We start from the raw sequence: 72,089 nt of genomic DNA on the forward strand, positions 1-72,089 counted from the left end.
CATCCACGACGTTGCATGTTTGTCTCCAGCACCGCCAGTGGAATTTGCCTCCAGGCATCTTTTTATTTAACTGGTATCTAAACCCCTCGTGGATCAGGACTTTTCCTCCATGGTTTCCTGGCTGTACGTAGGCCATCTCGGCGTGGTAAAATGGAGATGTCAAAGTGCACGGGACTTTATATATTGCCCATGCTGACCAATCGGAAACCATCAATTAAGATAAAAATAAATTATCTCATTCTGATTCTAGATTGTGATTTGTCAATGTTAAAAAGGCCATCCGTGACCGGGATGTTTCCATTTTCACTGATTGCTGATCTTTCTGCGTTCATCACTTTGAACTTTGGTGACCTCGCAAGGGATGTCACGATACCAGAAATTTAGTAGTCGATGCCAATACCATTGAAATTCCATGATTCTCGATACCATTTCGATACCACGGTAAAAATAAAAAATAAACAATAAATCCCATGTAGTTCAACATACACTCCTTTATTAGAAGTGAACAACAAACAACAATACTGTATGCTTAAACAGAAGTTGCATGTAGCTTTAAATGATTAAAATAAAATACTGTGCATGTAGCCTTAAACAATGTATCATTAATAAAATAAAAGTGTTGGCTGTGTGTGTTGCTGCTGCTGCTGCTGGCTTTGCTCTGGCCTGTCCTCCCTGTCAGAGTCCTCCTCTGGCTGATACTGTGAAAAGAACATTGAGATTTCAGTTAGTAGGTGTAGCTTAGACTACAGCAACACACACACACACACACACACACACACACACACACACACACACACACACACACACACACACACACACACGCAGTAATTTAATGACGTGGTGAAACCCTTTTTAGTGATATGTATTACAAATCATAGCCTATTACAACCGCGCGCGCACGCACACACACAGTCTATTACAAACGCACGCACGCACGCACGCACGCACGCACACACACACACACACACACACACACACACACACACACACACACACACACACACACACACACACACGTCACACACAATCCTAGCATAAAAAAAAGTAAACTCAGAAGAACATTGGCTAAACAGCAATGCCAGCCTTCTCAAACAAAGAATAATGGGGCTGGAATAATGTATGCATTATTCCAGGGTTGTTTAACGTTACGTTAGGCGGTTCAGTAAATGAGCTGCCTGGCAACTTTATATAACTTTATTATGCGGAGGGGGCTGCTCTCCATGACGAGGCTGGAGCTGGACATAACGTTACTTTGCCAGGCAGCTCATTTACTGTGTGGGCTCACCATAGTAACGTTATTAGATATGGGCAACAATGATAACACGTGAATTCGAATGCACTCACCTTGAATTCTTTGTACAAGTCTGGATGTCGGTCTTTTTAGATGTTTCGCTAGTTGGATGTGTTCCTCCCTTTAATCTGGAAACGGTTACGGCATACAGGTTTTTTGACGATCAACTATTAATCCCTGCTCATCCTCGAATGCAAAGTACTATACACGACTTTTGGTTCGTTTTTCTTCTCAACTAATAGAGGGGCAGCTGTCGCTGCTGGTAAAAGACGACGCAGCGCAGATGCGTGTGGCGCCGCCATGTTGCATGTTGTTGTTTTTCTCCTTAAAGCGTGGTAGTCCACGACTCCACGTCGTCACGAACACAGCATCAGACCCTGTGAGGGTTGCCAGATAACCATCATTTACAGCCAAAAAACAACTCAAAAGAAGAGGCCAGATCTGGCATCTCGGTACCAACGGTACTTCGGTACTTGTAGGAAAGTCAGTACCGTACCGTACCGTCACATCTTGGCATCGACTAGGTACCGAAGTATCGGTTCTGGTGACAAGCCTAGACCTCGCCACAATCAGCACCATGGAGAGCACAGTAGCTTTGACCCACAAGTTAAGTGTTAAATGATCTAGGCTAAATATTACAGGCCTACTTTCACTCCACTACAATTATTTGAAAACTTGGATATAAATTATACAAACATAGTTGCCTATAGCCCTATAGGCTATTTGAAAATAGACGATCGGATATACTCAAGACATGTGGCAAGCTGTGAGCTTGTAGATCTGCTATTTTATTTATTTATTTTACTTAAAGAGTTTAAGTAGGCTATTTTGATGTCAACACTTTTGTAGTTTTAGTCTAGTTTTAGTCAGTTTACCGCGTGGAGAAAATGGCCTACGTACAGCCGGGAAACCGTGGTGGAAAAGTATTGATCCACGAGGGTTTTAGATACCAGTTAACTAAAAAGATGCCTGGAGGCAAATTCCACTGGCGGTGCTGGAGACAAACATGCAACATTTTTCTATCCACTGCCGCCTTTAACGTGGATGAGCAAACGTGCGCATCCAAGTTCTGAACACCGCACCCCATAACCATCCCGCTGACACGTTAATTAGATCTGATATGTCGAAATTTTGGGTGAGTGGGCAAACACATGGAGTGGGAGACGATTTCTCTCCCACCAAAATAATGATTGGGGTGTTCTTGTTTATGACACTGACAGCAATTTTGCAAAGCTTGACTAAAACTGGCATAATGGCAATTGAACTCTGGAATGAACTCCAAAACTATTAAAACAGCGGCGTCGCTCGCAAAAAAGAAACCAGATATAGTCTTTATCTGCTTTTAGAGAGAGAGAGAGAGAGAGAGAGAGAGAGAGAGAGAGAGCCTATATAATTTGAAAAAATTGATTTTGACCCCTGTCGGAACACCGGCCCGTCGGCATATTGACGCGGACTCTAGCGACTCTCATTGGCCTGGGCTTGCCTCAGACCAGAGCAGGTAGAGGTTCATTGTTCAACACCAGACCAAGAGAAGCAGTCCACTCAGAGAGTGGGCTGGGCCTATTGGCTGGAGCCAGGCAATGGGTAGCCTACTTATATGTATATTAAACCAACACACAAGACAATAATACAATGCAAAAACTAATTTAGCTCTTACAGTAGATGAATAGGGAAGCTGTACTTTCTCCTCATTTTATACTCGCCAGTTTTAACCTGCCTCTCTTCTCTCCTCCTCTCTCCCCTCTATCCCTACTCTCTCTCTCTCTCTCTCTCTCTCTCTCTCAGGAGACACTGAAGAAAAACCTTTTCACTGTAAACATTGTGAAAAGAGTTTTAGGGACTCACCTGACCTGAATACACACCAGCGTGTCCACACAGGAGTAAAACCTTTTCACGGTAAACATTGTGACAAGAGTTTTAGAGACTCATCTGATCTGAATAAACACCAGCGTGTCCACACTGGAGAGAAACCTTTCCACTGTAAACAATGTGACAAGAGTTTCATTCTGTGTTCCAACCTGAAGAAACACCAGCGTGTCCACACAGGAGTAAAACCTTTTCACTGTAAACTATGTGACAAGAGTTTCATTCAGTCATCTAACTTGAAGAGCCACCAGTGTGTCCACACAGGAGAAAATCCTTTTCACTGTAAACATTGTGATAAAAGTTTTAGTCACTTGCTTAGCCTGAAGAGCCACCAGCATGTCCACAATGGAGAAAGACCTTTCCAATGTAAGCATTGTGACAAGAGTTTCATTGAGTGTTCCAACCTGAAGAAACACCAGCGTGTCCACACTGGAGAAAAACCTTTTCACTGTAAACTATGTGACAAGAGTTTTAGAGACTCATCAGATCTGAATAAACACCAGCGTGTCCACACTGGAGAAAAACCTTTTCACTGTAAACTATGTGACAAGAGTTTCAATCAGTCATCTAACCTGAAGAGCCACCAGCGTGTCCACAATGGAGAAAAACCTTTTCACTGTAAACATTGTGAGAAGAGTTTTAGAACCTCATCTAACCTGAATAGACACCAGATAAAACCTTTCCACCGTAAACACTGTGATAAAAGTTTTAGTCTTTCATGTGACCTGAATAGACATCAGCGTGTCCTCTCTCCTGGAAAAGGTTATATACTGTAAAATATATATTGATGATATTTTAATGGTATTTACTGGATAAGAAAATGAGTTGCTAGAATTCAGTGATTTCATAATAACAGGTTCAGACAGAGGGTTATACATGTAGCAGAAAATAAAACAAGAGATGTGCAAAGAGAGACCCTTTTGGAGCCTGCTAAAAAGAAGTGACCTTTGTTCCAAAATGTAATACCTCATCCCATGAAATTAAGAAAACCATCCAGAAACATTGGAATATACTAAAATCTGATCCCAATCTGAAACATCTACTTGCCCCCTAGGTTTTGTTTCAGAATAGGTAGAAACATTTGGGACTCTGTTGTTACATCCATGTATAAACAATCCAGCGGGTCCACTTGGTTAAGTCAAGTGAGGAGTCATGTGGAAACAACTCTTGTGGTAAGTATTTTATCATTCACAGACCGGACAGGTATATGAAATAAAGGGGTTTATTAACTGCAACACAACTTGTGTGGTTTATATGTTGTAAGTTTCCTTGTGGTATGGTCTATATTGGACAAACCAAACGCAATCTAAAAATATGAGTAGCTGAACACAAAGCGGTGATCGAATAATGAGAAGGTCAACCTGCCACTTAGAGGCGGTGACATGGTAAAACTACTATTGCAGAGAGGCATTTTGGATTTATACCTTAAATACCATGGAACTTAATGGTTAAAATGAGTTTCGACCCCAGTCCTTTTCTGTAATTTTAAAGGTTAAATTATTACCTGTTCTCACAGCCCTATCTATATATTTTCTATACAATGATATATCATTTATATTTTCTATGCAAACAAGCCTGCACTGCTCTATTTAACAGTCCCTTTTTTTTAACTGGTCTACCTGTTCCTCTCCATGCTTGTGCCCATTCCACTCCAATTGTGCCAATGCACCATGTCATTTGTTTTAAACTTTGTATTATGTAATTATATAGCGGTTTTCTGGTAACACTGTTGGTGGGTTGATGAGATCTTTATCTTTATTACCAAGAAATCTGAGGGTGCGTTCAGACAGTTATAATTTCAGAGGCTCTGATGTAGATTACAAGTGAGACCTTACTTGTAGTCTGCACTGCAGAGCCTCTGATCTGCAGTGACACCGCCCACTTCACACAAAGGATTGTAATGAAAAAAAAAAGTGCTGCTGGCCTGCTACTAGGCTGCAATGCTGCCCTGAAAACATCAGAATTCTGTTGTCTCATTCACTTGCTGGTGGCTGGACTTTGTTTCCAGAGCTACTATTTGTGTTGTTGTAAAACCTAACCTAACCTGCATGTGACTGCACGTTGTGGAGCGTAGAAGGCACCCACGACTAGGCCAAAATAACTGTTAAAAACATCCAAAAACACGTGCAACGCGGAGTGAGGGGGGTGTCACTGCTGGTTCGCCCAGGGTGCCATATAGCCTGGGACCGCCACTGCACGCACACACACACACACACACACACACACACACACACACAGGTCACCAGCGCTTTCGCCTATGATTTTTTCATGGATTTGGTCTTTTCGCGTGGCACTTTCGCCGTGGAGGAGTCTTTTCACATAACCTGTCTGGCCGTTTCGCCGCCGTTGAAGAGCCATTTCGCCTATGCTCAATTCTACTGTCAGACTGTCTATGTTTGCATATTATCCCTTTGTAGGGTTGCCACCTTTCAGAAATTGAAATAAGGAACACCTCTTCCCGGCACGCAGTGCGTGCGTTCCGTGCGCGTGGCACAGCCGCCGGCCGGCGAAAAAATGCAGTCCCAAACCCATGAAATGCATAGAATAGTTATAACTATAACACACAACATGGTATAACCTATATTGTTTTGCAGTTTGAAGTGGCCAATTGTTTCTAAAATATGAATACGTTAATTTTGTATGAAATAAAGCAATGTATGAATGATTTGAACCTGGCTCTTGTATTGGGTCACTTGGTGGTCAGTAATAGAGAAGGTAGTCAAGAAACCATTAAGTCATATAGACCTACTTAAAGTTTAAAGTGCTTTATTAGCAACGAAGATTAAACACTTTTTACTTTAGGCTGAATAGGCTTCACTAGCCTGAACCTGAGCATAGCCTAGTTTAAAGTGCTTTATTAGCAATGAACATTGAACATTTTTACTTTAGGCTGAATAGGCTTCACTAGCCTAAACCTGAGCATAGCCTATTTTATGAACATTGAACATTTTTACTTTAGGCTGAATAGGCTTCACTAGCCTAAACCTGAGCATAGCCTATTTTATAAAGTGTCTACTGTCTACAATCTACTGTCTTGACACTCGAACCAAAATTGTTCTATAGATCATAATCTACAAATTGGAAGTGAAAAATAAACTTTAACAAATTTAAAATGAAAACCAAAAATTACATGTAGGTCTACATGGAACCCCACTATAGGCAGAGCGTAGAGCGCACCACAGCCTCAGCGACTGCGAGCCGCGTCACATCTGCTCACAGGCGGTCCTTCGTGCCTCTCCCTCCTTTTGCTGTCTTTTCCTGTGTTTTATTTCATTCATTATTGTTAAATTCTGTGTTGAGGTTTGTGTGACAGACCTTTATGGGGCATTTGGTTAAATACGGAACAAACCGCGTTCCGTATTGGTTCAATACGGAACGCATCTTTTAATTGTCCAATACGGAACGATTCCGTATTATACGGAACGGGTGGCAACCCTATCCCTTTGTCATTTAAATATTATAGTGACTGTGACAGTGGTGTCAAACAGTAGGGTACATGTCTTAAATACACCCTTAAATTGCTTTGGTCCGACCACCAAAACCTAACCTTAACCCTAACCTCAGTAAAACTATGCTTAGCCTTAAACCTAACCCTAACCTAACCGTGATGCGGGTGATTATTTAACCCATTTAATTATTTGGACGCACCTGATTCCAATAGTTCTAATCTGTATTAATGTGATTTCTATGGGTGGTGCATAGGATAGCCATGTGTAATGGTCAGTTTGACAGGTGAGGTAACACCACTGTCATGCAAACATGGACAGTCTAGGGCAAGCGAAATGGCTCTTTCATCTGCGGTGAATGGGCCAGACAGGATAGGTGAAGAGTCTCTCCCCCTCGTTGAAAATGCCATGCGAAAGGACCAAATGAATGTAGGCGAAAAATTTGCCTGACACACACACACACACACACGCACGCACGCACGCGCACAGCGCACACACACACACACACACACACACACACACACACACACACACACACACACACACACACACACACACACACACACACACACACAGTGTACTGCATGCATTTTCCTAAATCACCACTGGAGGGTAGCATTAACCCATTGATACACTGATCTGGATCAGTCTGACATTAGGAACTTCTGTCAGCGGTCCTCTCCATACCTTTTTCACACTGGAGTGAAGCCTCACTGTCTGAAAACTAAATAAAAACTAAACTATGATGACTAAAACTCAGATTAAATATATTGATGATTTCTTAATCCAATAAAAACTAGACTACAATGTCAGGGAGGGACTAGTGGAGAGAGAAGAGATTCAGTAGAACTAAAAGACAAGTCACGTTTCTTTTTAATTTTAATTTTGTTGCATAGTTGTGTATTGTGTTGTCTGTCACGTGAACTGTGTACAAAAGGACCCCAGTGTAAAAAGGCCATTGTGGTTTCGTGGGTTTAAATCCTATAATAGTAGGCCTAGGCCTAGACACCTTGTATCTGAAATGCACTGTCATGTGACGTGCTTTTCCTATGCGAACTTCTAATAAAGTATTCAATCAATCAATCAAAACCAGCTTTTTTTTTATACTTCAGGCCCGGAACTTTGGAGTAGTGTACTGTGTTTCAACCCGGACAAGATAGAGGGAAGGGCGAGGACCCGTTCCGTCCCTCTCTCTCGTCCGGGTTGAAAAACAGCGTAAACAAAAGAGCATGAGAGAGAGAGAGAGAGAGATATCATGATACAGAGAAAGTCTGTGTTATAAATGATACAATAATATAGTTTTTCACTCACAACCTTTATTTCTACCAGGATACGTTCTTGGAGAAGAAGGTAGGCCTATGTTTGTTTTTATACTCCCCCGCCCCCCCTTTGTTGTTGTTCTTGTTTTTTATATATCTGACCTATATATAGGGTATAAGATGATAAGATCCAACCTTACCCTCCCCTGATCCTTCTAGTGCAGGGGTGCACACACTTTTTTGACTTGAGAGGGGGCCTGAGGGGACCTTTGGAATAGCGGCATAGGCGCCGAGTTTTGTCCCTGCCGCTGGGTGCCGAAGCATCGAGCGCTCCCCCCCCCCCCCCCCCCCCCCCCCGTCGCTAGCCCCCCCCCCGTCGCAAAAAAGGGCGTTTTTTTTCTCAAATGGATACTTTATTTACAGTTTGTCAATAGTACACTGGGTACATTTTTACAATGAAAGTTCAGCATGTTTCAACAGTTAAGCACCATAGTATCAAAGTATCAAACAAAAAACTAGCTAATGACATGCCATGGCATTGTATTGATTAGAGAAGACACTGTGCCGTCTCGCCCTTGAATTCGTGCATCGTGCAGTAGTCATAAAAAATAGTAAGTAGTAGTAATAAAAAATAAAATGCAAAGAAAGACAAAATAGTATTAAAACCATGGCCACGCTATTGCAACAGCCTATTAGGCCTATAAAGTGAACACCGCATACAAGTAGGCTACAAGCAGCAAAACAAAACCAAAACAATGTATTTACTTCTTGAGGAAGGTGCTACTCCTTACAGGTGCACGGGATATGAAGTCGTTGGCTATGACATCCATGTCAAGTTTCAGTGCCGCCTCCGTGTGACAGTTCAGCAGAGTAGCCTAAGGTGGTTTAGTCTTCCTTGTCCCATTGTGGATCGCAGATAGGTTTTCAGTCTCCGCAGACCTGAAAATGACCTCTCTGAGCTGCATGACGTTACAGGGATAGTAAGGACTTGTTTCAGCAGCCGTGTGAGCTCTCCCAAAATGTCTCGGTTTTTCTCTCCCTTTTCACCTTTCAGAAAGTCAACAACATCATGAAAAGTAGACAGAGGATGTCCAGCTCTCTTTGCCATGCCAATGCACATGTCACGGTTCAGTGTCAGTTTGGCCGCATCGAAATCGGTTCCATAGAACTGCATTATGCGTTCGCAGTCGCCCTTTCCGACCACAAATTCCTCGACATCTTGCATGTGGTTGAACACAGAAGCACCAAATCTGCTGTTCAGGGATGATGATGCTGTGTCCATGACCTCGAAGAATTGCTGTCTGTGCGCTTCTTCGGCTGTGAAGATGTGCTCGTGTTTGCTGCTTCTGCCGCTGGCGCTGGGGTCTTGCTCGGCCTGGGAGTGAAGAAATGTAGCTTCTTTTCCGGCAGCCTGCCGGGAGGTCTCGGTGGCGGCACCAGCGGGGTCTTGCTGCTATCCTTTGCAGCCTGAGCTGCGAGTCCTGGGGGCTGGCTGGCTGGCGTACCGAAGTTCAGGGTCTTCTGGGTCAGGAGGCGTCTCTTCTTGGCTGGTTGCATGACTGGCATCTTGCTGTACACTGCAATAAGTGAAGGCATAGCTACTGTATGCTGGCCTTTATTCTCTACCTGCCAGGTTAAAACAAAGGAACTATAGGCACTAATTCTCCGCCTCCCACACCAGCCCCCCCACTGGAATTTACCTGGCCGGTTTAAACAAAAGAATGATTAGGCAGACATGCAAATAGGCTGGGAGCGCTCCGCCTCCAGTTTCAACGTTGGTTTCTATTGCTCCCTCAGCCCCCCACCCATAGGAATGTGGGGGTGGGGGGCTGCCGGGCTGATGTTTTGTTTTCCCCACAAACAAAGCTGTGCGTGTTAATTTTTCGGGCTTGATCTTCCTGGGGGCTGCGGCCCCGCGGCCCACACAGAGGCGGCGTCATTGAATAGCGGCATTACACACATGTAATGGGAAATAGTAGGGGAAAAAAGTCTTCATTACATTCTGTGTAAAAGTTTTCGGTTACGAAAACAAAGCATTGCCCCCCAATTTGCCTACTTTAGAAGCCAAGAAGGGAAATGAGATATATTTTATTATAGGGGCATGTCTTGTGGGCTACCTGCACAGCCTTTGTGATATCACCATCCCTTTTGGGCAGCCCTGTTCTATTGTAAATACCATTTATTTAGCAATTGGAATTGTACAAATTGTAGACTGTTTTTTTTCCGCCCTTTTTTTTCTCCGATGATATCTTCTGCTATCTGCATGCTGCTTAGTACAGTGTTCTATCTGTTCAATGTTAGGCCTATACGATTTTTTAAAGGGATCTCAATGGAAATAAGCCACGGCTTTCCTGAGCTTATCCTTTTAGCTGACCTTGTACCAGTGAACTACTGTACTTTAATGAAATTGTACCTTTTTTTATGCACACTTCAAATACATTCTTCAATAAATCACTTAAGAATGTACCGTAATTTGGAGGAAGAAGGTAGCCCCAGCCAATTACGCAAATAAGTTAACTGCCTGGTCTGTCACTCTCGAGACAGAGTCATGATAGCTTAGGCTAGGGCTCCACCAAAATGACGGCGTCGTGCCGGGCGTCGGACGGCGTCAAAAAATGAACCGGGGCGAATTTGAGCGTCCGACGCGGACGTTGACGTCGGCAGTGGAGCACCCTTCATTGATTAAAACGGGAGCGTTCCCAGCGTTGACGTTGACGCGACGCTCGACGCGCCCGGTGGAGCCGGGGGGTTACAGACCGAGTGGGCGTCCCCCTTTCTTTGACGGTGGCTTGCCAGATTACTGGTCTGTTTGGTGCAGCCATTTCTTGTTAAAATAAGTTGGTCTATTTGTTTATAGTGCTGTCATGATTATGACATTTGATTTAATATGACGATTAATTGTCACAATAATTGCGAATAACAATTTAATTGTGTTTTTGTCGTTGACAATTTCATTTCTGTTTGGCTTAGGCTTTGAAGTTGCACATGACAGATATGACACATAACCTAAATATACAAGAAATGACTGACATATTTGACAACTTTATACTTTATAAAAAGAACATTAATCGTGGAACATTGAACATGTTGCGATGCAATGTGCTGTGTGAGCTTGTAGATCTGCTATTTCCACTATTTTTGATTTTTTTTTAAAATATATGGACATTTTTCAACATGGAAACGATTATGACGACTATGACAAAATAATTGCGATTAGACGATTATGTACTAATTGTGACATGTCTATTGGTACAGCCATTTCTAGCCCAGACTAAGGTGTGGATAAGGTGTGGATTAATACAGAGCAATAAAAGACACTCACACTGCCTGAAATGTTCTTAAAATATATTCCCTATATATGGCCAAAAATGCCCTATATATTCTAAGTGTGAAATGAATACAATACAACTAGCTGTGCTATAATTAACAGTTAAAGGTTAAACTTTAAATAGACCATTATTTTCATATTCTTGACACCACTAGGTCTGAGGTTATTTAAGTCCTTGTTGAATTGCTTCATTTCAGAGCAGTGTGTGGAGTCCAGACTGCAGGTGAAGATGAACTCTCCAGACTCAGCCAGGGCCATTTCTATTAAACAGGAGGAACCTGAAGATCACCCACACTTCAGTAAGTTTAACCACTTGAACCCTAGCATCACTATGCAGGTAGCCTCGGAAACCCAGGCTTCTTTTGGCGATCGGAGGAAAAAGAAGCCTGGGCGATCGCGTTATGGTCACTGTTGGAGGAAGTGTAGAATGTCCCTAACCAATCAGAGTGCAGAGAGCTTCGCACCGAATGTGTTGACATTAGGGCTGTCACGATTATGACATTTTACATGACGATTAATTGTCACTCAAATAATTGCGATTAACGATTTAATTGTGTTTCGGTCATTGACAATTACATTTCTGTTTGGCTCGTAGGCTTTGAAGTTGCACATGGTAGATACGGTATGACACATAACCTAAATATACAAAAAAATTACTGACATATTTGACAACTTTATACTTGAAAAAGAACCTTGATAGTGGAAATAGCTGATCTATTAAGCTCACAATGCATCGCATCGCGACGCGTTGTGAGCTTGTAGATAGACTATTTCCACTATGTTTGAAAATATGAAGATTTTTCAACATGTAAATGATTATGCCGATTATAACAAAATAATTGCGATTATTTCAAATAATGGCGATTAGACGATTATGTAATAATTGTGACAGCCCTAGTTGACGTCATGGCGCAGCAGCGTTCTCTGCGCCCTATTGCTATTTACAGTAACACTTCTGGCCCCCATAAGTCACATAGAACTGCCCGCCCATCTGCCTACACAAACTGGTCCGCGTTAGCGCAGAGTGCTATGCAGGGGGAACATTTGCATAAAGTAGTCGATCTACAAGACCACAACTTGTCAATTATAATGTTTTAATATTGTTACATCATTTCATGATTGAAATTAAATGGTTTAGCTGTAACAACATTCTATGTATTTAGTTAAAAAATCTTCCTAAAACGGGGTGTGACGTTGATTCAAGTGGTGCCAACTAAGCGTTATGTTGCTTTGGTACTATTCACTCGCATTAACTCATGCTGTGACAAAAATGTCTTTTCATGGCTTTCTTGGGTTGGCCAACAGCGCAAATCGCATGTTTTTTTTGTTTTTTGTTTTTTGCTGAGAGTATGTACAGGCCTTTAGTGAAGAGATCCATCTGGTGTAAAAAAAATGGAATCACAGTCTCACCGGAACACATGAAATGACGTCATCGAAAAGTGAGATCCAGATCCGTTCCCTTTTTTCACGGAAAAGCCCTCATCTCCACTCCAGTATTTGGGATGCATGTAATAACAACACACTCTGTTTCAGCTCGACATAACTAGAGAACCGCTGGTCGAAATGACTAGCTTTTTTTTTCTTTTTTTTTTTTTACGGAAGCACAGAAATATCCTTCGCCATTACTGTTGTTTGGGGTATTGATGGTATGGGAGATTAATGTAGTTGCAGTTGCTTGTAGTTACTTAATCTTTATTTGCTGCTAGATTAAAACTAGATTAGAATTGTACAGTGACGTCATTACGTGCGCGTCCCGCGTCTCTGACGCATTCACGTTGCCTAGAGACGCATTCACGTCATTGTCCTTGGGTCCCACGGACGCATCGCCTCCATTGGAGTCCACGTTAAAATAATTTACCACGTCGCGGGAAAAAAAAAATATTTTAAAAAGTCCACAGACGCCACCATTGTTCATGGGTGAAGGCATGCTACTGTACCCTACGTTAACACAAATGAAATCCGCGTAGAACGTCTTAAAACAGACGATAGAACTAACGACAGTGTGTGTTTGGAATCCACCGACGCTATTTTGTGCGCTGTGAATGGTCACAGAATTCAATGGGTGCCTTAGTTTTAGCGTAGCACCGGGCCGCTCTCTGACCATAGTGGCACAGCGTGTTAGGTGATACACCAAGAAGGGTTCCCCCACCGAACGTGGGTTTGGCTTGTCGAGCCTGTTATCGGGTAAGCGTCACGTCATGGGCTGCTATAGCGGCCGGGGGCCGGGAGGTACAATGCGTCATCGATAGTTCTGTGCTTTGGAAGTGCATGCGTGCCGCGGAACAACGGTGGAACGCGTGAAACACTAAAAAGTTTGGTTACCTTTTAGAAAAGACAAGGGGAGAGCTAAATACAATGGGCTATATGCAGCACGGTTGTTACATCATGCTCGGGAGGGAACACTTCGACAAAGCAGACGGAGCCAGGCTCTTGTCCAGTGCATCACATAAGACCCAAGTGCAATCAATAACTTTGCACGTCTGCGACTAGCTCTGGTCCATAGCGTTAATGGAGTTCTCCTCCACTAACGCTATGGACCAGAGCTAGTCTGAGACGAGTTGAAACAACTCCAACGCGGGCTGTTGAAGCAGCGCGACAACCGTTCTCTTCCACCCAAACTTAAGTATGTGGTGCTTGAAAATATGAATGATTCCATCGATAATAATCCGTTTGGGACACTCAAAATCACTGCCCTAGAGGTATAATGTATCGCTCAGTGCGAATGAATCCGTAGCGTTGCCAGCGCGACTTCTTCTCAGTCTATCGAAAATAGCAGATGTACAAGATCACAACGCGGTGCGAGCAGACACGGTTTGAGCTTGTTGATTGGGTATTTTTTTGTTGCGTGACACCGTCGTACTATGCATTATAAATTACACTGTTAAAGAGACGGTACACATTTAGTTTCTTCAAATATTTTCCAAAAATAAAAAGGTTACATTATCAATAAAAATTAACAAGCTCCATCCCTAGTGCTTCTTCATCTCAAGGTACTATTATAGTTTAATTGTTTCATTCGTTTTTGTATGTATTTTGTAAGATAAACAATGTAAATAACCATATAATAACCAATTCAAGTTAAATGCTGCACTTTGTCAAAAATGACATGACGCGTTGAATTTTTGTGGGACCCATAAAATATCCCTGGGACTCATCCGAAAGACCCTTCTTGGGTCCCGGGACTCATTACATTAAAAACCTATTAACATCACTGATTGTACTGTTTTCATACATAGTGTGTGTAGTGATTGACAGCTTAGTAAAACACACAGATGAACCCTTTGGTCACCATGGCAACACCCAGCGACCAGAATGGCACGGTTCAAGCGCTAGGTGGGATTAAGGTGGCGTTAGTGCTCTTTAAGCAGATGATACCTCATTTTGTACATGGAGGATGGGAATGTTTATTTACTCTTAAGGAATCCTGTGTTAGCTATCACATTGTTTTTTCTTCTCCTAGACATCCTGCACATGGCTGTGTGTAAAGAGGATGTTTCTCTTGAACGGGAGAGGAGCTCATATCTGCTCCAGGAGGAACCAGAGCCTCCACACATTAAAGAGGAACAGGAGGAGCCACTTCAAAGACCAGAGGAGCCTGATGGTTCAACGTCGCCATTACCAGCAGTGAAAAGTGAAGACGATGATGAAGAAATCTCTTTGCACCGTTCTGAAGTTGAAGTCAAGCTTGAATCTGACTCTGAAGTCACTGAAGACAGTGACGATTGGGAGGAGACCAGTGGAGGTCAGTCACAGGGACAGGACTAGGGTTACCAACCGTCCCGTAAAATATGGGATCGTCCCTTTTTTGGAAACTAAAAGACGTGTCCTGTATTGAACTGATACGGGACGCTCTTTGTCCCGTATTTGAAGGTTGGGGGATAAATATGAATGACGGGATGATTTAATTGAGAAATGACAGCGATTCTGCCTGTCAAGTGAGATTCCACTTCCACTCTGCTCTCCTCTGAGACGACAAGTGCTGCATCCCATTGCTGTGTGAGGCGCTGCGCTGTTTGTAGGCAGCTCATTGGCTTATTAACACAGTGTTGCTAAGACACAGTCTCCGCCCCCTACACCAATCCCTTCCCATGGGCTGTAGGTTCAGTCCACAAGTTGCCTGCGAGAGACGATACGAGTGCGTGCGAGCGAGCATACGATATTGCTCGGCTCAGAACATTGTTTAATGTCTTAAAAAAAACGCGTGACAGAAGATTGTGTACAAACAGATTAGACATGAATCCATGTTAGGTGATAGCTTAAACAACAAAGTGAAAAAGCAGGCAAGCAAGCAGAAAATAAGCCATGGGATGGTATTCCTGGGAACACTACATAGTCTTGTCTGCCAACTAAAGGGACTCCAAACCAACTCTATGACCCAGACAGGCTGGTATGTGAAATAACACATAGCATGCGTTGATTTTGTTTTTAAGCCCTAATGGTTATTACTGTATGCCAATATGATTAAACTAGTGTTGGGTAACCAGAGAGTGGGCACATAAGAACCAGGTAGACCTAGGCTATATGTTTTGGAAAATTGAGAGAAATACAATATAGGACTACACTACATGATTTTAAGGTAATAGGTTAGGTGGCCCAAAGACACCCGAATTAATATTGTGAAAGGAAAAATATGATTTAATATAGGAAAGTACCGGTTTTAGACAACTTTATAACCGAAAATACCCGATTTTCGTCCCGTATTTGATACTCTGGGAGTTGGCAACCCTAGACAGGACTTACATTATGTTGGGGGAAAAAAAAACTGGGAGTTGGAATAAAAGAGGTAGATGAAAAATACAATTAAATCAGAAATATGAATAGGGAAGCTGTAATTGCTCCTCATTTTATACTGAAGCAATAAGCCACAAGAGGCATGTGGTTACCTGATATTTTATAACGGCTGAAGGGCGTGAGACAGGAGGCGCAGCCGAGTGTCTCCAACCCTCTCATCTGTTTAACTCATTGACTGCCAAGGCCCGAGTTTCCCGAGTTATTACAGTAGTCCCAGGCTGCCACAGCCCGAGTTTCCCGAGTTGGAAGCCATTTTGAAAAAAAAGAAAAAACAAAAAAATTATTTATAAAGAAAATTCTAAAAATGCCTAAAATGTATTAGGCATGATCGTAATCGCGAAATTGCATGGTTAGCCCCATAACAAACACATCTTCCAAAATGGCAAAAATAGCTGTTTTGTCTGACTTTGAAGGCTTCTATCTCATGAATGCCTGAACGGATTTCCAAGCGGATTTTTTTGGTTGAAAGCTGTTAAAAAGTACTACACATATGGTGCATATATGGTGAATGGGCGTGCACGATCCGTGCACAAAGAATTGATCCGTGCACTAGAAATTTAGGAAGGTGGCAGTGTTTGTTTTGTCTGACTTTGAAGGCTTCTATCTCATGAATGCCTGAACGGATTTCCAAGCGGATTTTTTTGTTTGAAAGCTGTTAAAAAGTACTACACATATGATGCATATATGGTGCATGGGCGTGCACGATCCGTGCACTAAAATTGATCCGTGCACTAGAAATCTAGGAAAGTGGCATCCTGGTACTTGGCGGCCATCTTGAAAAGGGCATTCAATGAGTTAAGATACAGGTAACCACATGCCTTGTGTGGCTTATTGCTTTTCTAAAATGGTTATAATATGGAAACATGAAAAATCTACATTTACCAGAGATTGCGTTAGACCGGAAATTGCCGGATTTGACCGATTTATAATGACAAAGACCGGAAAATATAAACCTCATCGGACATAAGGACCGATTGAAAATGACACGGCAGTTCACCGCAAATCTCTCTCTCTCTCTCTCTCTCTTTCTCAATGTCTCTCTCTCTCTCTCTCTCTCTCTCTCCCTCATCACTCTCTCTTACATGCACGTCTGGTTGCACAAACACACACGGGTTAAGTTACACTTTTTCCTGTTAATAATAACCTGTGTGAAATAAGCTGCATTGGGAGGTAAACGGGAGACACTTTATTGTGAAGGTAAGACAGGAAATGATAGTTGTTGCTGGGTAGGCCTAGTTGTCGGTTTGTTATGTTGTCGCTATGCTCTCTATGAGCTGCCTTGGTTTTGGAATATGAGCGCGCAGTTTAAGTTGTAGTACATGAATGGACAGTCAAAAATAAGTTGTATTATCAGAACTGTTTAGCCTAAACATTAATTTGCGAACGGGGGCGCAGGGGGAGAGAGAAGACAGCAGTCCATTTCAGCGTCATTTTGCAATGCGCACTGTGAACCCATGGGAATTATTGAAGGCACGCAGGACAACCCATATAAAACAAACGTTATACACTCGATTGAAGTTCTTTATGAGGAGATGTTATGGAAACTGTACAAGATCACCACCAAAGCCTTTTCAACCTTCCCAAAGTTGCATAACAGAGATGCAGGATGATCGTGACCACTCGACCATACTAGTGAGTAGTCTATAATTGATTCCTTTCTGGCCAGATTAATCTATCAACCTATGAAACATTGCGCAGACCCCACTTTCAGACTATTTCTCATTATTCTGTACATTATTATGTGTTGGCCTGAAATATGATGCAGAACAGAAACAACTTGTTATGAAACCATGCAGTATGTGTGCAAACACACAGCCTGCGTGAGTAGTCCAATATAATTAATTTCCTTATGCAAGATGAAGCTGTATGTTTTTTGTACAGCCTACTACTCCTTTACATTCAATTAGTTCAGTCCCAACTATACAGCAGGACTTAAACTGTTGTTATTGGCTATGTTTTTGCACCTGCTTGTCATCCATGCATTAAAATTATTATGTCCGGTATTTTTATCAGATGTCCGATAAATTTTAATCATGCCGGTCACGGTGACCGGCTGTTAAAAATCCTAGCGCAACCTCTGACATTTACCAATTAAAACTGTTCTATTTCATTAATAATTCACTACAAGGTCTGCAAGAAAGTTCACAGCTACAAGAAAGTAGTTCACAGCTTTTTTGCCAACAACACTGTGGAAAGAAATAACGCACCTGAGTTTGATATAAGCCGATTGAAGGTGTGGGTTATGGTCTCGTATACCACAGCAATTAAGGGAAACCAGCCAATCAGAATCAAGGAATGGAACTAGACATTTTAGAATCACCAGTTTTAACCTGCCTCTCCCCTTCTCTCCTCCTCTCTCCCCTCTATCCCTACTCCCCCCCCCCCCCTCTCTCTCTCTCTCTCTCTCTCTCTCTCTCTCTCTCTCTCTCTCTCTCAGGAGACACTGAAGAAAAACCTTTTCACTGTGAACATTGTGACAAGAGTTTTAGGGACTCATCTGACCTGAATAGACACCAGCGTGTCCACACTGGAGAAAAACCTTACCACTGTAAACATTGTGATAAAAGTTTTAGTCACTCATCTAACCTGAAAAGCCACCAGCGTGTCCACACTGGAGAAAAACCTTTCCACTGTAAACATTGTGACAAGAGCTTCATTCAGTCATCTAACCTGAAGAGACACCAGCGTGTCCACACAGGAGAGAGACCTTTTCACTGTGAACATTGTGACAAGAGTTTCATTCAGGCATCTAACCTGAAGAGCCACCAGCGTGTCCACACAGGAGAAAAACCTTTTCACTGTAAACATTGTGACAAGAGTTTCAGAACGTCATCTGATCTGAATAGACACCAGCGTGTCCACACTGGAGAAAAAGCCTTTCTACTGTAAACATTGTCAAAAGAGATTTAGTCATTCATGTGACCTGAATAGACACCAGTGTGTCCACTAGTGATGCGCGGGCCAACCAGTTGACAGTGCGGGCGGGTGAGCGGTCAGGACTTCAGGCTCAATTGGCAGGTGGCGAGGCGGGCGGATTATCGCCACTCTCGTGTGCAAAAAATTAATAAGAATAATCACCTGCTCTCATTTTCCTTTTATTCTTAATAAGAGTAGGCCTATAAGAATAAGTAATACAACGGTTTGAATACACTTGAATTAAGCATGAGCGAGCGAGATATATCTGTATCCCCTCTGCTCCTTGGTGCGAGGACCGTTCCAATTCCGCTCCTGTTGGGGCTGCAAACCACATTTGCCAACATTTGCTGCATGCTATTGCTCACAGACCTTCGCTGACACAGTCAGACACACAGCGACAATGTGAGCATAGCAGAATGCACAAATATTTCAGTGAATGAATCTTGAAAGTCTTTGAATGAATCTTTTTGCTGTCAAATAATAGTAAAGAACCCCATTTTGAACAAGATGTTTGTTTATTTAGCCTATGCCAATATTGTGCTACTGTAGACCTTTCTGTAAAGTGACTTTGGATACTTGGGAAGAGCGTTATATAAAGATGAGCTTTTGTGGAGATGATATATCATATTTTTGAATGCGGGTTAAGGGGGGGCAGATTCGTTGATTTGTCTATTGTTCTGTGGGGTGAGCGGGCGGCTTAGGTTCTTTGCGGGCTGTGTGCGGTGCGGGCTATGAAAAAAACCTGACCCGCACATCACTAGTGTCCACACTGGAGAAAAACCTTTCCGCTGTAAACATTGTGATATAGTAGAGTAAGAGTAATAAGAGTATTAGTCTTTCATGTGACCTGAATAGACACCAGTGTGTCCACTCTCCTGGAAAAGGTTATATACTGTAAGAGATATATTGATGATATTTTAATGGTATTTACTGGTTAAGAAAATTAGTTGCTAGAATTCAGGGATTACATTAATGGTACACATCCCACGTTAACATTTACTATGGTACACAGTAGAGACCATATTGACTTTTAAGATTTATGCATTTCAGTAGACCTTGAGGGACATCTTAACACCACCATTTACCACAAACCCACAGATAGTGTGCTACACGCACAGAGCTATCATCCGAACGCTTAGTGGAAAATATTCCATATGGACAATGTTTGTGCCTCAAGCGCATTATTGTAGCGATCCTGTGGATTTTAAAGTAAAAGCAAACGAAATGCATAACAGGTTCAGAAAGAGTGGTTATAAGGTGGAGCCTGCTAAAAAGTTCCTGGCAAGAGTCACCTTTGTTACCGAATTTCGTCTCCATCTTTTAGATTTTAGATTTCTTTGGCATAAATCAGGGCTATTGAACACCCTTTACATGAGTGTTGGTTAAAATAATATTGAACCAATGGAAAGTAGTAAAAAGTGCTTGGGACAAAACCTCCCAACTCCACACATTCTGCCAAACCAGCTAATTCCACCCGATTAGCCCTCTCTTTTTTCATAAATATGTGCTATTGAAAACCCTTTAAGTCTGTGTGTTGATCAAAATAATATTGAACCAATGAATTGAAAAGTAGTAAAAAGCCCTTCGGTGGTCCAAACCTCCTAACTCCACTTGAGCTCATTTTCCTCCCAAAAATTCATTTTGGAGTCAGGAAGTTTTGGAGTTGGCAGAGATTTAATACCTCATCCCATGAAATTAAGAAAACCATCCAGAAACTTTGGAATGTTGTACTAAAATGTGATCCCAAACTACCACCTAGGTTTCGTTTCAAAAGAGGCAGAAACATTTAATAATAATAATAAAACTTTGATCGTATAGCACCTGTCATAACATGAAATGCAGCTCAAAGCGCTTTACAGAGCAGAAGATGAAGCACAAGTGCTTAACAGAGAAAAAATAAAATAAAAATAAGTAATTAATTTGGGACTCTGTTGTTACATCCATGTATAAATCACCCACAGGGTCCACTTGGTTAAAACACACACACACACACACACACACACACACACACACACACACACACACAGTTGCGAGCAAAAGTTTACATACACTTGTAAAGAACATGTATTTCGTGGCAGTTTTGACTTTCCAATCAATCCAAAAATATTTCTCTGAGAGGTGGATAAGAGCAAATACTTCTTTGTCAAACAAAGAAATCACCAAGTTTAATTCATTTTTATGAATTCATTATGGGTTTTCTGAAATTTTTACCAAATCTGCTGGGTCAAACAGCAATGCTAATATGGCATGTGACCAAATCAGCTGGGTAACTAACAAATATACACACAGAAATGCTAAAGTCCCTTGGCCATCTAGAAAGTTGTGTCAATCAAATAAGCGACTGTGCAGCAATTGTTTTTAAGTATAAACTGCATGTTACTGGGAAGAGACCCGGGGCAGACCACGGGCCAGATCTCCACACTGGGACCACCTCGCTGCCAAGATCAGGAAGAACGCCAAACTAATCACCCTAGCCCAGACCTGGGCAATGTGCGGCCCAGGGGCCGTATGCGGCCCTTTGGTTCACTCTGACTGGCCCTTGTAGGGTTAATGGCAAATTACAAAATAAACACATTGTCTAATTTTACCTCATGCATGGACTAAAGCTACATTGCTTTTATTTTGACGTTTTTTATTCACGTACATATGGACACAATGCATACATCAGCACGTGTGCGTGATCATTGGATCTTGTCTCAATAACAAGCAGGTGGTCAGACTGGTCACACGTCAAGACGACTTGCCTTACCTTACCAATCAAAAATGGCCAAAAAAAGAAAGAAAGTCGATGCTGAATGCCGGGTTTTCAACAAAAATTGGACTGCTAAGTATTTATTTACTGAATTCAGAGGTAAAGCTGTGTGTTTAGTTTGTGGGGGGCACATCTTGCGGGGAGCACTGCCTTTTGGCCCGGCCCTCCACAATATTTTCTGTTGTTCATGTGGCCCCATGGAGAAAATAATTGCCCACCCCTGCCCTAGCCCATGTGATGTAAAACACGTTTGACTGTGGACACTGTCCAGCAGCTTCTAATTCATTGTAGGCCTGCTTTTAGTGGTTCACACACACACACACACACACACACACACATACTTGTTTTTGCTACATCGTGGGACAATCAGACAACGGCGTCCCTCCTGGGGACCCCCCTTTCTAGACATGCTACAGCTCTGAAAAAAATCAGGCATGACCAGAAAAAAATCAGGAACAAGATTCTGACTTTAAATTATCAAAATTCAATACTTTTTCTCCCAGATCTGACTGGGTCGTCCCACGTGGGGATGTCAGATACAACCATCTTCGTGGGGACACCATAACACACTTTCAGATATGTCTTCCTGGGGACACCATAACACACTTTCAGATATGTCTTCCTGGGGACACCATAACACACTTTCAGATATGTCTTCCTGGGGACACCATAACACACTTTCAGATATGTCTTCCTGGGGACACCTTAACACACTTTCAGATATGTCTTCCTGGGGACACCATAACACACTTTCAGATTAATGTCTTCCTGAGGACACCAGGGAGGTCAGGGAGCTGCGTTTTAGAGTTTGGAGATCATATCACGAAGTTGGGCCACTGACAGAGAAAGCTGTCTTGCCCAGCTCTGTCTGAGTATGAGGAAGCTTGAGTCTAATAATTGATCATGGTCACTATTGGTTCAACCCCCATAAACAAGTACCAGAGTATCCAGATCAGTTATTCACCCTGACAGACTGCAGAGATAGACTGTGTTGGTCTTGGGACCGCCACAAAGCATGATGGAGGTCAGATCAAATCACTAACTTAGTCATGTGCCGCTGTATTAAAATGGCAACTTACTGACTCGTCGAGCAACACTGGACTGGACTGGACAAAAAGGTTTGTCCATTTCAGAATGAACTACCTGTAGAAAACTTGCTCAGTAAAGCACAGACCAGACAGAGAGTGAAGTTGTCAGTTTGCTTGTATCAAACAATCATTCATTCATGATTCATTATGGTACAGTACCCACAGACAAGTTAATGAGTTATACTTAGTAATGATTCAAGGTAGATATTTCTGCCATCAGGTTGAGGTTGAGACACTCAGCTACACTAGGAACATGCCTACAGGAAGAAATACAAAAAATGTGGGAAGACAGCACAAAAGACTTGTGTACTGTTGCGATAGAAGGCTAGAGAATGGATTACAACCACCCTATGGACTGCTAGCATTGTATATATAAACAGTTCTGCTACCTTTAAATGCATTTTACATCAAATACTTTAAAATCACTGCAGAAAAAAAGCAGCTTTTTGTCCTAAAGCAACTGCAAAAGATGTCTGCCATTTGTTATACCCTGAATGTATATATACGTATATATAATAACAAAATGTGACAGCTGTTTACACTGTGCTGTGCCCCTACAACTCTTTTATGTTCCCCTCTTTCAACTGTATTTATAGTTAGACACTTGCTTTGGCAATTCAAATGTACATTTTCTCCTGCCAATAAAACCCCTTTGATTTGAAAATGAATTCTTATAACTCTCCACATTTTTCTGGGTTCACCATAGCACAGATATACTACTTCACACACTCTTCAGGTATTACTTAAATTTATTTCCAGTCTGAACAGAAGGTACTGTCTAAGACAGTAGCCTAAATGTAACGGTGCATACAGTACTGCAAATACAGTTATGTAACAATTGAACTGTAACAATTGAATTGAAATCTCACATTTCAAACATTGCAATAAGGGCACTCCAAAACAAAAGTCCATCACAAAAGTGATTTATGCTGCACTCACTGTTAAGTTAAAGCATGCGTCCTGTGCTTCCCCTGCGTGGAGGAAAGCAGTGTCTATTGTCCCCTAATGAAGTCACGGTTTGAATGAAGCTTGCCTCGTGGCTTAAGGCCAGTGACTTGCATAGGGAATGAACAGACACTGGTCTCCCCTCTCCTCCCTACAGTGAAATACAGGATCATGTTTTAACAGGAACACTACAACAGAATAACACCCAGGTACTGTATTAATGAAATGTAGTGCTGCCTGGACAAATACTCGAGGTACTGCCTAAGGCAGTACATCTGGCAGTGCAAATACAGTAGTTCAAATTAGTCATTATGCATCAATAGAACTATAAAATCTGACAGCTCAGAGATTACAACAAAAGCAGTCAAAAACAAAAGACTGTTACGCCAGTAACTTAGAATAGAACTGCCATAGACTGCACTCACTGTTAAAGCATTTGTCCCGCTTGCCCTGCGTGGAGGAAAGCAGTGTCTATTGTCCCCTAATGAAGTCACGGTTTGAATGAAGCTTGCCTTGTGGCTTAAGGACAGTGACTTGCATAGGGAATGAACAGACACTGGTCTCCCCTCTCCTCCCTACAGTGAAATACAGGATCATGTTTTAACAGGAACAGTAAAACAGAATAACACCCAGGTACTGTATTAATGAAATGTAGTGCTGCCTGGACAAATACTCGAGGTACTGTCTAAGGCAGTACATCTGGCAGTGCAAATACAGTAGTTCAAATTAGTCATTATGCATCAATAGAACTATAAAATCTGACAGCTCAGAGATTACAACAAAAGCAGTCAAAAACAAAAGACTGTTACGCCAGTAACTTAGAATAGAACTGCCTTAGGCATAGAACTGCCATAGACTGCACTCACTGTTAAAGCATTTGTCCCGCTTGCCCTGCGTGGAGGAAAGCAGTGTCTATTGTCCCCTAATGAAGTCACGGTTTGAATGAAGCTTGCCTTGTGGCTTAAGGACAGTGACTTGCATAAGGAATGAACAGACACTGGTCTCCCCTCTCCTCCCTACAGTGAAATACAGGATCATGTTTTAACAGGAACAGTAAAACAGAATAACACCCAGGTACTGTATTAATGAAATGTAGTGCTGCCTGGACAAATACTCGAGGTACTGTCTAAGGCAGTACATCTGGCAGTGCAAATACAGTAGTTCAAATTAGTCATTATGCATCAATAGAACTATAAAATCTGACAGCTCAGAGATTACAACAAAAGCAGTCAAAAACAAAAGACTGTTACGCCAGTAACTTAGAATAGAACTGCCATAGACTGCACTCACTGTTAAAGCATTTGTCCCGCTTGCCCTGCGTGGAGGAAAGCAGTGGCTATTGTCCCCTAATGAAGTCACGGTTTGAATGAAGCTTGCCTCGTGGCTTAAGGACAGTGACTTGCATAAGGAATGAACAGACACTGGTCTCCCCTCTCCTCCCTACAGTGAAATACAGGATCATGTTTTAACAGGAACACTATAACAGAATAACACCCAGGTACTGTATTAATGAAATGTAGTGCTGCCTGGACAAATACTCGAGGTACTGTCTAAGGCAGTACATCTGGCAGTGCAAATACAGTAGTTCAAATTAGTCATTATGCATCAATAGAACTATAAAATCTGACAGCTCAGAGATTACAACAAAAGCAGTCAAAAACAAAAGACTGTTACGCCAGTAACTTAGAATAGAACTGCCTTAGGCATAGAACTGCCATAGACTGCACTCACTGTTAAAGCATTTGTCCCGCTTGCCCTGCGTGGAGGAAAGCAGTGTCTATTGTCCCCTAATGAAGTCACGGTTTGAATGAAGCTTGCCTTGTGGCTTAAGGACAGTGACTTGCATAGGGAATGAACAGACACTGGTCTCCCCTCTCCTCCCTACAGTGAAATACAGGATCATGTTTTAACAGGAACACAATAACATAATAACACTCAGGTACAGGATCATGTTTTAAGAGTGCAGAAGTAGTTTTCTACATCTTCTGCATCCTCCTCTTTAGGGTGGCAATTTTGTTATGGACATAATATTTTACAGATTTCCAATCTCTCTTTATAAGTGCAGGCTCTGCTTTCAGACACTTGTCACATGCACTTTTGTCTGGGACCTTACAAGTATTTATAGCTCTCTTAAAGTTCCTCTCCACGGCCTCTCTCTCTTCTGGTTCCCAATTCTTCCTCTTTTCTTGCCGAGCTAAAACGAAAAAGGAATAACCGATTTGTGTAGTATTATTTTTAACCTAAAAGCTACAATTATTTCTACCACTGGCTATTTCTACACAGATTCAGCATTTGATTGGCCAGTGTAGTTTCATTTTGTAGTGTGTTGTATGTTTTGCACATCACACTTTGTTACTCTGTTTAACAACTGATTTTGTATATAAAGGTAAACAAACAAAAACATGTTAGCCTTTATGCAGCAACAAAGTAACGCTGAACTTTGAAGTCAAGGGAAATCTCACTGTGCTTATACTGTAACACTCCAAATTATCATACCATACATACACATAATGTGTGTGTTAGTCTGCGCAAGACCAACACTAAAAACTACTACAACTAAAAACTAACCAAACGCTATTTCGTGCTCGGACAGAGACAGACGCAGCCAGGAACACACAGAGCTGTCAAAATATCCTTACCTCTTTTTGGCTCCGTCTGTCTGGCTCCTGTCGGTGCTGACCCACTCCGTTTAGCAACTGTTGGAACAACAAGATCATTGTTAATTGCCACGTAGGTCAAGTAAGGCGGAGATTCTCCTACTATGCTACACATTTCCAAACTTGGTCTGGATCAAACTTAAGTCTGGTGGGAAATTACCAGTGTTTGTCAGTAACAAATTACATATTACTGTAATATTATTAGCTTTTCCAGCAAAAGTAGTGTAACGATATTACTGCCAAAACACACCTCATTACTCATTACAAATGAGCTTGTTGTTGCATGATGTGAAAATAGAACATATTTACAAGCTATCAGCAGATAACAGCAGAGATGTGCAGTAGTTTGTAGATCCTAATTACAAATGAGCTTGTTGTTGCATGATGTGAAAATAGAACAGATTTACAAGCTATCAGCAGATAACAACAGAGATGTGCAGGAGTTTGTAGATCCTAATCCACCGCAGCATTCTGCACACGACATACACTACAAGTTGTCTCTAAACAGATTGTGTTGTACATCTCTATAATTTTGCGGGTGGCAGGGGGGAACTGGGGAAAGTAATAAAGTAATGTAACATATTACTCTTTGATTCAAGTAATAAGTAATGTATTAGTAATGTATTACTTTTTCTAAGGGGTCATAAGGAAATAGTACAGCAAGTGTCCAATATCCTTACCTGTTTTTGGCTCCGTCTGTCCGACTCCTGCTGACCCACTCTGTTTAGCAACTGTTGAATGACAAGAACAACATTATTCTGTTAGTGCCACAGATAGGCCAAGTAAAGCTACGGGCATTGATTGCTACACATCTCCAAACTTGGTGAGAATCGACACATGCAACAGACTGGCCGATCGCCCTGAATTGTTGCGCAGGTTCTCCAAGATAGCGCCGCCCATGGCTGCTGTGGTGACTACGTGTTGTGTTCTGTTAGTGTTTTTTGTGTTTGTCTGTTTTTTTGTTTTTGTATGTTATATGTGAAAAAATTGATTTGAATGCAAAAATGTAGTATGCCAAAGCAAATTCCTATGTGTATTACACAATGGTTAATAAAGAAATCTGAATCTGAATTTGACAAAGCCACTTAGACCACCCAGCTGACCTGGGTCAGATAAAAAGGAAAACCCTGTCCAATATCCTTACCTCCGGTTGGCACCGCCTCCCCATCTTGCAGCGATCCGCTCAGGCCATCAACAGTTGGCACCGCCTCCCCATCTTGCAGCGATCCGCTCAGGCCATCAACAGTTGGCACCGCCTCCCCATCTTGCAGCGATCCGCTCAGGCCATCAACTATATAATGACAAGTCAAATATTATTTAAGTAAATGTGCAGGAGATAATTGTGTCTGCCATCTCTCCCTGTAATGTCTTTGTGTCAATTACAAATGGCGAGAGCTGTAAAAGGGTGGCCGTCTCCAAGCTGATAACTGTGAGAAGCAAACAACTGGCAAGAACATTGGAACATCAACTGTTCCGTTTTGCATGTGACAGTGAAAAACAACATTATGCTAAAATGTGTTATGTATCTCAACAGTCGAGGGGTGCTATAAAGATGTAACAGAATATGTGCTGCTGTAATGATCAAAGTATATACCTTCCATGACCTCAGGCCCCTCACACATGTTGTTGTCATCACACGTGCCGTCCCCACACCCGTCCTCAAACGCGTCGTCCTCACACACTTCTAAGGATTAAAGGCACATTTTCAAGATTTTTCTAAAAAATGCATATATATATATATAAGCTTGTAGCATGGCACAATGGCACTCGGTGCTGCACTACGAGCTTGCGCATCTGTTAAATTTCAATAGCTAAAGTATAACAATGCATGAAACACCCACCATCTGGATCGATGTGAATTTCATCCAGGTTCTTGCCTTGGAATTCTCCCATTCGTCCCTTCTCCATGGCCAGGAGCACTTTGCTCACCCTGGCGAGCTGCAGGGTGCTCTCCGGAAGCCTATAAAACTTGTCGTGAACTCGGATGCTATGTCCCATAAAATCTGCTAGCTGCCCCCGCTCCGTATCTCTTAGATTCAGAACCGTTGAAAGGGTTGCTAGTTGTTTCCTCAGTTTGGTTCCTGTAATTGCTAGGGGATTCTTGAGGTCACACAGTTTGGTGTACTCTCTGAGAATATCACTGGTGCGAAAGAATGACATACTGGTGGGTATGGCGAATAGATAGGGGTTGTCCTCAAGGACACCACATTCATTTCTGTATTCACAGAGACAGACCACTGATTCCAGCATTAGCGGAGTTAATAGAACGGGTACCTTGTTTTCACACTTTCCCTCAATTTCGATTCTCGCAAAGTGTGTGCACAGCCTTTTCTCGAGGTCAGAGAGAGCATAGTTGATGTCTTCGTGGTTGGACGATTTGTCTCTCGACAAGAAGTCTTGTAGCTTAATCTGGTTCATCTCGCCTTGTCTGCGACGGTTGAAAAGCATAACCTGAACTTGAGTGACCCTGGACAGTTTCCTCCAGTTCTCCATAGACACTGTAGACTTGAGATCCTCAAGGTATTGCTGCTGCTCTTTCTGTAAGTACTTGTGCAATTTTGCGACGTCTTCAGTCAGAGGAAGAAGCAGTGGGGCATTCCACTTGGCTTGAGACAGGGTCTTCCGACATTCATTTGTTACATCCTCAGCCCATCTTGCGTCGTAGATCCTTTGGAAGTTAAGTGCTTCTTCAGCCAACTGTTTGTCTCCGCTGATGAGAGCACGACCCTCCAGAAGAATCGCAAGTTTCTTGAGGCTGTATCCAAGTTTCATTGGAAGACTGTCAGCTCTCTCTTTTCTTGTATGTGTTCGTCCGACATATTTCACTGCCTCCACTGTAAGCTCATAGTTCTTTGGCTGGATGTAATCTCTGATACTCTTCAGTGGCGTGATCTCACTTCCATAAAGGACAAGTCGCCCCAGCTCTCTTAACTTACTCCGGATGTAGTCATGTTTCGCAGCGTTGGATCCGTGCCTCTTGTAGAGGGACTTTGCTAACTCCATAATGCACCAGTCTTTTTCGACTGCATCTGCGATGCGATCCCTTTTCAATTTACTCAAGACATTCCAAACACCTTTGGACACTCCATGGGGGATGGGTTCGGCTAATGCACACAAGGCCTGGACTCTTGTTTTTCCAGGTTTTGGATTAACGACTTGTGGGTTGAATTTGCACTTCTTCATGTGTCTCCACAGTGACCATTTTGTGAAGCAACCTTGGCAGTGGACGCAATGCAGGACATCTTGCCCTGACATATCTTTTTTTGGCTGCTTGCTTGGTACCAGTGTCCCAGAGCCTGTTTCTAAAACTTCAACATTGTGGGCATAGTTGCCTCTGTTGCGGAGCTTATCTAAATGCATTCGCCTTTCTTTAGAATTCTTTGGGAAACTGAATGCTTTTGCAACCTCGATCTCCTTGGGATGAACGTTCTCCAAATGCCTTGCCATCTTTAAGAATGGCAACTCACAATACAAACAGAACTGTTGTTTACTGTATTTACGAGATCCGTCTGCTTTTCTTGTGACGGCAGGAATTATCACAGAGGTTCTCAAGACATTTTGGGTCTTAGTGTGTGTGGTCTTAGAGAGTGTGTGTGTGTCTGTCACATCCTGTTTGTCTCTCCTTAGTTGGACATCTATCTCTGCTGCCACATCATCACGAAGTTCCACCCGTCCCCCGCTAGTCTCCTCAAATTCACTCCCTGCTTTCACTTCCTCAGACGAATCACTGCAATATGCATTCTTATCGGCAGAGGGGGAGTATGTGATGTCTTCTGAGTCTTGTCTGTTTCTCCTTAGTTGGACATCTCTCTCTGCTGCCACATCATCACAAAGTTCCACTTGTCCCTCGCTGAAGTCCTCAAATTCACTCCCTGCTTTCACTTCCTCAGACGAATCACTGCAATATGCATTCTTATCGGCAGAGGGGGAGTATGTTTTGTCGTCTAAGTCTGAAAAGGAAGACCGATCGCTGTCGTCATCAGATAAATCTTGGGGCAGTGAGTTGAAGCCTGGACCTGTACAGGACAAACAAGACAATCTCGGTTATTTTAGTTGCCAAGTATATAAAACCTTGCAAACTAAAGAGGATTCACCAACTTACATAAGGCTACTACTAATAATAGAGGTGTAACAATACATTTTAACAGCGATATGATACGTACAACGATACATGGTTGACTCAACGATGCATGGATATATTGGTTCATTGTGGCAATACGATCTTTTACATAGTATTTCTCTTTAACCCATTTAGGCCTAGAATTATTGAATCAATAATTCTAGAATGCTTTAACCAGTGAAAAATAGCAGATATACAAGCTCACAGCAGCTGCGAGCTTGTAGATCTGCTATTTTTGAAAAAGTTGTGAAAATGTGTTCAAATCTTTGAATATATGTATTTTCAAAGCGAACGTTTGTAACTCAAATTTTGCTTCTGGGTGGTCCCTGGAACTAAATATTTTGAAATGGGGGTCCGTGGCCAAATACATATAATTTTGGGGGTCCTTCACATGAAAAGGTTTGAGAACCACTGACATAGTAGTCTCTCAAGAACAGACTAACTGAGCTCCATTCAAGTGAAAAGGACCTTTTCTTTGACGATGGCTGGTCAGATTGCTGACATAGAAACATAGGTTTTTTCAGAAAATCTTAGAAGGATTCAAAAGACACTTATAGAATCGGGTCAAAATTCAAATTTTCACGATTTTTCAAAAATAGCAGATCTACAAGCTCGCAGCGCGGCGAGCTTGTTTTCTCTTCTCCTAAACAGTTAGTTTTGCCCCAATGACTTGGGCTCAGTCACAATTACTACTGTTACATAAAGTACCTAAAACAGCAGATCAAACAGGTTTTGAGCTTGCAGATCTGCTTCAATTTTGAACAGTATCAACATTTGTCGCCACACACAATCCCTGTTACCTTCGTCGGGAGTACAGGAGTTGCCACAGTTGTAGAGGTCAGGAGGAGGTCTATTGCGCCGTGACAGGTTGTCACGGGAGAAGGGCACAGGCCTGGGGGCCGAAGAGGTGGAGGGCAGGGTGAAGAGACTATTGTAGGCGGGCAAGTGGAGGTGTCGGAGTCTGTCAGCAGCAGCATCCAGGACGTTGAGGGACGACTTGCTGTTCGAATGCTCTAGAGGGGAAACGAGGACGAGAGCAAAGATTAGTATGGGGCTGTTAAGTATGACATCATTTTGTAGGCAGAGGAGAATTTCTGCCCCCAGTTTCCGTGAATCTTTTTACTATTTTTACTATTTACACATTTTTCTTCTCTTTGTTGTTGAAAGGAAAGTGTTAGAATTATACTTTAGTCGTTATTCTTTAGTCGTTGTTTTTTGAAATAGCGAGGGACAGAAAATGCTCTGGGGGCAGATTCTCCTCTGCCTACAAAATTATGTCACGGCTTAAAAGCCCCATAGGGATATACACCATCCCAGTTGTAGACACTAGAGGCGGAATGGTAGATATCTAATGGTAAATCTCACAAATGCCCAATGTTACTGGTATTAGATAACATGAGTGTGGTGCAGAGACTGGTGGTAAAGGTAAAGAATAAATATTTTTGCCTGAAAAAGCCAGTACTCATGCTGACAGGAAACTCACCACCAGTAGCGAGAGACCAATATATCGGGAACCGATTATCGGCCGCCGATATGACCTTATTTGGGCATATCGGTATCGGTGAAATTTCCCGCCGATATAAAAATAAATTAATAAAACTGGCTGCAGTGCCTTAGAGCTGTGTGGAGTCTGTGGACTGCATTTGGAAGTGCAATGAAATACTTTGTCCAGCAGAGCGCGCCATGCACTGTTGCACACAGCTCACATTTCCTTCATAGGTCACTCACTGAGGCTAGACCTACTCTCAACACAACACAAACAGGACACACAGTACCTTTTTTGTGGAGGATGGAGATACATTTGTTCTTCAACATCTGCAGTGTGAAGGGCTGGAGTGTAAGGAGATCAACCTCATCCTCTTCGTGTGCGGAGCCACGGGATGGGTCAGACTGGATAAGTGCTACCACTTGAAAGAGTTGTTCTCCAGGGACCTGGCCAATGTCTTGTGCAAGCTGCCGCAACTCGTCCACAGGCATGGAATTCTCCTTGTTGCTGTAGGCAGGACACACAGGTGGCAGATAACTCATTACAAAAGAACACTTCTGTAGTGCTTGAGTGAGGTGTCCGGTTTATAATAATGACATGTATCAGATTAAGCTACTGTAAGTGTGAAAATCCTACTTGGTCTTTCTGCTTTTGGTGTTCCTAGATTTGGACTCTCCGAGCGACTGATCCGAGGCATTAGGCTGCAAAGAGACCCGGGGAATGTCTTTTGCAAGCTGCTGCAACTCCTTCACAGGCATGGATGTAACCCCATCTCTGTAGATAGAGGCAAGACACACAGGTGGCAGATAACTCATTACAAAAGAACACTTCTGTAGTGCTTGAGTGAGGTGTCCGGTTTATAATAATGACATGTATCAGATTAAGCTACTGTAAGTGTGAAAATCCTACTTGGTCTTTCTGCTTTTGGTGTTCCTAGATTTGGACTCTCCGAGCGACTGATCCGAGGCATTAGGCTGCAAAGAGACCCGGGGAATGTCTTTTGCAAGCTGCTGCAACTCCTTCACAGGCATGGATGTAACCCCATCTCTGTAGATAGAGGCAAGACACACAGGTGGCAGATAACTCATTACAAAAGAACACTTCTGTAGTGCTTGAGTGAGGTGTCCGGTTTATAATAATGACATGTATCAGATTAAGCTACTGTAAGTGTGAAAATCCTACTTGGTCTTTCTGCTTTTGGTGTTCCTAGATTTGGACTCTCCGAGCGACTGATCCGAGGCATTAGGCTGCAAAGAGACCCGGGGAATGTCTTTTGCAAGCTGCTGCAACTCCTTCACAGGCATGGATGTAACCCCATCTCTGTAGATAGAGGCAAGACACACAGGTGGCAGATAACTCATTACAAAAGAACACTTCTGTAGTGCTTGAGTGAGGTGTCCGGTTTATAATAATGACATGTATCAGATTAAGCTACTGTAAGTGTGAAAATCCTACTTGGTCTTTCTGCTTTTGGTGTTCCTAGATTTGGACTCTCCGAGCGACTGATCCGAGGCATTAGGCTGCAAAGAGACCCGGGGAATGTCTTTTGCAAGCTGCTGCAACTCCTTCACAGGCATGGATGTAACCCCATCTCTGTAGATAGAGGCAAGACACACAGGTGGCAGATAACTCATTACAAAAGAACACTTCTGTAGTGCTTGAGTGAGGTGTCCGGTTTATAATAATGACATGTATCAGATTAAGCTACTGTAAGTGTGAAAATCCTACTTGGTCTTTCTGCTTTTGGTGTTCCTAGATTTGGACTCTCCGAGCGACTGATCCGAGGCATTAGGCTGCAAAGAGACCTGGGGAATGTCTTTTGCAAGCTGCTGCAACTCCTTCACAGGCATGGATTTAACCCCGTCTCTGTAGATAGAGGCAAGACACACAGGTGGCAGAAAAGTCATTACAAAAGAACATAATAATGACATGTATCAGATTAAGCTACTGTAAGTGTGCAAATCCTACTTGGTCTTTCTGCTTTTGGCGGTTCTAGATTTGGTGTTTCCAAGCGACTCATCAGAGGCATCGGCAATGTATTCTGCAAGCTGCCGCAACTCCTCCTCAGATCTGAATTTCACCTTGTTGCTGTAGGGAGGCAGGACACAAAAAAACAGGTGGCAGAAATCTCAATACAAAAGAACACTTCTGGATTGTATGAGTGAAATGCAGACAAAATGAAGACACCAGCAATATGTGGATTCAGCAAGTAACCCTGCAGATGATCTCACACGCAGCAAGACTTTGGAGGAGCTGGTGAAGCCCAACAGATGTGTTTCAATGCGTCCAGTAGTCTGAAAGCACACCAGCATCTCCACACTGGAGAAAAACCTTTCAAGTGTATACTTTGTGACAAGAGTTTCACTACGTCATCTGATCTAAAGAGACACCAGCATGTCCACACTGGAGCAAAACCATTCCATTGTAAACACTGTGACAAGAGTCAGTCATTTAAGTAATCTGAACACACACCAGCTTACCCATACTGGAGATAAACCTTTCAACTGTACCCTAACACTGTGACAAGAGTTTCATTACATAGTCTCACCTAAAGAAACAACAGCAAAGCCTCTACAGCAGGGGTCTTCAAAGTTGTCAGGGCAAGGACCCCTTAGTTGAGAGAGATGAAGCCCACAACCTTATCATAGATTCCATATTGTTTGCCAGCACAATACATTAGGGTATTTTGGATTCATGTCAATTTGTGTTTTTTAACCACTTGAACTGTCAATACTTCTCCCCTCTACACCAAACCTCTTTGCCGAAAATAGCCGATCTACAAGCTCACAACGCCTCGCAGCGCGAGGCATTGTGAGCTTGTAGATCTGCTATTTTTGGCCAAAGTTCTCCAAATCTGGTTAAGAATCTGTCTATTCACGATATTCCTGGCCCCGCCCCCGGCTTCCTGTTCATATCCTGAAAGAAAATAAAAAACATCATTTGGTTTCCTGTGTCCTTGCATTAAAGTGTCAGTAGAGGCGCTCTGGGCTCTTGGCTCTGAATGAACCGGTGTTGCCATGTCTGCTTATAATAAGCAATTGGTGTCGTTGTTTATTGGGCTTACTTTCTAATATTTTTTAAACCAGTGGTTCCCAAATCTTTTCATATCAAGGACCCCAGATTAACAGATGTGTCCACAGTCGCAGACCCCCATCTGAAAATATGTGGTGCCAGGGACCGCCACACAGATTTGTGTTGTTAAAATGTTTCAAAAATATTCAAATTATTTTCGTTTTTTCTTTCCTCTATATTTTTTAAATAGCAAATATACAAGCTCACAATGTGTCACAATGTGACACATTGTGAGCTTGCTGATCTGCTATTTTCAAATGTAAATGTAAAGTAGTAAAACTGAACCTAGTTAATTCTATTGGGCTTATTATTCATAGACCTGGCCGCTTGTCTCTGGCAATATCTGGCAACAGACAATTCCCTGTCACTTCCTTGGGATCTCTTGTTCTTCGACTTGGGAGGAAGTGAAAAGATGTTTAAAAATGCTCCAGCGCCCTCTGTAAAAGGAAAATGGCAGCCTCCATAGAATGGCCAGGAATATCGTGAATAAAGGAGATTTTCTTATTCTTTTCTTTCTATCACACAAAGATTTGGAGGACCCCCTGTAGTAACTCTGAGGACCCCCTCGGGGTCCCGGACCCCCTGTTGAAGACCCTTGCTCTACAGGCTGAATTCACTAACTAATAATAATTTAGTCATGTATCAGATTAAGCTAAGTGTGTTAATCCTACCTTGTGTTTCTGGCTTCTCTGAGTGGCTGCAGCAGATCAATGCCGGAAGAGCCATTAGGCTGCAGAGGAAAGGAGTAAGACCAGAGTTAAGAGGCATAAAGAAGGGGGAAAAAAACAAACAAACAAAAAAACAGGTCCCTCTAAGTGTGAATGTATTTTATACATCTAGGCTGAATCTTCCTCTGCACATACTGTACACCTACTCCAACTCACATGTCAAGGACCAAAATGCTCCAGTGTTGTTTTCAAAGACAAGACGAAACATGTTCAGCGACTACCTTTTTACACTGACAAAAACTAAATTGAAATTGAATGAAAACAAGCTGATGAATACAAACTAGACTAAAATAATTGGAAGGGACTAGTGGGCCAGTATATCCACTATAAATAAGTCATTGTACACTTGGTTTCATGATGTAAATAGCCGATCTACAACCTCACAACATGTTGTGATGCGGTATAGATCTGCTATTTTCAGCAAGGGTGAAATCACTCATTAAGACGGCATCAAGGCCTGCCAAATTACATTTTATATATTATTGTTATCATCAACAACCAGGCCTGGAATTTCGTCATTTTAGGGGCAAGGCCACTTTGAGGGCACAAAGGCCAAATGCCAGGGCAGGAAGGCCATCGAATAAAACAAGATTTTAGAATAATTAATAAAACAATTCGTTTCATTTAAGGGTTAAGGATCTATCTGGTGTGAAATAAATAAATTGGTATTTACAATCTGATCCATGCACAAATCAAAGTTACTAGATTGGTTTAAAAACCCCGCCCCACGCTCAGAGACCAGAGACTCTTTCTCTGGTCTGGAGCTGAGTACAGGAATCACTTTTTATTTTCGGCTGCTCCAATGAGCGCGGGGGGTGGGGGTGGGTCTAACGAATATCCAATCCGCGCAGCAGTTGAAACGATTCAAACGAAGTTCACACACAGGCAGGCTGAGGAAGGCACACGCACACACACGCTGAGTTCACCAAGCTGTTTATGTTTATTACATGTTTATGGTTGCAGTTCTGTCACTGGCACAGTGAAAGATTTGCACACATTTTCAAGACTTTTTCAAAAATAGCAGATCTACAAGCTCGCAGCGCGGCACTCGGACGCGACGCACGGTGGACGCGACCGTGCGTCGCGTCCACCGTGCGTCTCGATCACCGTGCATCGCGATCACTCGCGCGCACGCTCGCAAAAAAGTCCCTCCCTGTAAATCGCTTAGAATAGAGCAGTTTCAGACTAAAGCGTGAGCTGAGTCTGAAATCAGGCTACCCTGGTCCTATGCTTATTTAGTTAAAAACATATCATTACACACCCAATGAAGCTCTGAATTCATGGAGATTTATTTTTCTTTTCTCACATTCCTATGCCAATAATTTGATGACTCCTCTAGGAAACACTTCTGGCTTAGGAATGCTATAAAAAATTAAATCTCCATGAATTTAAGGCTTCGCCGGATGTGCAATTGATAGAACATAAGTCATTTTTGGGGTGAACTACTCCTTTAAAGGTTAGACAACCACTGACATAGTAGTCTCTCAAGAACCGACTAACTGAGCTCCAGTTGAAGTGGACCTTTTCTTTGATGATGGCTGGCCAGATTGCTGACATAGATTTTTTTAAACTTAGAAGGATTCAAAAGACACTTATAGAATTAAAATTAAAAATGTCAAGATTTTTCAGCTGTGAGCTTGTAGACCTGCTATTTTTTTATATTTAAAGCATAAAATATTGAGTCATATTGATTGTGTTCAGGTCTAAATGGGTTAAATGTCAAGGACCCCCAAACTGATATTCATTTGGCCACGGACCCCCATCTCAAAATATGTAGTTCCAGGGACCACCCAGAAGCAAAATTTGAGTTACAAACGTTCGCTTTGAAAATACATATATTCAAAGATTTGCACATATTTTCACGACTTTGTCAAAAATAGCAGATCTACAAGCTTGGCTTGTAGATCTGCCATTTTTAAAAAATCGTGAAAATTTGATTTTTGACCCGATTCTATAAGTGTCTTTTGAATCCTTCTAAGGTTTTTTGAAAAACCTATGTTTCTATGTCAGCAAACTGGCCAGCCATCGTCAAAGAAAAGGTCCTTTTCACTTCAACTGGAGCTCAGTTAGTCGGTTCTTGAGAGACTACCATGTCAGTGGTTCTCTAACCTTTTCATGTCAAGGACCCCCAAACTGATATTTATTTGGCCACGGACCCCCATCTCAAAATATGTAGTTCCAGGGACCACCCAGAAGCAAATTTTCAGTTACAAACGTTTGCTTTGAAAACACATATATTCAAAGATTTGCACACATTTTCACGACTTTTCCAAAAATAGCAGATCTACAAGCTTGCAGCGCGGCACTCGGTGCCACGCTGTGAGCTAGTCTAGTCAACTCTACCTGCAGATGATAAGTGGAGGCAACAATGGAGTCAATCTCCTTAATTCCACTAGAATGTAATTTAATTGTTGTACTAATAAGTAGTATTGTCATACTACTTATTAACTGAGAACCAATAATATCAGCAATATGTCAATTGCATAGTAATCATGTATCAAAGCTATTCAAAATGGATAGAATCATGATTTATTTTTTAACATAAATGTAAAAAAAAAAAGAAAAACATTTTTTTTTTTTTTTTTTTAAGCAATAATTTCACGGACCCCCTGCAGTACCTCCGCGGACCCCCTAGGGGTCGCGGACCCCCTGTTGAAGACCCCTGGCCTAACTATCAAACATCAATCATCCTATCCTTGACTCCAGACTCCATTTATTCAACCCCAAATTCATGCTAATTACAAAGCATGCTGGACATGGCAAAACAAACGGCACCCCAGTTATAGTGCGAGTGATCTTCTCCACACAAGCCACCCAGCTGCTTACTGCCCATCCCCCACTACACTGTCTCGAGCTAATCAGCGTTATCAACTTCAGCTGTGCCAAAAGCCGCCCAACACCCCCCCCCCCCCCCCCCCCCCAGGCAGACAAGACTCTCAGGAATACAATCCATGGCTTATTTTCTGCTTGCTTGCCTGCTTTTTCACCTTGTTGTTTAGGCTATCACCTATCATGGATTCATGTCTAATCTGTTTGTACACAATCTTTTGTAACACGTTTTTTTAAGACATTAAACAATGTTCTGAGCCGAGCACTGTTGTATGCTCACGAAGTGCATGCAGCACTTCGTCTCGTCACTTCGTCTTGCGCAGGCACAAGACTGAACCTACAGCCCATGGGATTGGATTGGCGGAGACTGTGTCTTAGCAACACTGTAGCCAATGGGCTGCCGCTGCTTACAAACAGCGCAGCGCCCCTCCCAGCAATGGGATGCAGCAGCACTTTTCTCAGAGCAGAGTGGAATCGCTGTCAATTCTCAATTAAATCATCCCGTCATTCATATTTATACCCCAACCTTCAAATACGGGACAAAGACTTCCACAGTGAAATAACAGACTGCCAGTGGCATCAGTTCATTTATTTATTCAGTTTATTTTTTGACGGCTCATCATCCGTCCACCAGTGCGTCAGTTCAGCAAAAGCTAAGGTATGGCAACATGACTGTTGTCTGGTCTTGCACGTGATGGCACGCATGCAACACACCAGTCATGTTGCCAAACTATTAGCTACATGCACGATGAGTTTATTTTACATTTTATTATTTTCCCCTGTAATCATGGTATGGTACCATACCCATGTGTGCCTCTGCTCTCTGCCTCGCAATGCTCCCATCCATCAGCTATGCTCGCTGTGTTGCATGCCAGGAGGTTTGCGTTAATGCGTCCCGCCACGATATGCATCAGATTTACATCACTGTGTTACAAACAAATATACAAAATCGTTTGAAAGATTACCTCATGTGTAGACATTATTCTCCTGCCTTCCTCCAGCTCCATGTAGACTACTTCCTTGTATGTGGAAATGTACTGCTGACTGCTGCACGTAGATTGGCTCAAGTGGCACGTGATAGGCAGCACGCCATATGATTGGCTATAGGAGTGTGAAAGCGGCGCAAACACACTGTTCTGCAGTTGCATTGGTTTGGTCAATGGGGGGAGGTAGAGGAGATTCATTAAACACTCCTTAAACACTCTTTTCATGTTTTTCTATCTTTGTGGGGACTTTTCTAAAAAACCGTGTGGAGCTCAACAGGCATGTCAGCAATGCTTACTCTCGATTTAAACGATAAACGGTGTGGGGACGCGGTTTTTGGTCCCCACACCGTTTTGGGTCCTCTGTAGGTGAGTGTGTTGTCAGACGCTTGTCCCCACGAAGTAGCAAAAACAAACACACACACACACACACACACACACACACACACACACACACACACACAGTGTACTGCATGTACTTCCCTAAATCACCACTAGAGGGTAGCATTAACCCATTGATACACTGATCTTGATCAGTCTGACATTAGGAACGACCGTCAGTCTTTTTTCACTGACGGAAAACATATTTACGATTTCTTCAACCAATAAAAACTAGTAATAGAACTAATAGACAAGTCACGTTTCTTTTTTTGCATAGTTGTGTTGTCTGTCATGTGAATTGCGTACAAAAGGACCCCAATGTAAAAAGGCCATTGTGGTTTCTTGGGTTTAAATCCTATTACCAACTAATAGTAGGCCTAGACACCTTTAATGTAGCCTACTGTCATGTGATGTGCTTTTCCTATGCGAACTTCAAGTATTCAATCAATCAATCAATCAATCAATCAAAACCAGCATTTTTTCGTACTTCTGCAGGGCCAGAACTTTGGAGTAGTTTACTGCGTTTCAACCCGGACAAGATAGAGGGAAGGGCGAGACCGTTTCCGTCCCTCTCTCGTCCGGGTTGAAAAGCTGCGTAAACAAAAGAGCAGAGAGAGAGAGAGAGAGAGAGAGAGAGAGAGAGAGAGAAGGATATAGGTTTTCACTCACAACCTTTGTTTTAGAGCTGCGTAAATTGTATTTTCTACCAGGATACGTTCTTGGAGAAGAAGGTATGTTTGTTTTTCTAGTCCCCCGCCCCCCTTTGTTGTTGTTGTTGTTGTTTTTATATATCTGACCTATAGATCTAAGATTAGATGGTATAAGATCTAACCTTACCCTCCCCTGATCCTTCTATTGTAAATACCATTTATTTAGCAATTGGATTTGTACAAATTGTAGACTGTTGTTTTCCGCCCTTTTTTTCTCCGATGATATCTTCTGCTGTCTGCATAGTGTTCTATCTGTCTGTCATTCAATGTTAGGCCTATACGATTTTTTTAAGAGATCTCAATGGAAATAAGCCATGGCTTTCCTGAGCTTATCCTTTTAGTTGACCTTGTACCAGTGAAGTACTGTACTTTCATGAAACTGTACCTTTTTCTATGCACACTTCGAATACATTCTTCAAAAAATCACTTAAGAATGTACCGTAACTTGGAGGAAAAAAGTACCCCCAGCCAAGTGATTAATTATGCAAATAAGTTACTAGTCTGTCATTCTCTCGAGACAGAGTCATGATAGCTTACGCTTCAAAGGAAGAGGGACAGAACGAGTGGGCATCCCCCTTTCTTTGACAGAACGAGTGGGCATCCCCCTTTCTTTGACGGTGGCTTGCCAGATTGCTGGTCTGTTGGTGCAGCCATTTCTAGTTATAATAAGTTGGTCTATTCGTGCATAGTGCTGTCATGATTATGACATTTGATTTAATATGAGGATTAATTGTCACAATAATTGCGAATAACAATTTAATTGTGTTTTTGTCGTTGACAATTACATTTCTGTTTGGCTTTTGGCTTTGAAGTTGAACATGACAGATATGACACATTATGTGACATAAGCTAAATAATATACAAGAAATGACTGACATATTTGACAACTTTATACTTTATAAAAAGAACATTAATAGTGGAACATTGAACACGTTGCGATGCAATGTGCTGTGCAATCTTGTAGATCTGGTATTTCCACTATTTTTTGAAAATGTTTGAAAATATACGGACATTTTTCAACATGGAAACGATTATCTTACTAATATAAATGCGAGAAATCTCTGTGAGCGTGCGTGCGTGCGTGCGTAGATGTAATCCGCACCGTTTGTCCCACCGGCTTCAGATTCGGCACGCACGTTCCCCGCCGTGGCACAGAGTGCCGTGCCCGGCCTCGACCCGACGACGCGGTTTTCCCGAACCGGAGCGAAACGTTCGGAAGGAACAATATTTTCGAGTTTCTATATTTATTTATCTATCAAGTTCTCCTCAAAACTTCGGTTCCTTTCTACTCCTACATACAGAAAATGAAAATAAAACATCAATGTGTTCAGCTTACAGTGGCGAAGTGTGCTATTGTGCTATTATTTTTTACAGCAATCGGCCAAATGGTGGCTCTGTAGGAAGCCTTCGAAAGTGCGAACTTTGAACAGGTAGAGCACATGCTCTGTTTTAGGTGCAGCCATGAAACCTGTATACACGTATGTGTGTCCTCATGCCGAACAACTTTTACGCTCTGACTTTTGACCTCTGACCTTTAGATCTCCCACCATTTTGAATTATATGGAAAACAGTAAAAATCTATCTCCTCCTGGGATTTTTGCGTTACGCGTACAAAACCTTTTTCACATGAACTTTGGACCAATACGGTTAAACTGATCAACCAGATCTTTTTTAAAGTGAAACATTATTTTTTAATAATTCACTGAATATTGCAGTTTTATGCAAATTATTCTTTTGCCTCTAAATCATACATGGAAAGTTACACGTTCATGGCATTTGGCAAAGATGTAGAGGGTTAGTCAAAATATCACTGAAACCAATCTTATTCCAATTGGCCAAAGGGGGGCGCTATACAAAGCGTTTGAAAATTCAAACTTCAAACGGGCATAAGTCATGACTCGTTTCGTTTGAAGACATGCAACTTGCTTAATAATTCAATGAATATTGCAGTTTTATGCAAATTATTCTTCTGCCTCTAAATCATACATGCAAAGTAACATGTTCATGGCATTTGGCAAAGATGTAGAGTGTTAGTCCAAATATCACTAAAACCAATCTTACTCCATTTGGCCAAAAGGGGGCGCTATATCATTTTGAGCAGTTTGTGAAACACTTAAACCCGTTCGGATTTTTTTTAGCAATCTGCATGAAACATTCTACACACAATCTAAGGACCTTCATCTAATATGCCTATGAAGTGCACACACACACAAAAAAATAAATACATATATATAACAAAGAGGAGAGACTCCTGCACATCCAAACGAAAGGCCCATATGAGGTGCAAGTCGTAGTCAGCATGCATAAACTATAGAAAAAGTTGAAAACCTTCCATAAGAAGGAACTGCATCACTCCAGGGAACTGCAATGGACAACTGCTTAATTCATGATTTTTTATTAGCACGACGCGTTTCGCTCGTCAAGCTTCATCAGGTGCTATATACATACAGAGCTGTGAATGTGTCATACATTTATAGAGTCATTCATTGAATAGGTCCGCCCCTCCCAGGCGTGTCATAAATCATTCAATTAATTAGATATAGGGGAGGGTGGACTAATTGTAGTATACACATCACCTTAGAACAAACTAATGAAAAATAAAACACATTTGAAGTGAAACAATACATCTTTTTCCATAAATGGCAGATGTCTTAATAATAAAAAATATTTATAAATGTCTCAACAACCAACCAACAGTGGTACCAGAAAACCCTTATTTACAAATTACAATGTTTTAAAACAAATAACAAGGTGCAAGGGCACAGATGGAGTAGGTGTCTATAGGCTACATGTAAGCATAGAGGAACAGATAACACCAAGGTTAAATTAAGAAGCAGAGCACGTTTATATCAAATATGGAGAATATCTAAATGTATAAATTGGGCAGTGAGGTAACAACGTTGTAATAACCTTTAAAATTATAGAAATGGACTGAGGTCTAAACTCTCATTTAGACCATTAGGTTCCATAGTATTTAAGGTGTAAATCCAGAATGCTTCTCTCTGTAAGAGATGTTTTACTATGTCACCGCCTCTAGGTGGCAGGTTAACCTTCTCAATGCCCATGAACTTGAGGGTGGCTGCTGAGCCGTGCCCCCTTTCTTTATAGTGGCGTGCAATAGCGTAATCCATATTACCGTGTCTGATAGCCGCTTTGTGTTCAGCTATGCGTATTTTTAGATTGCGCTTAGTTTGACCGATATAGGCCTTACCACACGGGCACTTTAACATATAAATCACATGGGTGGTATTACAGTTAATAAACCCCTTTATCTTGTATTCCTGTCCCGTATGTGGGTGATAGAAGATCTTGGTGGTACTGGTGTTGGAGCAGTGCGTAAATCTACCACAAGGGTGGTTGCCGCATAGCTCCCCACTTAACCAGGTGGACACAGTGGGTGGCTTATACATTGATGTAACAACAGAGTCCCTGATGTTTCTACCTCTTTTGAAGCAAAACCTCGGTGATAATTTAGCCAAGTTACTTAAATTGGGATCGCATTTCAGTACATCCCAGTTCTTTTGGATAATTTTCTTTATTTCATTTGAAGAGGTATTAAATTCTGTCACAAATGTGACTCTGTTGTCAGACATCTCTTTTTTAGTTTGCTCCAAAAGGGTCTCTCTTTGTACATCTCTCGTTTTGGTTTCTGCTGCATGTATAATGGATGCCTTATAGCCCCTTTGTCTGAACCTGGTGTGCATTTCATTTGCTTTAACCTTAAAATCAGCCGGATCGCTACAGATGCGCTTAAGGCGCAGAAATTGTCCATAGGGAATGTTTTCCACTAATCGTTCAGGATGGTAACTTTGTGCGTGTAGCACACTATTCCGGTCTGTGGGTTTGCGGTAAATGGTGGTGTTGATATGTCCCTCGGGATCTACAGAAATGCGCAAGTCTAAAAAGTCAATGTGGTCTTTGCTATGTACCATAGTAAATTTTAATGTGGGATGTGTACAATTTATGTAATCCCTGAATTCTAGTAACTCATTCTCTTGGCCAGTGAATACACATAGAATGTCATCAATATATATTTTCCAATATATGACCCTTTTCAGAAGTGGAGAGGCATTTTCGTTTTGAATAAAACGTGATTCCCAATGGCCCATAAATACATTTGCGTAATTGGGCGCAAAAGTTGACCCCATAGCTGTGCCTTGGATTTGTATGAAAAACTTATTGTCAAACATGAAATAATTGGATTTCAGAATGAAATTTGTTAAACCAAGTAAGCACTCTGTGGGAATATCCTCTCTAGTACCCAAAAAGAAAGACATTGCCGCCAGGCCATCATCATGAGGTATATTGGTGTACAGACTTTCAACATCAAATGTCACTAAGTAGGCACCATGCGGGATATTTATGTTTAATGACTTAATTACATCCCTGGTGTCCGCTACATATGAAGGCAATGTTTTGACTGTATCTTTAATAAAGTAATCAACAAATTGGCTCAAAGGCTCTGATAATGAATTATTACCAGAGACAATAGGTCGTCCTGGTGGATTTGTTAGACCTTTATGGATTTTGGGTAACAAATAAAGCACTGGAGTAACTGGATGATTTACCTTAAGAAATTCATATTGTTTTTCAGTTACACTTTTGTCACGGAGAGCAGTATCCAGAATCTTGTCTCTGTCTTTCATCAGGTGTTCAATAGGATTTTGGGGAAGACGTTTATAAAAAGTGTTATTATCAAGTTGTCGCATAGCTTCAGCGATATAGTCTTCTGTATTCTGAACAACTATAGAACCGCCTTTGTCTGCAGACTTGATAATGATTTTGTCATTTTTACTAAGTTCCATCCTAAACGATTAGTGGAAAACATTCCCTATGGACAATTTCTGCGCCTTAAGCGCATCTGTAGCGATCCGGCTGATTTTAAGGTTAAAGCAAATGAAATGCACACCAGGTTCAGACAAAGGGGCTATAAGGCATACATTATACATGCAGCAGAAACCAAAACGAGAGATGTACAAAGAGAGACCCTTTTGGAGCAAACTAAAAAAGAGATGTCTGACAACAGAGTCACATTTGTGACAGAATTTAATACCTCTTCAAATGAAATAAAGAAAATTATCCAAAAGAACTGGGATGTACTGAAATGCGATCCCAATTTAAGTAACTTGGCTAAATTATCACCGAGGTTTTGCTTCAAAAGAGGTAGAAACATCAGGGACTCTGTTGTTACATCAATGTATAAGCCACCCACTGTGTCCACCTGGTTAAGTGGGGAGCTATGCGGCAACCACCCTTGTGGTAGATGTACGCACTGCTCCAACACCAGTACCACCAAGATCTTCTATCACCCACATACGGGACAGGAATACAAGATAAAGGGGTTTATTAACTGTAATACCACCCATGTGATTTATATGTTAAAGTGCCCGTGTGGTAAGGCCTATATCGGTCAAACTAAGCGCAATCTAAAAATACGCATAGCTGAACACAAAGCGGCTATCAGACACGGTAATATGGATTACGCTATTGCACACCACTATAAAGAAAGGGGGCACGGCTCAGCAGCCACCCTCAAGTTCATGGGCATTGAGAAGGTTAACCTGCCACCTAGAGGCGGTGACATAGTAAAACATCTCTTACAGAGAGAAGCATTCTGGATTTACACCTTAAATACTATGGAACCTAATGGTCTAAATGAGAGTTTAGACCTCAGTCCATTTCTATAATTTTAAAGGTTATTACAACGTTGTTACCTCACTGCCCAATTTATACATTTAGATATTCTCCATATTTGATATAAACGTGCTCTGCTTCTTAATTTAACCTTGGTGTTATCTGTTCCTCTATGCTTACATGTAGCCTATAGACACCTACTCCATCTGTGCCCTTGCACCTTGTTATTTGTTTTAAAACATTGTAATTTGTAAATAAGGGTTTTCTGGTACCACTGTTGGTTGGTTGTTGAGACATTTATAAATATTTTTTATTATTAAGACATCTGCCATTTATGGAAAAAGATGTATTGTTTCACTTCAAATGTGTTTTATTTTTCATTAGTTTGTTCTAAGGTGATGTGTATACTACAATTAGTCCACCCTCCCCTATATCTAATTAATTGAATGATTTATGACACGCCTGGGAGGGGCGGACCTATTCAATGAATGACTCTATAAATGTATGACACATTCACAGCTCTGTATGTATATAGCACCTGATGAAGCTTGACGAGCGAAACGCGTCGTGCTAATAAAAAATCATGAATTAAGCAGTTGTCCATTGCAGTTCCCTGGAGTGATGCAGTCCCTTCTTATGGAAGGTTTTCAACTTTTTCTATATATATATATATATATATATATTTAGCTGCAAGCAGCGATAAAGTGGCCAAAGCCAAAAACACCTCAAATCATGAACACAGCCTGCATGTGCGTGAAATCTTGCAAGCACATTCCCAATAGGTCAAGGAACAGATACCACCCTTCTCACATTGGCTTGTTATAGCGCCACCAGCGTGTCAACTTTTGTATAACACATTTTTGGAACAAAATGGACCAATCTTTGACGTCAGTAACGTCAAACAGAGCACTGCCTGCAATCTTTACATTTTTTACTTTTATAGCCATTGTTTTCTGGCTTGAAGCGAGCACAAAATTGTTTCGAAGGAACAATATTTTCTAGTTAACAGTTAAAGGTTAAACGTAAAATTATATTACCATTATTTTCATATTTGACACCACTAGGTCTGAGGTTATTAAAGTCCTTGTTGAATTGCTTCATTTCAGACCAGTGTGTGGAGTCCAGACTGCAGGTGAAGATGAACTCTCCAGACTCAGCCAGGGCCATTTCTATCAAACAGGAGGAACCTGAAGATCACACACACTTCAGTAAGTTTAACCACTTGAACCCTAGCATCGCTATGCAGGGGGAACATTTCTATAAAGTAGCTGATCTACAAGCTCACAACTTGTCAAGTATTATGTTTCAATATTGTTACATTTTTCTTTCTTTTTTTTTTTTGCGGAAGCACAGAAATATCCTTCATCGTTACTGTTGTTCGGGGTATCGATGGTACGGGAGATGAATGTAGTTGCTTGTAGTTTTCACACACAGTATGTGTAGTGATTGACAGCTTAGTAAAACATTGGTCACCATGGCAACATCCAACGACCAGAATGGCACGGTTCAAGCGCTAGGTGGGATTAAGGTGGCGTTACTGCACCTTAAGCAGATGATACCTCATGTTGTACATGGAGGATGGGAATGTTTATTTACACTTAAGGAATCCAGTGTTGGCTATCACATTGTTTTTCTTCCACTAGACTTCCTGCACATGGTCGGTTGTAAAGAGGAGGTTTCTCTTGAACGTGAGGGTAGCTCCTACCCACACATTAAGGTGGAACAGGAGGAGCAACTTCAACGACCAGAGGAGCTTGATGGGTCAACGTCGACATTACCAGCAGTGAAAAGTGAAGACGATGATGAAGACATCTCTTTGCACCGTTCTGAAGTTGAAGTCGAGCTTGAATCTGACTCTGAAGTCACTGAAGACAGTGATGATTGGGAGGAGACCAGTGGAGGTCAGTCACAGGGACAGGGACGCGACTTATGTTGGGAAAAGAAACTGGTAGTTGGAATAAAAGAGTTAAATGACAAATACAATTAAATAAGAAATATGAACAGGGAAGCTGTAATTGCTCCTCATTCCCATTATTTTTATTATACTCACCAGTTTTAACCTGCCTCTTCCCTTCTCTCCTCTCTCTCTCTCCACTCTGTCCCCCCCCCCCCCCCCCCCCCCCTCTCTCTCTCAGGAGACACTGGAGAAAAACCTTTTCACTGTGAACATTGTGACAAGAGTTTCAATCAGTCATCTAACCTGAAGAGACATCACCAGTTTGTCCACAAAGGAGATAAACCATTTCACTGTGAACATTGTGACAAGAGTTTCAGTCAGTCATCTGACCTGAAGAGCCACCAGCGTGTCCACACTGGAGAAAAACCTTTTAACTGTGAACATTGTGACAAGAGTTTCAATAAGTTATCAAACCTTAAGACACACCAGCATGTTCACACTGGAGAACAACCTTTCCACTGTAAACATTGTGACAAGAGTTTCAATCAATCATCAAACCTGAAGAGACACCAGCGTGTCCACACAGGAGAGAGACCTTTTCACTGTGAACATTGTGACAAGAGTTTCAGTCAGTCATATGACCTGAAGAACCACCAGCGGGTTCACACTGGAGAAAAACCTTTTCACTGTAAACATTGTGACAAGAGTTTCAGTCAGTCATGTGACCTGAAGAGACACCAGCGTTTCCACACTGGAGAAAAACATTGATGTCACCATTGTAACAAGTGTTTCAGTGTGTCAAGTAGTCTGAAGGCACACCAGCATATCCACAATCCACGCTGGAGGGGGAAAAAAACAGTGTACAAATTGTGACAAGAGTTCCAGTCGTAGTAATTTAAAAACACCAGTTTATTCACAGCAAGGGAAACACACAAAATCTCATGATAAGTTACTCTATTATGTGATTTACAAACAAATACTATTTATTCTAAGCGTAACAGGTGGCCAAAGCAGAGATCTTAAAGGACTGGTGTGCTTACTCCTGGTGGCAGCATTCTGTCATGTTTGTCATTTGCCATCTAAAAGAGCGTTACAATCTCAAAACCAAAAAGAAAATGACAAAAATCAAAACACAAATTGAGTGAAATTATTTGCCTGTAATCATACGAACAAGAAATAAATACAAGAAATAAATGTGAAAATATTGAACAGCTCGCACATGCTTATATAAGTTATAATACAAGTTGACTAACAAGAAATTAATACAAAAAATAAATGTGAAAATTCTGAAAAGCTCGTACAAGCATTCAACTTCGATCTGGACCTAAACTTTCTTTTCTTGGACCATTTTTCTTTTTCTGTCTACACCCAAGAGACAAACCCTGTTCAGCCTGCTGTCCATATTTTTGAGCGGTGGTCACACCGTCTCCTATATGTGGCCGTGTGTGTGGGTATCCGTCCGTCCGGCCGTCCGTGTCTGTATGTAGCCTCAAGCCTGCAGTACCTTTTCTGACCACACATGTTAAGGGAGGGGCGCTGTTGTTCAGCCTCAGGCCAGGCACACACACACTCACATTCACACACACACATACACACGCACGCACGCACACACACACACGCAGCCTCCACCGCTCAGTTCACACGAGTGTGATTTTATATTACAGTCTATGTCGCCAACAAATCTTTGTGAAAAATAGCTGATCTACAAGCTGAGATGTTTTCTCAGAACAGTGGTTTTCAACCTTTTCATATTGAGGACCATTATTTATTCAGCATTTGAGCCACGGAACCACCATTAGCCTCTCAGACCCAAGACTAGACTATTTTGATATTGTTGGATTGGATATGATTTTTTCCATAATTACATGCTGTGTTCATGTTTTGTACCATAGGAGAGATAACAATGTTGATCAAAATGACAATCCATCTACAATGTAGATGGATTGTCATTTTGATTATAGCTCCTTTAAATTATTGTTACACTTAGTGAATGTAGATTCTACATTCACTAAGTTTAACAATAATTTAAAGGAGCTATAGTCAACTTTTTCATTGTAGGGCCGACACTTTGTTTACATCCTAGTCTATAGACTAGAATGTAAATAAAGTGTCGGTCTGACAATGGCCAAAATGATTATTTTATCATTATTTTATGCTTTTTTTGGTCATTTTTGAATAGAAACACATATATGAAGCTTATTTTTTCATAACATATTTTTGAAACATTATTTTTATTTTAGCATCCGTTTTTCAAGAAAAAGTTGACTATAGCTCCTTTAAGTCTTGAGAGTTTAAAATGAAACCATTTGGTTTCATGTTACGCTATCAAGTGTTAAAGATCCTCAAGGATCCATTTGGTTTACAACTCTCCATCATTCAGCTGGGGACCACCTGGAACCCCCTGGTCCCCAGACAACTGAGAAGCACTGCCCCAGAGAATGGATGCTGGGGTTCAAGGGGTTGATAATACAAAAACTGTTCATAATATACAGTGAGATTCTTATCTTTTTCTGGGCATCCCTTGTTTTTCTTAGAAATAATTTATAAGGCCGGGTGTCAGGTAGTTGTCAACCCTACTCTGCAGTCAGAGCACAGCCTGAAGATACACACACGCACACACACACACACACGAACACAACGCGCGCGCGCACACACACACACACACACACACACACACACACACACACAGTGTACTGCTGGAAGCTATTTCCTAGAACTAGAGTGCAGCATACCCCATTGATACACTGAGCTTGAGCAGCCTGCCGTTAAAAATTAGGAACTGTCAGAGGTCTCCACTCTCCACCATACCTGTTTTTCACTGACGAGAACTAAATAAGAACTAAACTAAACCAATATTAAATATATTGGCGATTTCTCCAACAAGTACAAACTAGGCTACAATGTTAAAGGGCCACTTCACCTCTGGGACAACCCAATCTTATTTTATTGTTGTTTGGGACACGATCAACACAATCCTGAGTTATTTTTTGTGTTCAATCTGTTTTTTGAGATATTTTAGTATTTCAGCATGTACTAGTGATGCATTTTGCATCATATGATGCAAAACACATCACTGTGTGTGTGTGTGTGTGTGTGTGTGTGTGTGTGTGTGTGTGTGTGTGTGTGTGTGTGTGTGTGTGTGTGTGTGTGTGTGTGTGTGTGTGTGTGTGTGTGTGTGTGTGTGTGCGCGCGTGTGTGTGCGCGCGCGCGTTGTGTTCGTGTGTGTGTGCGTGTGTGTCCCTCTAAAAATAAGATAGGGTTGTCCCAGAGGTGAAGTGGGCCTTTAAGGAAGCTCTAGTGTATTCTTTTCATTTCGGATTTCAGACTGTTATATCTAATCTTGTATTATTATTATTTGAAAGTGAATTTTCCCAACACTGTATATCTATTATTATTATTATTATTATTTAATTTTGTTCATAGTTCTGTTGTCTGTCGTGTGAATTAATTGAGTACTTCAAAGAACCCAATGTAAACAAGCCATTGTGCTTTCTTGGGTTTAAATCCTATTAGTAGACCTTGCATCTGAACTGTACTGTGTCCTGTGATGTGCTTTTCTTATCTTATGTGAACGGCTAATAAAATATTCAATCAATCAAAAACATACGTTTTGGTATTTCTGCGGGCCCGGACCCGGAACTTGGAGTAGTGTATGCTTCCAAACGGACATGTTAGAGGGGAAGACGAGGGAGGGCGAGTGCCAAACAAAGGCTGCGTCTGAAATTCGCCCTATTCCCTAATGTAGTATACTAAAAGGGGGCTCCGCCATTTTTAACTAGTGTCCGAATGTATAGTGAGTATTTTTGTACCCTAATATAGTGTACTGAAGTATCCCACAATGCACCTGGATTTGTAGCGTGCATTCGATGGTCACTTGTTGAGCTCAGCTATCCCACAATGCACTGCGCGACGGCCGCTGTCTCGCGCTTTGAGCACACACATGCAGTGTGCACGCGCACACTGCAGGCACGTCTCTGGGCAGGAGGCAATGAACGGAATGCCGTAGTAGCCACCAGTTGCTGAGCATATCTGACGCGACGTGCCTGCCTCTTCTCTTGGTCAAATTTTGGATATCAAATGCCAATATCAAATGATTTCAATTATAATGGAGACATACGCACGCATGCAGGCATTATTCACGGCATGTGCTGCATTTTAAAATATTTCCACGATCAGCACAAGCAGTTGTCATAATTATAATATTATAAAACATACATTAACCATCTCTTTAAGCCCTATTTTATACTTATTAGGCTGTTTGAAAATAGCTGATCTGCAAGCATATACATGTGTGTGATTTTTGCTTGATAAATGTATTTATTGTAATTTATTTATTGAGTCTATACTAACGCATGGAGGAGATACACAGGACCCGATGTTAGTATACTGTAGCCTATGACTTTTTGAGCGGTGGTCACACCGTCTCCATAGCGTGGCCGTGTGTGTAGGTATGTATGTTTGTATGTATGTATGTGGGTGGGTGGGTCTGTATGTAGCCTCAAGCCTGTGGTGTAGTACCTTTTCTGACCACACATGTTAAGGGAGGGGCGCTGTTGTTCAGGCCAGGCCAGGCCAGGCCACACACACACACACACACACACACACACACACACACACACACACACACACACACACACACACACACATATGGATGGATGATGGATGGATGGATGGATGGATGGATGGTTGGTTGGATGATGGATGGATGGATGGATGGATGGATGGATGGATGATGGATGGATGGATGGATGGATGGTGGATGGATGGATGGATGGATGGTTGGATGATGGATGGATGGATGGATGGATGGATGGATGGATGGTGGATGGATGGATGATGGATGGATGATGGATGGATGGATGATGGATGATGGATGGATGATGGATGGATGGATGGAGGATGGATGGATGGATGGATGATGGATATAGATGGACGGATGGATGATGGATGGATGGATGGATGGATGGATGGTTGGATGATTGATGGATGGATGGATGGATGGATGGATGGATGGATGGATGGATGATGGACGGATGATGGATGGATGGTTGGATGATGGATGGATGATGGATGGATGATGGATGATGGATGGATGGATGATGGATGGATGGATGGATGGTTGGATGATGGATGGATGGATGGTTGGATGATGGATGGATGATGGATGGATGGATGTTTGGATGGATGGATGGATGATGGTTGGATGATGGATGGATGGATGGATGATGGATGGATGGATGGATGGATGATGGATGGATGGATGATGGATGGATGGTTGGATGAAGGATGGATGATGGATGGATGGATGGATGATGGATGGATGATGGATGGATGATGGATGGATGGATGTTTGGATGGATGGATGGATGATGGATGGATGGATGGTTGGATGATTGATGGATGGATGATGGATGGATGGATGGATGGATGATGATGGATGGATGGTTGGATGATGGATGGATGATGGATGGATGGTTGGATGATGGATGGATGATGGATGGATGGTTGGATGATGGATGGATGGATGATGGATGGATAGTTGGATGATGGATGGTTGGATGATGGATGGATGGATGTTTGGATGGATGGATGGATGGATGATGGATGGATGGATGATGGATGGATGGATGGATGGATGGTTGGATGATGGATGGATGATGGATGATGGATGGATGGATGGATGATGGATGGATGATGGATGGATGGTTGGATGATGGATGGATGGTTGGATGATGGATGGATGATGGATGAATGGATGGTTGGATGATGGATGATGGATGTTTGGATGGATGGATGGATGATGGATGGATGATGGTTGGATGATGGATGGATGATGGATGGATGATGGATGGATGGATGGATGGATGATGGTTGGATGATGGATGGATGGATGGATGGATGATGGATGGATGGATGGTTGGATGATGGATGGATGATGGATGGATGGATGATGGATGGATGATGGATGATGGATGGATGGATGATGGATGATGGATGGATGATGGATGGATGGATGATGGATGGATGGATGGATGATGGACCACCGCTCAGTTCACACAGGTGTGATTTTTATTGTGTGGGCAGCTGAGGCAACCAAAATGAACCATACCGATGTTGCTTAGTATAGCTTTTTAATTGCCTTGGCTTGATCTAAAACAATATTTGACGGACATGACTAGCCTATACATTTTACTGATGATTTGGAATGATAGGCTATATTATTGCAATCGATGATTGCAATGGAATGAGTTGAATGGAATGGAGGAATAGCGCACAATGGAAGCACGACCTAACGGTACTTGTTTATTGCTTCGATTCCTCTCCCCTCTCCTGCTCTAGAAATAGTTCGCAAATTTATATTAAATGAATGTTTAAATAGCAATTTTGCATGTTAAAGTGTGAAGATTGTGAAACTTCGACGATGCATAGCCTATAGATAGCTGCGCTGCAATGATTGCATGAGATCAGGGGGACGCGGCCACCCGCTTCGGTGACGCGCAGGGATTTATAGCGTTTTGCGTTTTCAATTTTTTTTGGGCCGTGTGGAGGCATAGAGGGCCAACCCGGGGAAGTGGAATTCGTATTGGTGTAGATAAGGCCTAAATTGTACAATGTGTGGCCCTTAACTCACTTTATCGAGGTCCGTATGGCCCTCTGGAAATGAATGCTGCCCACCCCTGTCTTAATGGGTTAACAAGGAGATACGACATGGAGGATGAGCCTGGCGCCAGGGTGAAAGTTCTTACCTGAGGCTCCGCCCCCGGTTGTTGCTCTCAATCGATGGATTGTGGGTAAGTAAGATGGCGGCGCCCTGTAGTCCACCGGCAAACTTGAAAAACCAAAACTAACTTTTTGAACCTACCAGCGTCGGTAAAAGTCTAAAACTGAAGAAAAAAGGATTGGATAAAACAAAGTCATGCCATAGGCTAAGACTACTCGCTCAAACATAATGTCAGTGGAGAACGAAATGGAAGAGTTCCGCAAGACGCTAGGCTCCCTGTCAATGGACATGGCTAAGGTCCTGAAACAGCTTGAGTCCTTACCAGAGCTTGTTGCTGAAGTGAAACAACTAAATTAAACTATCCAAGAGAAGGACAAAATCATTGAGCTGCTCGAAAGAAGGGTGCATGACTTAGAGCAGGGGTGGGCAACTTTGATGATGGAAAGGGCCACTATATTTTCACATTCACTCCAGAGGGCCACAATGCATTTGGGTGGGTGACGTGACGTAACGTTTTCGCTGTCCTCGGTGTCAAACATGTATAAATAAAAAATATATTTGTCAAAAACCTTCTGAATATTGTGCAGGACATTAAGCTTTATGTGAACTTACTCAAGATTAAAACATTTCATTCCTCATTTCTTCAGAATTTTCAACCAAACATGGCAAAACTCATATGGTGTGACTGTCCTGACCTTGTTTCTCAAAGTGGGAACTTGAATAAAACTAAGAAAAAGAATTGCTAAAAATCATTTGAAAATGAATTTAGGCTAAAAAAAATGTCTATTTGTGAGCCTATATATTTTCAAAGTCAAAGCATAATGTTTTCAGTCATTTCTGATCAAAAACATTTTGTCCCCCAAACCAAAATCATTTGGTGTGACACTAGTTTGGACAAATTAAACAGGCAATTATTTGGACACCTATTGGCTAGAGAGGTCCTTCTTCTGTAAGGCTATTCAGCACTCCCAGCACAACTGCAAGACAGGTGTCTGAGGTGAGTTATGATTTTAACATTTTCATGAAATGCCATCTTGTTGAAACTTTGACAAACTCACCACTTTGGATGTCTGTTGGTGTGACACCTTTTCATAAAAAAAAGCTTAAGTTATTTGAAGTTTTGGTCATATTTCCATGTAGATCTAGGTTGCTTTGTTATAGCTAGCATGCTGTTAGCATGCTAATGTGTACATAGTAGCCTCAAGGTAAACCTAAATGCAGAAAACGTAATATGGTGTGACACTTAATCATAATGGTGTGACATGTCTGCTTGTCACGCCATATGACTTGATTGTCACACCATATGATTTATACTGTATTTAACTACAGATATAACAATACATAACAAAGTTCCATGTTTCTTTTGTACATTTAAACATTTGTTTTAAACATTTTTACATAAAATGTAATTTAGCTTCATTCAGTGATACTTCAAATTCATCAGACAGAGCAGAAACCCCTTCACAGAAACCTTAACATATTGTTTCAATCTAAACAATATTTTCTCTTTGTCTTAAACTATACATTCCATTTTCTTTTGTCAGCTGGAAAATGACAAGTGCTGAGAGAACGGGAAAGTACAGGGAGAAACTAAACAATGACCCAGCAAGGAGAGAGGAGCCAAAGGGGCGAGACTGCATTTTCCACGAAGAGCAGGAGGTTGTCTGTGGCATAGCAGAATCGCAACAAGGCAGCCGGTTTGCTACCCTCACCAAATACGACTGGCTGATGTGCAATACAGTCTAAATGTATAATCTAATCTGATCTAATACTTTTGTACTTTCACTCACTGGACTGGACAGTGGACAGTGTTAAGGTAGGACCCGAGACAAAACTAGCGAAAATAGCTGATCTACAAGCTCTCAACACGTTGTGCTGCGAGAGCTTGTAGATCAGCTATTTTCGGAGTTGGGCAACCCAGCACTCTTTAGCTAGTGGAGATGTGGTGTAATGTCATGATTCCTAATTACATTTGTTCAACACAAAATGCTGTGTTCAAGTTCAGGAGACTTCGGAAAAAAGCAATTTACCTGAATGCTGAGTTCTGTTTCCACTAATTGGTGTTAATAAAAATGTTGCCTTGGCTCCAAGTGTGGCTATGCGCCTTATTGTCTCTTTAGGATCCTTCTGCCGTGGGCCGGCAGAAGACTTAGGTGTGCGTAGCATTCCTGTGCACATCCTCATCATCCATCTACTACTACAATTCTTTCTTATCTAAAGCCCTACAATAATATCCTGTTCAGAAATATTAAGGCCATGTTATCCTGGGTAATTGTTTAATCAATCAGTAAAGTTCAGTACTCACTAATAGGTAGGTTAAAACACAGTTTGCTTTGACACATGAAGATATGATCATACGGTGTGACACTAAATCATTTGGTGTGACATTCCAAATAGTGAAAAATCATACCTTTATTAATGATTAAACCAAAAAAAATGTTTATGGATTACATAGAGAATATTATCAGGAAGAGTCACAAATATTTGTGTAATTTTAGAGAAAGTTTTGACAGAATACATTTAAAATATGTTGTAAGATCATGAACATGGGCCTCACACAGAGTGTCGATTATGAAAAAAATATACAGATATAATTAATTTTCAAAAAACTATAGTGGATCACTGGTTAGATATGATAAAGGACTTTGATAAAGTGAGTAACTTAAGAAAGATGTACTCCATTTTCATTTTATGAACAATTATTTTCATGTCACACCATATGACGATTTTAGGCACAAGTACAACAAACTGCTGAATAAAGTCTGATTCCAATAAAATATCTAAAAACAAAATGTATTTCCATAAGGTTGAGAGTGAGTAGAACAAAAGTAAATAACTTTTATGCCTGCAATTTAAAGTTTTTTTAAAAACACATTTTTTGGGACGTCACGTCACTGACCCATTTGCAGTCAAAAATAGCAAAAATAGCAGATCTACAAGCTCAAAAACGTGTCGCATTATGACACGTTTTGAGCTTGTAGATCTGCTATTTTTGCTGTTTTTGAATTGGAATCCTGAAAAGTAACAATTTCATTTAATTTCAAATGCATTTATATGTTCTTCCTATGTTAACTTTGTGAACTTAAATACAAATATATTGGACATAATTCTTGTACTAGTCAAAAGCTACTAATATAGACTGAAGGAACTAAAGCGAATCATGTTTGCATGGTTGGAAATGGAATTGTAACAGCTGAAATCAATAATATATCAGTATTCTGCTATTAACCTGTGGGCCGCATTAAGTGAAGGTGGGGGCCGCATGTGGCCCCCGGGCCGCCAGTTGCCCATGTATGACTTAGAGCAATACACGAGGATGGATGATGTAATTATAACCGGATTAGATGTCGTCCAACCTCACGCTGTTGCAGACGGAGGAGAAGCCACAGAGGATGCGCCATTGAAGAACAGTTAACGCTAGAGAAGCAAGTTGTGCAATTTTTCGAGAGCAAAAACATCAATCTCGACACAAACTGCATCTCCGCTTGTCACACGCTTCCTCGGAAGGATAAGAAGAACAAACCTGCCATCATTATCCGTTTCGTGAACCGTATGCACAAAACAGAGATGTTGATGTTTTTTTTACATTGCATGGACTAACACCTTCCTATCAGAAGGATAGATGGAACGGCTTTGTGTCTTTTTCTCTCTTATCAACTAGCATGGATATCCTGGGTCTTCACATGGAACTCTGCATGGCTCTGCAGGTCGCATGTTCCCAATTCTTTCTCATTTCCTTACTTTCATGGAACTTGCTTTAGGATACATCTGGGAAGGACAAAAAAATGCCCCAGCAATCGCTTATTTGTGTGGCCTGGATTTGGAAATGCTTTTTTTCTACATTGTTGCATGGACATATGACCCTGCGATATGTGATGGAACTATGGCTCTGTGGAAAACTTTCTGTGCTTTTTTTTTTTTTTTTTCGTAGCGGATTTTCTATTTTCTCGGACGGACAAATGGCTTGCTTTAAGTTGTGTGGTGGACTATTGTGTGTGTGTGTGCGTGTGCGGGTGTGTGGGCGTTTGTGAGCGTGCCCGAGGATGCATGTGCGTGCGAGTGTGCCTGCGAATGTGCGAGAGCTAGTGTGCATGAAAGATGGTGCGTGTGTGTGCGTGCGTCGTGCGGGCGTTTGCAAGCGTGCATGCAGGTGGGTTTGGGAGCAGGTATGCAGTCAGGACTGATAGTTGCAATCCCATTCTCACTGTGATGATGGATTTGGGTTTATGTGGCGGACAGTTGTGTGTGAGTGCTTGTGAGAGCGAGTGACAGCATTTGTGTACATGCCAGAGGTTGCGTGTGCATGCGGGCGTGCAGGGGTGCTGGCGGATGTGCTTGTGCGTGCGTACGGGCTTGTGTGTACTTGCTGGACTCAATTACACTGTTCATCCATCTGTAGAGATATGTAGGCCTACATGCTCTATTTTTGACAGAACATGAATGATCTATATCAGGATATTGACCCAGACAGTAATTGCTTCACAGATATAAATAATTGCTGAATAGCATGAAATTACACAACAACATATCAATAATAGACTTTAATGCTAAAAGTATATGCTAAAAAAAAAGAAAAAAAGAAAGTATCTCAGTTAATCAACTCAGTGAAAGAGAAAGTGAATGTGATGTTTTGGCACAGTGGCCACTGTGCAGGAGCGTGGGAACAGCATGGGAACTAGGGGTGCTGCAGGTGTTCCAGCACCCCTATGGGGAAGATTTCATTTTTTATTTAAATAAGAAAAGAACAAATCAAACATAGCAAAAAATATGTTGCCTGTTGTTGTCGTTTTTTATTTATTCATTTATATATATATATATATATATATATATATATATATATATATATATATATATATATTTCCATTATAAAATGGATTAAAATAAACGATAAAAAATATTAGGCCTATTATTTTTTCGCGGAAGGCGAAGGCCCTATAGCAGAATCATGCTTAGGGCCCCCATGGGCCCAGAAACGGCTCTGTTGATTTGTCACCTTTACAACGAAGTACAGCTTGTAAGCATCAGGCATTCGAGGCATGAGCTACACAGCCAAACGTGTGGGTAGCGCCGACCAGAATTTTGCCAAAATGGCTTGCAATATACTGTTCTGCTGGCATTTAATCTCGTTTTGGGCTTCCCTGACACTGAGCTTAACATTAACAAAGTGTAAAAATTGCCAATATGTGTTGTTTTTTATTTTCCTTATTACTGTGAGAGAGTGCAATCATTCAATACCCCAAGTAACAAAGGTGAACACCAAAAGAACAGTATTGCAGGCCTGCCAGGCCATTTTGACCATTTTTGGAGGGGCGCTACCCGCACGTTTGGCTATGTTGCTCATTACACGAATGCCAGATCCTTACAAGCTGTACCTCATTGTAAAGGTGACAAATCAACGATAACAATGATATCAAACACAATACCATTTGGCACAATTAAAGGGGGGATATAATGGACCGAATGTTGGCAAATTTTGGGTCGGCGCTACCCACACGTTTGGCTGTGTAGCTCATGCCTCGAATGCCCGATGCTTACAAGCTGTACCTCGTTGTAAAGGTGACAAATCAACGATAAAATTATTATTATTATTTAAAACACAATACCATTTGGGTTTATTAAAGGGGAGATATAATCGACCAAAGTTAGATTTCCGAACTTTTTTATGGCAGGTTTATATTCATAAAGATATATGATCGAAACTGTTCACTTCAACAATGCAACTCAAAGTGTCAGAATAAGCCTTGGATGGCAAGGGGACTAGAAAATGCCTGTAAAAAAAGAAACAATTATACAGAGAGTTTATAAAACACAGAGAAAAGGAAAGTAAATATAAAAAATAGCCTACAAAAATAAATTGATTGATATAATAAGAAAAAGTATGAAAGAATGTTATAATAAAGAGCTACAAAGAAATAGAAACAATATTAAGGGAACGTGGAAAATACGAAATAACTTGATTACATCCAAAAAAGGTTGAAGAGAATTACATTCAAAAGAATTAGGTGCTGGCACTACGATGAAGATTATGTGTATTTCTGTGAGTAGTGTGAAGCTGTGGAATGGTTTGCCAGAAACCACCCAGCATAGCATTAATTTAAAGCTATTTAAAATAAGGTTCAAACAGGCTATTCTCGATAAATACCAAATGGAATGAAAAATGGACATATTGATCCATTCACCTGTCAATGTTAATGTGAACCATATTACTGTTTTATTTTTGTTCTTCGTTTGTGTTTTATGTTATTTTGTTATTTGTGTTTTGTCTTTAATGTCTTTTGTTTTTGTCTTCGGTTGTTTTGTTCTTTGGTATTTCTTTTGTTGTTTGTTTTTGTGTCAGGTTTTGTAGAAATACATATTATTTTGTGCATAATTGTAAATATTGCATGTAGTAATGATAGGCATCAATAAGCATCAAGCACCTTTTCGATACAAGCTAAAACAATGGAAAAGAAAATGACTTGTAATGTCTCAAAAAAGGTGTATCGAAATAAACTATTCATTCATCATCATCATCATCATCATCATCATTAGCCCCTCCCACCAGTGCTGCTCCTGTTGCTGCCACAGCCCCACCCACGGCCGCTCCAGTCCCGCCCACAACGGCCGCTGCCGTCGCAGACAGACCCGCCGCACCTGAGGAGAGACAGACAGTCAGGACAGCTGAGAGAATAGGAGAGACAGACAGTTAGGACAGCTGAGAGAATAGGAGAGACATTGATTGATTGATTGAAGACTTTATTAGAAGTTTGCATAGGAAAAGGTACAGTTTCATGACGGTACAGTTCACTGGTACAAGGTCTACTAAAAGGAGATCCATGAAAAGACTACGCTTGTTTCCACAGGAAACCATTTAAGTATCTCATATAACATTGAATGACAGACGAATAGAACACAGTACTATGCAGTAGATATGTAAAGAAAAGAAAAATGAGAGAACAAAAAAGAGTCTAAACAGTAAGTAAGTAAGTATATACAAAGAAGGGGCAGGGCAGACAGAACATTTCTTCAACAGAAATGCAGTAAATCTATACTGTATGTGACATATTTAGGAGAAGTCAGGGAAGGGAAACCTTCTGAGAGTTTCCTGAGTAAAGTTGACATGTCATAATGGGTGTGGCCGACCGTTCCATGATGCTATACGCGTGTTCACAGTTGTCATAGTAACTGATAAGTATTCCTTTAAAGGGGCCACACCATGCTTTTAAAAATATATATTTTATATAAATATTGGTCCATAATACGGTTTTATACAGGTTTTAGCCTAAACAGGATATTGAAATTTCATGTTCTGTCTGTCTCTAATTCCAAGCCGTTTCAGATGCAATACCAAAATGCCCTTTGTTGGCAACGGGGTGCTGTCTTTGGGCTAAAATTGGAACGATACAGAGAAGATTAGTATGGTACGCTAGGATCAAGGCAAGGTTGTATGGAAAACTTTGGGATTGTGGATTCTGGTAAACACTGCTGTGTTCTAGTAATGCTTCAACAAAAGTGTGTGGGTCTCCGCTAATGTTGCTAATTCCCTAATTCCAATGCGGCAGTTGTTGTTGTTGCTAAGCTAATTTAATGTGTTTGTGCTGTTGTTGTTGTTGCTAAGCTAACTTAATTGTGCCTTTGTGGGCCATTGCTCTGCTACCGTTCGCTACGGTAAACTCAGTTGGTGGTGCTCATACTGTGTACTGTGCTGGTAACAGTGGTCGTGTTTGTCGACGGCGCTGGCCTTATCTGCTAGTGTTGAGCAATCGTTTTTTTCCATTCAGACAGTCAGCCAGGAGCTAGCTTTTGCCTGTTGTTAGCCGGCTAGCTTATAACTTCTTACTAGCTCGTCATAGCTCGCTGTAATAAGATTATGCCCTCGATACTCATGGCAACATGGGGATCGTGGGACAGCGAGAAATGGCCAGAGGCAGAACCCATGCCAATCTAATGTTCTTACTTAGGTAGGTCATAATAACTATAGATATTATGCTGCTTTATAGTAATGCTCGCTATAGTAATGCTCACTGTATGTTCATGCCAATCTAATGCTCTTACTTAGGCTATAGATATTATGCTGTCTTTATAGTAGTGTTCACTGTATGCCATGCTGTGTGATGCTTGCTTGCTGCCTCCATTCTTGTCTAATAAAGTATACCTAAACCTAGTGATCGTCTCCTGAACTTCAGTTGCCAGGAAACTGAGGTGGAGGGGTGGTACTATGGAAATGGGCCCTGGTGTGACATCACACCAATCCCCTTTTCAGGAGAGAACCATTCGGACACACCCACTCAGAAAATCACAGAAATGAAAACCAAGGCTTAGAGTTAATTAATTTATGGTGTGGCCCCTTTAAGTCACGGGTTCGATTCCCCCCTCAGCTACCTGCTGATTGAAGAATGGCCACCAGACTTCCTGCCGCCACTCCTCCCCCATTGGCTATGGCGGCTGATGACATCATCCCGGCGGCCCATGAGCCAGCTGCGATTCCTGCCGAACCGAAGCCGATTCCTGCCAGGACGAATGGAGCTGCAAACACAGCCCCCACTGAGCGAGAGAGAGAGAGAGAGAGTGTGTCATTCATTTATCCACCTGTTTCCGCGAGAATTTACTGTAGCATTATCTGTGGGACACATCCGGAGAACAGCTGACATACAAGCTCACGTTGCATCGCAGTTGCAACTTTGTGAGCTTGTAGATCACAATCGGCTGCGACGCCGGAACTGCCGCACACCTTCTGCGCAATGCAGGATGGGACGTTGGAAACTTGTGGATAGTAATTATTTTCAATGAGAGGTGGGCATTTAGTTGGACGCGTAGAGAGACAAGTGGGTACGGGCCCGCAAAATTCTCGTGCCCATTTTCATGCCCGCGGGCGGAAACAGCTGGGTTGTGGAAGTTGCTTGTAAATTGGTAGTTGCAGGTGGCGTCTTTGGTGTATGTGGGGGGGGGGGGGGGGGGGGGTCTTCAACAGGGGTCCACAACCCCCAGGGGTCTGCGGAGGTACTGCAGGGGGTCCGCGAAATTATTGCTTGATTAATGAAAATGTATAAATAAACACACTTTTCCCCCAAACATTTCCATTTGTCTTTATAATTTCCACATTTATGTTAAAAATAAAACATGGTTCTGTCCATTTTGAAAAGCTTGTATACTGTGCAATTGACATATTGGTGATAGTATTATTGACATTGGTTCTCATTTAATAAGGTATGTTTAGTCTACTCTTAGATATGAAAGAAAATTGTTGTAGCCTCTACGAGGTGGTAAGGGGGTCTGCTCCAACTCCATCATTTGGAGTCCCTGGCTTGAATACCTGTTCTAAAGTGAACATGTTGCTTATTCATTCATTCATTCATTCATTCATTCATTCATTCAATCATTCATGTATTTATTTATGATTGAATAATTTATTAGTAGCCTGGAAAATGTAGAGTTTCCTGACAGTAGGGTACTTGTAATCACTGGTACAAGTTCAACTAAAAGGAGATCCTGGCAAGCTTTTCTGCTTATTTACAGTCTCAGGAACCACTTTATGAGCACAGTAGGCTACTTTGCATATCATCAGTGACAAGGGAATGGGCTTTTCATTGTTTTAACAAGTGGTTCTCAGGGGTGGTGGTACCAACGTTTTTTACTTGAGTAAAAGTATCATCAATTATCAATGTTTTGATCAATTGAGTACAAAGGACATGGAAACAAGCCATACGTATACTTTCTTAGAAAGATAATTTGAGCAGACCGTAGACAGGATGTTGAGAGAAATCATCCTGTATAGCCTAAAGCTAATGTTAGCGGATCATAATTTGGCCAATTAGGCATGATAAAAAAAAAAAAAAATTCTGTCGTAAAAACATACATCAGAGATAAAGAGCTTTAAAGTCTGGATGATGCATTGGATACAATGGAGAAAATCGCCAGCGTCTAAACAAACCGCGGTCATCGGCCAACATCCACGGGTAGGCCCGACGTTAAGGTAAGACTTAATATTGTTACTGTAAATACTGTACAACACGTCAAACGCGTCGATGGGCCTCCAGAGACATCACAGAGTTTGGTCGCGTTGACACCTCGTGTCAACGGGGTGTCAACGTGATAAGTTAAAGTACCAAAAGTAGAAAGTGCTCATTAATGTCGCATTTGACAAGTTATCAAATGTATACAAATCTTTTGAAAATAGCAGATCTACAAGTTCACAATTTGTCACATTGCGATGTGTTGAGCTTGTTGATGGTTATTTTCAATATACTAGAAGCTTGTTCGCCCTTCGGGCGGCCGAGCGTCTAGTTGGCCAACTCGGGAACGATGTAATAGGGAATGAATGCCCCGCCCTTTGATGCAAAACCTATTATACCTGTTGTCAGAGGATCCGTTTTTGACCATCTGTTTGCCTGTGTCCATTTATGCCCATATATGGAGATATCTGTCTGTCTGCGTCCATTTTATGCCCAGATATGGAGATCTCCGTAGGACCCGTTTTGACCATCTGTTTGCCTGTGTCCATTTATGCTCATATATGTTGATATTTGTATCTGTCTATCTGCATCCATTTTATGCCCATATATGGAGATTTCTGTATCTGTTTGTCTGTGTCCCTTTATGCCCATTATTGAGATCTCTGTATCTGTCTGGGCCTCCCAACTGTGTTGCACACACAGTGCCGGTTCCCCCTTTAATGCAAACCCCATTATACATGTTGTCATAGAACCCATCTTGACCATCTGTTTGCCTGTGTCCATTTATGCCCATATATGGAGATATCTGTATCTGTCTGTCTGCGTCCATTTTATGCCCATACAGTATATGGAGATCTCTGTATCTGTTTGTCTGCCCCTTTTATGCCCCTTTATATGGAGATCGTCCATTTTATGCCCATACACTGTATATGGAGATCTCTGTATCTGTCTGTCTGTGCCCCTTTTATGCCCCTTTATATTGAGATCTTTGGGTCCATTTTATGCCCATATATGGAAATATCTGTATCTGCGTCCATTTTATGCCCATATATGGAGATCTCTGTATCTGTCTGTGTCCCTTTTATGCCCGTATATGGAGATATTTGTGATTCTGCGTCCATTTTATGCCCTGGCGTAAGTGATGTCAGAGCCTTTTTATGAAGTGATATCACAATGAGTCAGCGATTGCGCCGATTTCCTCCGGAACAGCCTGATGTCAACAATCATCTCCGCATACGGATCTTCAAAAGTTTCGCGACGGTTCGGGAAAACCGCGCATCGGGTCGGGTTGAGGCCCGGCACTGCACTACGCGCCGCGGCGGGGAACGCGTGTGCCGAATCTGAAGCCCAATAGAAACAACTATGCTCAGTTCATGGCACCCCATCTTTAAATACCCAAATTGCTTTTTATAAGCCTATATTAGGAATAAGGTGAATATCTTACCTCCACAAATGGCAGCTCCGGCCACTGCTGCAAGAGCTATTTTCCCACCATTCCCTGTAACAAACACAGACCATGTGATCAATATGTCCGTTAAGCATTCCTAAATCATAAATAGTGACATAACATAACCGTATATGATTTGTGCTAACAAATGAATCAGAAGATACATTGCAGTAACTCGTGGAAGTACAAAGACGGACACACGAAAACACAAACCTGACTTATCTTCCTTTGCCTGAAAAAAAAAAAAAAAAAAAAGAATGCAATGAGAGATAAGTATTTACACAGTTGTGTCTGCATCTTACCAGTAAGACTCCCTAATCGGGAGATCATTTACCGTCAGGTCACATGTATACAAAATGGGACAGATCCATGTTGATGAAATGAGTGTAGACATACTGTGTACTGCTTTTCGTGATTTTAGGGCCAAATCTGTAGCGGCAGTGTCCAAAAATATGTTTGAAAAAATCGGCCTGATGGTGGCTCTAAATGGGACATATCCATCTTGATGACATGACTGTAGACATACTGTGTACCGCTTTGCGTGATTTTAGGGCAAAATCTGTAGGAGCAGTGGTTCTCAACCACAAAAATGTTTTTTGCAAGAATCGGCCTCATGGTGGCGCTAGAAGAGGGGCATGTGAGAAATGAGGGGTGGAGGTTGTGGTTTGGGCAGTCAAGGATTGTGTGTGCAAAGTTTGGCATGGATAGGGGAAACGGTGGTGGAGATATGAGTAGGGGAAAAGTGTGACGTGACGTGACTGACAGACAGACAGCCGGTGAAGGTTTTGATAGTAACTGCGACCTGACGGTCGCAATTATCACTAGAAAAGAACATTTCTAAGACATCTTAAGTGTACCTGCAGCTCGCTAAGTGTGTGCAACCTTATAGCGATTGGTGTTAGCATTAACATTTTTAGCATTAGCATAAAAAAAAAATCATTAGCGACTGTAACATTAGGTCCTTAGGTCGAACTCCCTTTGGTCTGACCAGTAAAACTATGCCTAAATCTAACCCTAAGCAAAAACATATCCAAAAACATACTCAAAATAAAAAAAGAGTGTAGAGTACCAAAGAGTGAAAAGTATCTAAAGTAAAAGTACTTGTTAAGAATTGAAAAGTACTCATTATGAAGTAAAATGATATTTGAGTAAAAGTACTCAAAATACCAAAGAGTAAAATTAAGTAAATTGACCAGCTCAGGGGCCTTGTGGTTAGAGTGTCCACCCTGAGACTGGAAGGTCGGGGGTTTGATTCCCCGGCTGGGTCATACCCAAGACTGTAAAAAAGGTGACCCAATGCCTCCCTGCTTGGCACTCAGCATCAAAGGTTGGATTGGGGGGGCTGATCACCATTACTGATTCCTGAGTGCAGCACAGCTGCGGCTCACCGCTCCAAGAGATAGGTCAAAGGTGGAGAACAAATTTCAAATCACAGCAATGTGTCTGACTAATAAATACATTATTATTTTTAAGTATAATTAAAGCTGCAAGCAGCGATGACCGGGCCCCCACAGCTCTACTCACGTCAAATAAAGTTTTGGCCAATCAGAAGAGGGGGCAGGGCTAAGTTAAACCAATTTAGGTGAAGAACTCTGAAACAAGTCAAATAACACCACCCACAAGTTTGTACGACAAACGGTTGATGAGTTATAGCCAAATAACGTTTCGGCCAATGAGAAGATGGGGCGGGGCTAAGTTAAACCAATTAAGGTGAAGAACTCTGAAACAAGTCCAATGACACCAGCCACAAGTTTGTACGACAAACGTTTGATGAGTTATAGCCAAATAAAGTTTTGGCCAATCAAAAGAGGGGGCGGGGCTTAGTTAAACCAATTAAGGTGAAGGACTCTGAAACAAGTCAAATGACACCACCCACAAGTTAGTTTCGGCCAATCAGAAGAGGGGGCGGGGCTAAGTTAAACCAATTGAGGTGAAGAACTCTGAAACAAATCAGAGTTCCAGTGGTCCAGTGTTCCCTGGACCACACTTTTAGAACCAGATACATAGCTGATCTACAAGCTCACAAAGTTACACAGAGCAACTTGTTGTGAGCTTGTAGATCATGTCAGACCACTGACTCAGCACTGTAATTAAAGTTAATAAGGAACATCTTTAATTCTGAGCTTGTAAAACTACTGTTTGTTCAAGCTATTGGCAAATCCAGTGGTTTGAATAGAGAGCGCATGGTCTGAACAAATCGCTAGATCTCAAAAAGTAGATTAACGGTAGGAATGGCCCTTCCAAGAAGAAAAATTAACTGAACTAGTTAATTTCTAAATACATTAATCCATCGACTGATGTTGCATGGAAATATATATATATATATATATATATATATATATATATATATACACCGGTATATATATATATATATATATATATATATATATATATATTTTTTTTTTTTTTTTTACTTTGTTATTTGATTTTCACTTGAAGCATTTAGAGAAATAAAAGTGGTATGCTACAATGATCTGAGTAGCAGCTTCTTTTGTTCAAATATACAATGGTATTGCATGGAATTTTTTTAAATGCAAACAACTAAAGTCAACTTTAGCAAGCACAAAGAGAGACAAGAGAAAAATCCATGATCAATCCTCTGCTCACCATGAAAAAAAAAACAAAAACAAAAAAGCCTCCTTGTGGCGGAATGGCCACACTACACATTGAAATAAAGAGAAAACTGGGGGAGTGATTGAGGGTAGTGGCCGGGGGAGTGATTAAAAAAGGTACCCATAGGATCTGTTCAGTACCCTTTTCTCAGAGGGGCCAGTTCAAATGGCTAACACTATTGCAATACCTACAACCATAGCAATATTTGGAACGGTAAATAATATTTCACTTTTTCTGACCTTTTGCCATTGCTGCTTGTACCACTGAGCTCTGGCCACCACGTCGTTGGAGTAGTCCTTGCCTGTGGTGTTGTCATCCACTCCGCTGTAGGAGTGGACGACATCTCCCTGGTTGTAGGCTGCCAGCCCTCCTATACAAACACATATCACAATCATCTACAGTCTTTCTTTCTTTCTTTCTTTCTTTCTTTCTTTCTTTCTTTCTTTCCTTAAGTAGGACTATAACATTTCATATTTTTTTCCATTACTACAGTGGTTTTCAACCCTTTTCATAGCAGGGTCTGTTATTTATTCCACTTTTGAGACCATTGGTGAGATAGAGGGCTGTATTTTGATTCTCTTAAGTACCAGCTCTTATGCCTTAACTTAAAGGCCTGTCCATACTGTCTCCGACCACTGAACCTTTCGTCGGAGAGTTCCGACTTTCTGACGTGCAGCTTTCTGAACTCTAATTTGGGGTAATGCTTTTCAGAAGATGCGAGTGACTTCATTTTGTAGTTGAACCAGACATTTCCGACGAAATGTTCGGTGGTCGGAGACAGTATGGACAGGCCTTTAAGTTTTTAAATGGAACAGCTGTATCGACTTGTTGAGCAGGTTAGCAAATTTGCCATATTTCTGTCAGATAACTCACGATTAGAATGAACCAATATAGAATGAACCAATACAGAATTAATGAACCAATATATTTTATTATTGTAACATGAGAATGCAAGTGTATATGAAATATGTAAAAAAAAGGTTTTAATGTGTCAGATTGCAGTACACCTCCCAAACGATGGGGTCGCGTAGTGAGAAAGATCTGAGTGCATGGCCGCCGATTGGATTAAAAAAGCTTCTTATTAAACAATATGGAAGATCCGGGTAATTCTGCTTGAGCGTACCATATTATTGTGACATCCGTGAGCCTTCAGTAAGCACTTTATTTTTTAAATCTGTTGTGAAAATGTGTGTAGACGTACGTAGCAAATTGGCTGCTCCACACCAGGTTGAGGTCGTTCCACGACGGTCGTGAAAAACAACGGTCAAGTTTCAGGGCTATTTCTCCCTCTTAACATTTCCCTGTGTTTTAGTTGTGGGCTCGCCTGGAAGGCGAGCACACGTATGTTATCTTCATTATTTATTTATAGCTATATGTGTATCTCCTCAAAACTTTGGCGCGCTTCATCTCTTAAACGCTTACACCTTTCAACACCATTCAAATTTTTATGTGTTCAGCTTACTGAGGACACGTGTGCTTGTACTTTTGGTTTTGAAATGTTTTGTAGTATAAATATAAAAAAATAAAAATGTTTAACTTTAAGCACCCAATGCATTTCCAATGGGTTTAGTAGAGTGGAGAGAAGGATAATAGACCCATGTTTATGTTAAGGCGCTGTGGCTGCAGTGTTCACACTTCAGATATGCTATCTATATCATTGCGTTCACACAGGTCTGCTCTCTGATTTGATCCAAATGTCTAAGCTGTGTGATGTATAAAACTATAGTTATAGTTAAAACTATAAATAAATGTCCCTCTCCACTCTACTGATTACACAGCTGTGATCAAGAATCAAGTCCGGGCGATGGGATGTAAATCCCATAGCCATATATCCTAGAGCCCGCAGGGACAGTCAGCCATATTAGTGGTTGTTGTTGGTTGTCAGGGAGATATCAAAACCAATGCATTTCCAAGTCAGATCCACAAACACAATAAAAGCCATGCTCCACTCCTCAGTCTGGAGTGGCCACATAGAAGAACGCCTTGGTTATAGACATAGTGGAGGACAGATGTGATCTGGGATTGTTAGCCTACAGTATATGCACTCAATATACTCCACTACAGTTGGAGTCCATTTGACAGTTGCTGGTTCCCAAACACAGAATCAAAAATGTAGATCTAGAACACATAGAATATGTACAGTACAGTAAGGTTCAGTAGAGTACAGTAAAAGTACAGTAAGGTTCAGTAGAGTACAGTAAAGTACAGTAAGGTACAGAAAGGTACAGTACAGAAAGGTACAGTAGAGTACAGTACAGTAAGGTACAGTAAAGTACAATACAGTACAGTAAGGTACAGTAGAGTACAGTAAAGTACAATAAAGTACAGTAAAGTAGAATAAAGTACAGTAAGGTACAGTGGAGTACAGTAAAGTACAGTAGAGTACAGTAAAGTACAGTATAGTAAGGTACAGTAGAGTACAGTACAGTAAGGTACAGTACGGTACAGTAGAGTACAGTATAGTATAGTACAGTAAGGTACAGTACAGTAAGGTACAGTAGAGTACAGTACAGTAAGGTACAGTAGAGTACAGTAAAGTACAGTAAGTTACAGTAGAATACAGTAAAGTACAGTACAGTAGAGTACAGTAAAGTACAGTAAATTACAGTACAGTACAGTACAGTACAGTACAGTACAGTAAGGTGCAGTACAGTATAGTAAGGTACAGTACAATACTGTAAGGTACTGTACCTTACAGTACCTTAAAGTATCCTATTTGTTGGGTTGGAACCGAGCCCACACTGTTTCGAAGGAACAGTATTTCTAGTTTTAAATAATGTCATGCACATTTTTACAGTGCAAAGCCTACTGCAGGCCTTGGTGACTAGATTTAGGAGAGAATTTGAAGCTCTTGCTCCTGAATCATTTTACCAACTCTACGTAATTTATCTGGGGACCACTTGAACCCCCTCAGAAGGACCACTGCCACTGGTGGTCCCCGTACCAGTGGTTGAGAACCACTGCATTATACTGGAATAGAAAGTGAACAGTCTTTGGTCATTCATGAAAACGCAGATATTATAAACGATACCTTTGAGCTGCTGTTCCTTGTTCCACCCTGGGAATTTCTTCTGGATATGTTTAATCCAGCCGATCAGGATGTCAGTGGCTTGCTCCAGGTGCTCCTCGCTGTCCCATGCACCTATTTTTGTGTGATTGCCCCCTTTTGGATTGACATCAACCTACAGAAAGACACT

The 72,089-nt window shown here is 41.5% G+C and overlaps 3 protein-coding genes across 3 annotated transcripts in view; all 3 read right to left on the bottom strand.

Annotated features, from left to right (window-relative positions):
- Window positions 1-25,102: 25,102 nt before the first annotated feature.
- Window positions 25,103-28,618, bottom strand: LOC308298516 (uncharacterized protein). Its single transcript, XM_080742141.1, has 6 exons — window positions 28,181-28,618; window positions 27,934-28,023; window positions 27,484-27,630; window positions 27,020-27,070; window positions 26,322-26,378; window positions 25,103-25,876 (listed from the first exon to the last, which is right to left on the bottom strand). The coding sequence occupies exons 1-6, from the start codon at window positions 28,587-28,589 to the stop codon at window positions 25,659-25,661; spliced, it is 972 nt and encodes a 323-aa protein (XP_080598267.1). The 5' UTR covers window positions 28,590-28,618; the 3' UTR covers window positions 25,103-25,658.
- A 410-nt stretch (window positions 28,619-29,028) lies between these two features.
- On the bottom strand, window positions 29,029-33,795 carry LOC308298135 (uncharacterized protein; the record flags this gene model as incomplete). Its single annotated transcript, XM_080741692.1, has 9 exons — window positions 29,029-29,049; window positions 29,946-30,355; window positions 31,260-31,472; window positions 32,235-32,452; window positions 32,582-32,719; window positions 32,855-32,992; window positions 33,128-33,265; window positions 33,401-33,538; window positions 33,674-33,795. The coding sequence occupies 9 exons, from the start codon at window positions 33,793-33,795 to the stop codon at window positions 29,029-29,031; spliced, it is 1,536 nt and encodes a 511-aa protein (XP_080597818.1).
- Window positions 33,796-59,823: 26,028 nt separating this feature from the next.
- LOC308298304 (lysozyme g-like) overlaps window positions 59,824-72,089 on the bottom strand; it is a 23,056-nt gene continuing 10,790 nt past the window's right edge. The window contains exons 4-9 of the mRNA XM_080741879.1: window positions 71,924-72,074; window positions 69,132-69,262; window positions 66,493-66,511; window positions 66,277-66,330; window positions 63,262-63,423; window positions 59,824-61,533 (exon numbers count right to left, since the gene is read on the bottom strand). Of these exons, the coding sequence (XP_080598005.1) occupies window positions 61,397-61,533; window positions 63,262-63,423; window positions 66,277-66,330; window positions 66,493-66,511; window positions 69,132-69,262; window positions 71,924-72,074 (654 nt within the window). The 3' untranslated portion in view covers window positions 59,824-61,396. The remainder of the gene's footprint in view (window positions 61,534-63,261; window positions 63,424-66,276; window positions 66,331-66,492; window positions 66,512-69,131; window positions 69,263-71,923; window positions 72,075-72,089) is intronic.

Source organism: Nannobrachium achirus (genome assembly GCF_963921795.1).
Source record: "Nannobrachium achirus genome assembly, chromosome: 14".
NCBI lineage: Eukaryota > Metazoa > Chordata > Actinopteri > Myctophiformes > Myctophidae > Nannobrachium > Nannobrachium achirus.

Coding starts and splice junctions, on each gene's coding strand:
- LOC308298516 (XM_080742141.1), bottom strand. CDS start 28,589: ATGCTGGAATCAGTGGTCTGTCTCTGTGAATACAGAAATGAATGTGGT. Junction 28,024..28,180: donor AATTCACATCGATCCAGATG/GTGGGTGTTTCA, acceptor TTTAATCCTTAG/AAGTGTGTGAGGACGACGCG. Junction 26,379..27,019: donor ACAGACGGAGCCAAAAACAG/GTAAGGATATTG, acceptor TTGTTCCAACAG/TTGCTAAACGGAGTGGGTCA.